The 71,752-nt window shown below is 36.6% G+C and overlaps 1 protein-coding gene across 1 annotated transcript; it reads left to right on the top strand.

Annotated features, from left to right (window-relative positions):
* The first annotated feature begins 15,288 nt into the window (after positions 1–15,288).
* Positions 15,289–40,986, top strand: LOC143391923 (steroid transmembrane transporter SLC22A24-like). Its single transcript, XM_076844715.2, has 10 exons — positions 15,289–15,690; positions 16,566–16,669; positions 20,997–21,151; positions 21,253–21,421; positions 23,876–23,999; positions 34,968–35,083; positions 37,489–37,703; positions 39,268–39,376; positions 39,828–40,031; positions 40,926–40,986. The coding sequence occupies exons 1-10, from the start codon at positions 15,289–15,291 to the stop codon at positions 40,984–40,986; spliced, it is 1,659 nt and encodes a 552-aa protein (XP_076700830.2).
* Positions 40,987–71,752: the final 30,766 nt, after the last annotated feature.

Below are 71,752 nucleotides of genomic sequence, written 5' to 3'. Positions count from 1 at the left end.
TGACTATATCTATGTGGATTTGTCACTGTGTCTTCTATTTTGCCTAATTTGTTTTCATGTCTATTTCTTTGCCAGTTCCATGCTGGTATTGTTACTATACCTCTGTAATATAATTTGAAGGGCATTGTGATGCTTCCAGCATTGCTCTTATTGTTCAAAATTGCTTTGACCATTCTTGGTCTTTTATTTCCATATGAATTTTAGGACTGTTTTCTCTAGTTCAGTGAAGAATGTCATTGGCATTTTGATTGAGATTGCATTGAATCTGTACATCCTTTAAGCTGTATGAAATAAAATTCTCTGTCTCTTCTGATTAATTTTGGCTTGAAGTTCATTTTATCTGCTATGAGATACATCAAGGATGTAGGTCTACAGTTTTGGTTCTTTGATTTATTCTTATCTGATTCTGGTATTAGGGTGATACTGGCTTCATGGAATAAATTTGTAGATGTTACCCACTTTTCTACTTCATGAGACAATTTGGAGAGAATTGAGAATATGTCTTCAATCCAACATGGCGGCGGGCGCGGAGAGATCAAGTCTCTGACTTCTTCAGCTGCATGGGCATAGGGAATCTTAGACTGTCAAAATGCTGTTTGCTCAGGAGCACTAGGCAATGCTGAACTGACATGGATCTGGGGCGAACAATCTGCGCCTCTCAGAACAAACGCCGAGCCTGGAGTGGCTGAATTCAGGCTCCCGTTTGCCTGCGTCTTGCAGACAAACCGCTGTGACTCAGCACTAAATGATCCCGATCCCGCTGAAACAATTTGTTGGGTTTTCCTGATCCTGCGGAGGTTAATACCAACTGAGCCTACATAGGCAGTAGCCACAGGATTGAGACGGGGCTTGGGAGAGCCGGTCAGGACCCATCCGTTGCATCCGTCACCCGGCAAAGGGAGCGGAACTGTCGCCATTCGCATGGGACATCACCATGGCAGAGAATTGAGTGTCACCAGAATGCGGTGGAGGAGATAACTTCATTGAAACCAGCAGCGGCAGGTGTGTAACCCCCTAGCCCCCTCCACACAGCGGGGAAACCTCAAGGGCCCCTCCCAGCTCTCCCGTGAGTGCGATAGTCAGACCAAGGGAACAGGGGCGCAGGACCCGCAGCGCGGGACCCCGGCTACCGCTCCCATCAGCGTTGACAACTGAGGTCTCTTGCACCAGCTACCGGGGGTGGGGTTACCGGAGGGCAAGCAAAATAAGCTGAGGGTTCTCAGCCCCAAGCTCCACAACCTTGGGGTCTGAGGGACTGACAAACAGGGAGAGTGTGCCCAGTTGTTCAAGAAAATAGGGCTCCCGGGAGCAGCAGACCTGAGCCAGTATTGTGGTGAGCGAAACCCATGAGCGGGCCTGGCTGGAGGAAAAGTGGGGAAGTGTCTAGACACAAGAAAGGGCCCTAGGAACTCAGGATTGTAGACCCGCCCAGTTGGGGAGGAGGAGCTGCTACACAGTGATTGGTTCCTGCACAGTGATTGGTATTGAGAGGAGAAGCTTGGCCCAGTGGGCAGAGCTCCACCTACTGGAAGAGAAGTTAATTGAACTCTAAGACTGCACTTTAAAATTTTTTTTTAATTATTTGTTTTTTTAATTGTTTTTTTATTTTTATTTTCATTTTTTATTTTTTTGATTATTTTTTAAAATTTTTTCTTTTTTTCTTTTCTATTTTTTTCTTTTGCCTTTTCATTTCTTTTCAATTTCTTTATTCCCCTTTCCTTGAATTCTGCCTGTTTACTCTCATTCTCTTTAGTGACTTCTTCCCTTCCCTTTTAATACCTTTCCTCCCAAGCATCGGGACGCTGTTTATGTGTAATTTACTAAATATGTATAGGTAAATGTTCTGAGGTGTTATATAGTGCTACCAAGTCCCTAGCTACACCCAAATACTCCAGACCATTCTCCTGTTAATATCGCTTGTCAGTAGAGCAACCTTCCAAGGTTGCCAAGAGATACCAACCTCAATACCATTACATCATTTGACCTAAATATAAGTCCAAAGACCAATGCCATCAGAATCTGTACACAGTTTAGAAAAACGAATGAATCTGCATTAAAGTGCAACAAAACTCATCATCTCTAGTCATAGTCTCCCATCACAAAAGAGAGACTCCACAGACACACAAAACCAAATAAATTTATAAGAGTAAACAGTAACTCAGCAGTCAAACACAACAAGAAGCAACATGAGCAGCATGAAAAGCAAGGAAGAAAAGGAGTACAGACAATGCAGGACAGCCTAAATATACAGGAGGACCTAGAGGCATCAGAAAAATGGTCAAATAAAGAACTCAAGGAATACCTTAGACAGATGGAATGAAATCTTAAAGAGGACATGAGACAGCAAATTCAAACAATGAAAGAACTCATTGAAAATGAAATACACAAGCAAATAAAAGAAGCAAATAAGCATCTTTATCAGGAGATAGAGATTATTTAAAAAATCAATAATTCTAGAAATGAAGGAAACTATAAACCAAATTAAAAACTCAAATGAGAGTATCACTTACAGAGTGGAGCAAGTAGAAGCCAGAACGTCAGATAATGAAGACAAAATATATCATCTTGAAAAGAGACTAGCCAACTCAGAAAGGCTGGTAAAAAATCATGAGAAAAACATCCAAGAGATATGGGATAACATAAAAAAACCAAATTTAAGAGTCATTGGGATAGAGGAAGGAATAGAGGTTCAAACCAAGGGAATGAGCAACCTGTTGAATGAAATAATTATAGAAAACTTTCCAGATATAAAAAGGAAATGGATATACAAATTGTAGATGCATACAGGTAACCGAGCATACAAAATCATAGTAGACCAACACCAAGACACATTGTTATGAAGATATCCAATATACAGAACAAAGTGAAAATATTAAAAGCTACAAGAGAAAGGAGGCAATGGGTTACAGAAGACATAAAGGAGGAAATCAAAAAATTCTTAGAGATAAATGAAAATACAGACACAACATATCAGAATCTATGGGACACAATGAAAGCAGTTTTAAGAGGGAAATTCATTGCCTGGAGGTCATTCCTCAAAAAAAGAAAAAAAAACAACAAATAAATGAGCTCACACTTCATCTCAAAGCCCTAGAAAAGGAAGAGAAAAACAACAGCAAATGTAGCAGAAGGCAAGAAATAATTAAAATCATAGCAGAAATCAATGAAATTGAAACAAAAGAAACTATTGAAAAAATTGACAAAACTAAAAGTTGGTTCTTCAAAAAAACAAATAAGATCGACAGACCCTTAGCCATGCTAACAAAGAGAAGAGAGAGAACTCAAATTACTAACATACGGGATGAAAAAGGCAATATCACAACAGATACTACAGAAATACAGAAGACAATTAGAAATTATTTTGAAAACCTATATTCCAATAAAATATAAGATAGTGAAGACATCGATAAATTTCTTAAGTCATATGATTTGCCCAGACTGAGTCAGGAGGATACACACAATTTGAACAGACCAATATCAATAGATGAAATAGAAGAAGCAACCAAAGGACTACCAACCAAGAAAAGCCCAGGACCGGATGGGTATACAGTGGAGTTTTACAAAACCTTTAAAGAAGAATTAATACCAATACTTTTCAAGTTATTTCAGGAAATAGAAAAAGAGGGAGCTCTTCCAAATTCATTCTATGAGGCCAACATCACCCTGATTCCGAAACCAGACAAAGACACTTCAAAGAAAGAAAACTACAGATCAATATCTCTAATGAACCTAGAAGCAAAAATCCTTAATTAAATTCTGGCGAATCGGATACAAAAACACATAAAAAAAATGTGCATCATGATTAAGTAGGATTCATTCCTGGGATGCAAGGATGGTTCAACATACGGAAATCAATAAATGTTACTCACTACATCAATAGACTTAAAGATAAGAACCATATGATCATCTCAAGAGATGCAGAAAAAGGATTCTACAAAGTACAGCATCCTTTTATGTTCAAAGCACTAGAAAAACTAGGGATAACAGGAACTTACCTTAACATTGTAAAAGCTATCTATGCTAAGCCTCAGGCTAGCATCATTCTGAATGGAGAAAAATTGAAGGCATTCTCTCTAAAATCTGGAACAAGACAGGGATGCCCTCTATCACCACTTCTATTCAATATAGTTCTCGAAATACTGGCCAGAGCAATTAGACAGATGAAAGAAATTAAAGGCATAAAAATAGGAAAAGAAGAACTTAAATTATCACTATTTGCGGATGATATGATTCTATACCTAGAAGACCCAAAAGGGTCTACAAAGAAACTACTAGAACTAATAAATGAATTCAGCAAAGTGGCAGGATATAAAATCAACATGATAAATTAAAGGCATTCCTGTATATCAGCGACAAAACTTCTGAAATGGAAATGAGGAAAAACACTCCATTCACAATATCCTCAAAAAGAATAAAATAAAATAAAATAAAACTTGGGAATCAACCTAACAAAACAGGTGAAAGAGTTATACAATGAAAACTACAGAATCCTAAAGAGAGAAATAGAAGAAGATCTTAGAAGATGGAAAAATATACCCTGTTCATGGATAGGCAGAACGAACATCATCAAAATGGCGATATTATCCAAAGTTCTCTATAGGTTTAATGCAATGCCAAACAAAATCCCAATGGCATTTCTTGTAGAAATATATAAAGCAATATGAAATTCATATGGAAAAATAAAAGACCCAGAATAGCAAAAGCAACTCTAAGCAGGAAGTGTGAATCAGGCGGTATAGCGATACCAGATTTCAAACTATACTACAGAGCAATAGTAACAAAAACAGCATGGTACTGGTACCAAAATAGGTGGGTGGACCAATGGTACAGAATAGAGGACACAGAGACTAATTCACAAAGTTACAACTATCTTATATTTGATAAAGGGGCTAAAAGCATGTAATGGTGGAAGGATAGCATCTTCAACAAATAGTGCTGGGAAAACTTGAAATCCATATGCAACAAAATGAAACTGAATCCCCTTCTCTCGCCCTGCACAAAAGTTAACTCAAAATGGATCAAGGAGCTTGATATCAAATCAGAGACTCTGTGTCTGATAGAAGAAAAAGTTGGCTCCGATCTACATATTGTGGGGTCAGGCTCCAAATTCCTTAATAGGACACCCATAGCACAAGAGTTAACAACAAGAATCAACAAATGGGACTAAAAAGTATTTTCTTAGCAAGAGAAACAATAAGAGAGGTAAATAGGGAGCCTACATCCTGGGAACAAATTTTTACTCCTCACACTTCAGATAGAGCCCTAATATCCAGAGTATACAAAGAACTAAAAAATTAAACAATAAGATAACAAATAACCCAATCAACAAATGGGCCAAGGACCTGAACAGACACTTCTCAGAGGAGGACATACAATCAATCAACAAGTACATGAAAAAATGCTCACCATCTCTAGCAGTCAGAGAAATGCAAATCAAAACCACCCTAAGATACCATCTCACTCCAGTAAGATTGGCAGCCATTATGAAGTCAAACAACAAGTGCTGGTGAGAATGTGGAGAAAAGGGTACACTTGTACATTTCTGGTGGGGCTGCAAATTGGTGCAGCCAATTTGGAAAGCAGTATGGAGATTCCTGGGAAAGCTGGGAATGGAACCACCATTTGACCCAGCTATTCCCCTTCTTGGACTATTCTCTAAAGACCTTAAAATAGTGTATTATAGGGATACTGCTACAACGATGTTCATAGCAGCACAATTCACAATAGCTAGACTGTGGAACCAACCTAGATGCCCTTCAATAGATGAATGGATAAAAAAAAATGTGGCTTTTATACACAATGGAGTATTACTCTGCACTAAAAAATGACAGAATCATGGAATTTGCAGGGAAATGAATGGCACTAGAGCAGATTATGCTAAGTGAAGCTAGCCAATCCATAAAAAACAAATGCCAAATGTCATCTTTGATATAAGAATAGGGAGGAAAAGCATGAGAAGAAGATCACCATTAAACAGGGATGAGCGGGGGAGGGAAAGAGAGAGAGAAGGGAAATTGCATGGTAAAGTAAGGAGACCCTGATTGTTATACAAAAATTACATATAAGAGAAAGTGAGGGGAAAGGGGAAAAAACGAGAGAGAGAAATGAATTACAGTAGATGGGGTAGAGAGAGAAGATGGGAGTGGAGGGGAAGGGGGGATAGTAGAGGATAGGAAAGGCAGCAGAATACGACAGACACTAGTATGGCAGTATGTAAAAAAGTGGATGTGTAACCGATGTGAATCTGCAATATGTATACGGGGTAAAAATGTGAGTTCATAATCCGTTTGAATCAAATGTGTGAAATATGATATGTCAAGAGCTTTGTAATGTTTTGAACAACTAATAAAAAATAAATAAATAAAAAATTTTTAGCTAAAAAAAAAGAATATTTCTTCTTTAAAGATCTCATAGATTTCAGCCCCAAGTCCAACTGGTCTAAAAATTTTGTCACAAAGGTTTTTCATGTTGCTTCAATCTCCTTGTGTTTTTTTTCATTAGCTTTTCTATACAGTCTTGGCTTGATTTGGGTAAGTCACATATTTCTAGAAATTGGTCAAAACCTTTTAGGTTTTTGAATAGAAAAATATGTTTTCAAAATAGTCCCTAATAGTCCTCTGTATTTCAGAAATGTCTGTATTTACATCTCTGCATTCTGCTCTAGCTTTGTTGATATGGCTCTTTTCTCTTTTTCTTATACTTAAATTGGCTAAGATTTTATCAGTCTTGTTTATTTTTTCAAAGAACCAACTATATGTTACATTGATCTGTTGAATTACTTTTTTTCCCATTTTTGACTTCATTGATTTATATTTTAATTATTTCCTATCATCTAGTGGATATATAATTGGTTTAATCCTCATTGTCTATGGCCTTCAGATATAACATTAGATTTTTCTTATTGGGATATTTCTGTATTTTAAATGTAGGCACTTAATTTTATATATATATATAAAACTGCATTATAATTTTATATATATATATATATATATATATATATATATATATATATATATATATATATATATATAACTGCATTCTAATTGTCCCAGATAGTTGATATGTTGTATCATTATTCTTGTTTGGTTCTAGGAGTTTTTAATATTTCCTCTCATTTTTTCTAATTTCTATTTCTTGTTCAAAAGTGTAGTTTCAAACTGTAACAAGATGTCCTCTTTCACCACTTCTCTTCAATATCATCCTTGAAAATCTAGCCAGATCAATTACACAAAAGAAAGAAATTAAAGGAATACAAATAGATAAAGAAGAACCCAAACAATCACTATTTGCTGATGACATGATTCTATATATAGAAAATCTAAAAATTTCTACCAGAAAACTTCTAGAACTAATACATAAACTCAACAAAGTAGCAGTATATAAAATCAATACCCATGAATGAAACACATTTATATACAACAGCTGATTAGGGCTTTGCTAATTTGCTGAGGCTGGCTTTGAATTGTGACCCTCCTGACTCAGCCTCTCAAGTTGCTGGTAATAAACCAGTTTTGTAAATGACAGGAGATACACACAGAATACATACATACATATATATATATATATATATATATATATATATATATATATATATATATATATAGTGTGTGTGTGTGTGTGTGTGTGTGTGTGTGTGTGTGTGGTGTGGAGCAGTGACAGAGAACAGGAGGACAATGAATCCACTGGAAAAAAAATTAGGAAAACTGCTCCATTCATAGTAGCCTAAAACAAACAAACACAAAACCTGGGAATCAATCTAACAAAAGAGGTGAAAGACCTCTCCCATGAAAACTACAGAACATTAAAGAAAAAAATTGAAGAAAACTTCAGGAGATGGAAAGATCTCCCACAATCCTTGATAGATAAAATTAATATTGCCAAAATGGCCATACTACCAAAAGTGTTAAACAGACTCAATGCAATTCCTATTAAAATCCCAGTGTCATTCCTCATAGAAATAGAAAAATCAATCATGAAATTCATTTAGAAAAATAGGAGACCCAGAAGAGTAAAGCAATCCTGAGCAAGAAAAGTGAGGCAGGAGGCATCACAATACCAGAACTTAAACTATACTACAGAGCTACAGTAACAAAAATGGCATGGCATTGGCACCAAAATAGAGTTGTAGGCCAATGGAACAGAATAGAGAACACAGAGAAAAACCCACATAAATATGGTTATGTCATACTAGACAAAGGTGACAAAACCATTTACTGGAGAAAAGAGAGCCTATTCAACAAATGGTGCAGGGAAAACTGGAAATCCATACTTAGGAAAATGAAATTAAACCTCTAACCCTAACCCTGCACAAAAGCGAACTCAAAGTGGATCAAAGACTTAAGCACTAGAACAGAGTTCCTGCACCTAATAGAAGGAAAAATAGGCCCAAACCTTCACCATGTAGGCCTACAATCTGACTTCCTTAACAAGACTCCTAAAGCACAAGAAGTAAAATGAAGGATCAATAAGTGGGATGGATTAAAATCAAAAAGCTTCCTCAGCAAAGGAAACAATCAATAATGAGAGCGCCTACAGATTGGGAGAAAATCTTTACCACATGCACCTCCAATAAAGAACTAATCTCTATGATATATAAAGAACTCAAAAAACTTAACACCAAAAAACAAAACAAACAAACAAACAACAACAACAACAACAAACCCAAAACAACATAATACACAGAATTGGTTTATCAGTTCTAAGACCCTTTTTTTGGGGGGTGGGGTGTAGACTCTTGGTTCTGCTGTATATTTGTTTATGAGGACATAGGCACATTTTGAGTATTACTTCCCAATTTATATCCTCATAATTTCTATGACTATGAATTTGAATACCAGTTAAATAAAAGTATGGGAATTGGACATTGAACATTTTTTTTTACTTCAGGTCTTACAGGAAAAGCTTTCAACATTTCCTGATTCAGTCTTATCTGAGTAGTTGGCTTGTACACCTGGACCTTATGGTATTGGGGTAAGTTCAATCTATATTCAATCTATATGAGTTTTTATCATGAAGGAATATTGCCATCAAAAAACAGACATGATGACCAATTATTATGGTCTAGATATTATGTGTGACCCACTGTAAGAACGTTTAGAGGAGAAATGATAGAGTTAAGATTTATGAGAGTCTTAACCCAATAGGTGAATTAATCCCCTGATGGGATTAACTAAATGTAAACTGAAGGTGAGTATTTTGTGGCTGGAGGAGGTGAAACATTGGGGTCCTGCCTTTGGGATATATATTTTGTGTATGGCAAGTGGAGTCTCTCTCTGCTTCTTGATTATCATGTGTGCTGATTCTTTCCACAATATCCTTCTGCCATGATATTGTGCCCACCTTGAGCCCTGATGAATGGAGCTTGCTATCTTTGGATTGAGACCTCTGAAACTGTGAGCCCCAGAAAATCTTTTTCTCTTCTAAATTTTTTCTTGTCAGGTCTTTCAGCCACAGTAGAAAAAAAAGTTGGCTAAAACAAAAATTGGTACTGAGAAGGGGGGGCGGTTTCTGTGACCATGTGATTTGGAAGTTTTGGGGACTTTCTGAAAATTGGAGTAGGAATTTGATGTTTAACAGTGCAAGCTGGAAATGTTTTAGATTGTTGCAAGCAGAGCTTAATGGCTAATTCTGATGGGAGCTCAGAACACCAGAATGCCAATAGAACCATGGATTGTAAAGACAGGGCTCAAGAGGATTCAGAGAAAGAGAGCTGTATTGGAATTTGCAGTCGAGGCCATATGTGTTATGTTCTGTCTGAGAAGTTGTCTGCATTTTGCCCATGTCTATGAGGCTGATTTAAAAGGAATGGACTTCCTAATATGGTGAGAGTAATATCCAGGCAGCATAGAATTTGGGTGGTGGCATTCATGTTGCTGGCTTTTAAATAAATTTATTGTGATAATAAGGAGCATAAAGCAGAGCAGAAAGATTTGAAAAACTTTTGTCTTGAAAGGTGGGAAAAACTGGGTCTATAGAAGTTACAGCTGTGAAAGATATTACCTCCACTAAAGAAATGCTAAAACCTTTTCCCATAGACAATAAGAAAGATGGCTTCAGGGAATTTCAGGTATTGGCAAGGTCATATCCATCTCAGACTCAAGAAAGTCTCAAAATTCTCTTGAGAAGAGACCAGTGGGGTTCCCTTAGTTTTTTCAACAGACTAATCTATCCAGGCACTCAGAGGCTGCTGCAGCCAGCATCCCTGGAGGCTCGGCTACTGCTCAAGATGGTGGAAGACCTTGGTGTCAACCACCTGATTCTGCAGGAATGTAACATGCTGGAGGTCATGAAAGCCTCCATCAAGATTTCAAATGAAGGCCTGGGAGTCCAGAATCAGTGCAGCAGGGTCATAGTCTCTGCAGGACCCCTTGAGAGAGCAATGCATAAAGATGTGAGGAAGAGGCAAAAGCTGCAGTGGAGACCATCAAGAATAAGAAATTCCAGCACTATGGAACATCCACTGAGAAAGGCTGCAGCAATCGAGGTGAGTCAAACCAACCAGAAAGGCCACGTGGGCTACAATCAACAAGGCCACAGATGGAGTTAAACAAGCCCTTTGGACAGAACAGCATGCCATGTGCTCCAGATGCCAGATGTGGAAATACAGGACTTGTTTGCCTAGCTGGATTCCAGACTTCCTGAACTCCCTGTACATTTATATTTCGGATACTTGTACATTGCTTTTAATTTTTTATTGGAGCTCATGATATGAGCTTACCCTGAGTCTCAGAGGAGATTTTTGACTTGCAATTTTGGGTAGCTTCAATTGTTCAGACTCTGGGAACTCTTGGAAATGGATTAAATGTATTTTTCATGATGAGATGAACATGAGCTTTTGGGGGTCAGGTGTAGAATGTTATGGTTTAGAAATTAGTTGTCCCCCAAAAGCTCATGTGTAAGACAATGCAAGAATGTTTAGAGGAGAAATTATTAAGGTATGAGAGCCTCAACCCAGTTAGTGGATTAATCCTCTGATGGGACTATCTGAGTGAAAATGGAAACAGGTAGGGTGTGGCTTGAGGAGGTGGGTCATTGGGGACACCATGTCTTTGGGGTGTATATTTTGTATCTGGCAAATAGAGTCTCTCTCTGCTTACTGATTATCATGTGAACTGCTTTCCTCCATCACACTCTTCCACCATGATGTTCTGCCTCTCATGGAGCCCTGAGGACTGGACCTTGCTGTATAAGGTCCAGCCAGAGACCTCTGAAACTATGAACCCTAAACAAACTTTCCCTCTTCTACAATTGTTCTGGTCGGGTGTTTAGTCACAGTAGTAAAAAAAAGCTAACTAAAACACCAATGGAACAGAATAGAAGATATAAAGACAAAACCCCACAGATGTAGAGTCATCTGATACTCAAAAAGGTGCTGAAAACATAGGTTGGAGAAATGATGATCTTTTCAACAAATGCTGCTGATGAAAACTGAATATTCATATGTACAAGAATGAAAGTAGATGCTTACTTTTCACCCTGATAAATGTCAACTCAAAGTGGATCTGATGCCTAGGAATTAGACCAGAAACTCAACTATTGGAGGAAAACATAAAGTCACCACTCCAATATATTGGAGCAGGCAGCAACTTCCTTAGCAAAACCCTCAAAAAAACAAATCCAACAATCAATAAGTGGAATGGAATCAAATTAAAAAGGTTATTCACAAAAAAGGAAAATTAAAAGCATAAAAAGAGAGCCTACAGAAAGGGAGAGAATCTTTGCCAGCTACTCCTCCTAGAGGGATTAATGTCCAGAATATATAAAGAACTCAAAATACTTAACACAAAGAAAAAAAATCCAATCAAGAAATGGGCAGAAGAACTAAACAGATATTTCTCAAAATAAGAAATATAAAAAGCTAACAAACATATGAAAAACATATTCAACATCTCCAGCAATTAAGGAAATAAACATTAAATAACAATGCTGAGATTTTTATCTCACTCAATTTAGGATGTCAATCATCAACAATGCAAAGAATTCTGGCAAGGATGGTATACTTAAACATTTTTCTTGGGACTGAAAATTAGTACAACCACTGTGGAAAGTAGTATGTAGATTCCTCAAAAGCCCAGGAATGGAACCATCCTATGACCCTTGTTCCTTGGTGGATATGAAAAAAAAGAAAGAAAAAAGAAAATTAGCCCATCACAGTGATACAGGTACATCAATATCTATAGCAGTGTCATTCATGAGTAACCGAGTTATGGGCCTAGCCCAGGTACCCAAGAATAAATGAATGGAAAAATAGAATATGGCATATATACACAATGGTGTTTTACTCAGCCATGAAGAAGACTGAGATTATGACATCTGCTTGGAAATGAATTGAACTGGAGAACATCACACTAAGTGAAATAAGCCAGACTCATAAGGTCAAAGGTTGGACATTTTCCCTCATATGCAGAAGCTACAGCAAAATAAGGGGAAAAGATAGGTGGAGGGCAGTTACATGACAACAGAAGGCAAGATAGTGGAGTAGTAGAAAGGGATAGAAGGGGAAGGAAAAGAGACAGAAAAAGTAAGAGACTATGGAATAAAATGGACCACATTATTCTATGTATCTATTTGAATACAACACAATGGCTGAGCATGGTGGCACACCCCTATAATCCCAGCAACTCAGGAAACTGAAGCAAGAGGATTGAGAGTCCAAAGCCAACTCATCCCTAAGCAACTCAGTGAGACCCTGTCTCTAAATAAAATATTTTTTAAAAGGGTTGGAAATGTGGCTCCGTGTTCAAACACCTCTGGGGTCAATCCTCAGTATTCCAAAAAAATTTTGTTTCATAAACACAACACATTGGATTTTCCCTTTATGTATATCTATAAAACATCCATTAAAAATCAATAAAAAGAGGCACTAGGGACTGATTTGGAGCAAATCATTTTTCATGCATGTATGATTATGTGAAAATCAATTCTACTATTATATGTAACTATAATGCACTAATAAAAACATTAAAAAAATAAAAAAGAGAAACCATATGATCCAGCACTCCTACTACTGGAAATATACCCAAAGAATATGAAATCAGTGTGTCAAAAAGATACCTGCATGTTTATATTTATTGCAGTCCTATTCACAATAGCTAAGAAGTAGAAACAAGCTAAGTATTCATAGATGAATAAATGGATAATGAATATACATATTCATGTATATATTCATATATATATTTATAAAGAAGAATGAAAAGGAGGAGGGGTTGGGAGGTAGGGTGAGGGGAGGTGATGGAATGTGGGAGTACTTGGGATTGAAATGGAGCAAATCACATTTCTTGGACGTATGGATATGTCACAATAAACTCCACTACTATGTATAACTTTAAGGCACTGATAAAAACATTTGAATTTTTTCAATGCAAGTGCCTAGAAGCTTATGGAATGAAAAAACAAAAATGAAATCCTGTCGTTTGCAACAACATGGATGGAACTGGAGGTAATTAGATGAAGTGAAATAAAACAGGCTCATAAAGACAAGTACTGCACATCATTCATATATAGAATCTAAAAATTGAGTGTACACTGGTGTTGCCAAAAGGTAGGGAGAATATAGTGGAGAGATGGCAAAAGTTTGATCAATGTATACAAAATAACAGTTGGACAGGATTATGCATTTCTGGTGTGTTATTGTGCAGTGGGGAGACTATAGCTCACAATAGTGTACTGTGCATTTTTAAAAGTTAGAAGAAATAATTTTGAGAGTTTTTACCATGAAAGAAATGATAAGGGCTGGGGCTCTGGCTCAGTGGGAGAACATATGCCTACATGTGTGAGGCACTGAGGTTGATCTCCAGCACCACATTAAAAAACAAACAAACAAAACCCTAAATATCCAAACTACAGGTATTGTGTCCATCTATAACTAAAAATATTTTTAATAAAAGAATTGGTAAATGCTTAAGAAAACAGGTGTTTGGCCTGATTTAAATACCACACAGTGTATACATGTATCAAAACACAAAATGGTACCCAAAATGTGGACATTTTTAATGCATTTTATGTATCACTTAAAATATTTCACTTAAATTCTCAAAAAGTCATTTCCTGAAAGAATCTGTGCAACCTGTACAGAAGTCTTCATTTTAAGATGTTGCACAGGTGATGGATTTAAAGCTCAAGAATAAAAATCTCTAGTCTGCAGAATTAATTCCAGATATTTTGTTTGGTTGCTTTTTTTCTCAACCAGCCCAACTCCTCCCATTATTACCCTGCATGTTCTTCACCTTTGGAATATCTTGCAGGTACAGAGTTATGTCAATTTTTTAGTATAATTATGTACTTATAATCATGTACTTTCTTGTTTTGAAACGGTTCTTTTAATCATTCATTGTCTCAGGAATTCTCCTTCACAAGTTCAAAGTTCTACTTCTAGAGGGATGACTCTCCTGTCCCGTTCTACCAAGGAATCATTAAACATTTTCTGTGAAATTGTTTATGTGTCTATCTCTCACTAACTGGAACATAAGACCTTGTAATAGCAAACTCATATTCTGTTTCCAAATTTGTAATTAAGCACACAAATATACTGAAATAAAAGGCCAAAATGCTATTTGAATAAATTAATACATCTGATAAAATAAACTATTGCATAAAAGTTCTGTTTCCTTTCTCCCTGTTCCTAATACTTGTTTCCATATTTCAAAAACTTCAAAATCACTGTTACTATTTAAACCGAAGCAGAATTCTAGATACCAACAGTCAGTAGTTATTTTCAATATTCCACTTTCCTTTATTTTAACCAAGAATATTTTTCAGTAACTTCTAGTGAAAATTCAGTCCTAGGTCAAGATCATTGTAATGTTTTGAGCAACCAATAAAAAAAGACAATTCAGTCCTAAGAAAAGCCATGCTCTGTTCTTTACACAGTAATATCAGAAAGTTTTTTACTTTTGAGATTCCAACATTCCTTTTCTGAAAAGGTCAGATCATGGAAAGCTATATTTAGGGTCATATGGAGATTACATCCACTGAAAGTTAATGGTTGACTTCTCAGAAAGCTCAAAGATCAGAATCATTCACAGAGTAATCTTTTAAGCAGGTTCAGTTTTCAGAAAGTAGAAGTCTCTTTGCCAAATATTTCTGTAACTTGATTGAAACTATCTGCCTGCCTAAACCCAAGGACTCTGAGGAAATCCTTCCATTATTCTGCAGCAGTGAGTCACAGCCCATCAGGAGAAAGTTGAATGAGGATCAACACATTACAGGTCTTGGTGAAAGGAAGCATTTTCTCCTTCTGAACTTACCTCCATAAAGTGATTCCTTTAGGTGATCCCCTGTTCAGCCTCAATGTCCTTTGATGAGCTCCTGGATCAAGCCGGAGGCCTGGGGAGATTCCAAATCTTTCAGCTAGTTCTCTTTTGCATCACCAACTTCCTAACATCCTCTCATATTGTACTGGAGAACTTCACTGCAGCAACTCCTGATCATCGCTGCTGGGTCCAGATTCTGGACAATGACACTGTCTCTGGTAATGACACTGGGACCCTCAGCCAAGATGCCCTCCTGAGGATCTCCGTTCCACTGGACTCAAACCTGAAACCAGAGAAATGCCGTCGCTTCATCCGTCCCCAGTGGCAGCTCCTTCACCTGAATGAAACTGTCACCAACACAGCTGAGCCAGACACGGAGCCCTGTGTGGATGGCTGGGTGTATGACAGAAGCTACTTCCCCTCCACTATCATAACTGAGGTAAGAAGCCTCATCCCAATATACTGTTTGTATGATCAAAGAGTTGGGAGGTAATGCCAAGAAGGGACTTGCTTTATACATTTAGTCCCCAGATGTGTGCTGTAATTAAAACTTTCTTCCTTCCTTCTGCAGGTAGCAGTTGCTTATCCACACCACAATGCTGTTGAGAATGTACAGTACTGGAGTTAATGAACTGAATAGACAAAACATATACCTGTAATTATCCTTTAATCTAGTGAGAAAGATCTATAATTTTAAAATTGATCAAATGTTACACTTAGTCAGTGATTCTCAATATTTATTGAAAAACTGGTACTGAGAGCAAGCAAATCAGAATCTCTGGTCATAGGATCCAAGCATTAGTGGGTTTTTTTTGTTGTTCTTTAAATGATTCAATGTGTGGCCAAGGATGAGAGATATTGTAGTAGTTGAAGTATGGACTGCTAAGAAAAGTCAAAGGCAAGGTCCTTAGACCACTTATGTGATGAGAAAAATAAATTAAGGCTTTAAAATTTTTGGTAACTGAAATTTCTTAAAAATGTGTTTTTATATGTTTTAAATTGTAGTAGCCAGAAAATGTGTATAAGTTAGTGGAATAAAGGGAGTTGGTGGCCTGAAGGTAAAAATGAATAAAGACATGTAGAAAAAAGGTACAGAATATTGGAAGGTTATGAGGCAAGAGAGAGGCAAGTGCACTTGAAGGGCTGAAATAAGTGGAGGAAGGGCAACCAGGGGAGAGTGACTGTAGGTGAAGCTGGAGATCGGGCAGGATCCACACAGCAGAGGATCACATACATCATATCTGGGAATTTGTGCTCCTTTTAAAGGCTTAAAACCTTCTCAAACTCCACTGTGCTTTTTTGATTCTCTTCCAGTGGGACCTGGTTTGTGAATTCCAGTCATTAAAACCAATGGTTCAAACTCTGTTTATGACTGGGTCACTGTTGGGAAGTCTGATATATAGCCTTCTTTCAGACAGGTGAGTGTCACCCACTTTCTTTTAGACTGTTGGTCAGATTAAGTTTTCAGTAAGTATTTATTCCTTTATTTAAGAAATCTTGCTGAACTCTGTGTGTTTTGCACTGAAGTGTATACTGGTATCACTTTCTGACTCTAGGAAACTACAATAAAATATTAACACTTAATACATAAACTGGAATTTACAATTTTTTTGTGAAAAACTCATTGTGCTGCATTAAAGAGGACAGAAGAGGGTATATCCATCATATCAGTTTCAGGAAGTAATTTGCAGAGCAAATCGAGGATGTGTGTGTAAGAGTTCAACAAAGGGAGAGGAAGGAGTCTTGAGGGAGAAGGCATTTGCATGTTTAAAAATTAGTTCCTGGCCTTGGTGATATTCTGAACCACCTGGACCCTGTAAGATAAATGAGCATAGATACTTTTAAACTGGTCATAAGTTCACACATGCAGTGTAGGCATACGTACAGAGGGTAATCGTCACTATAAAATCTGAGGATTGAGTAGCACTGTGGGCCTGATGGGATGGTAAGTCACTGGACCTGTAACCTGGATACTGATCCTTGTGAAATGACTTTAATAGGTAACATTTGTAACCAGAAAAAGTAATTATTAAGAAGTTAGGAGGATGAAACTTGGAGGTGAGAAACTTGTGGCTTCTAGCACCCTGGCAGAGCTAGAAAAGGCAGTCGGCTGTGACCCTCATCCAAGCATGTCTCCCACAAGAACACTGGTGGGGGTGAAGATGCTCAAAGCCACCTAGTAATCTCAGTTTAAAATTGTGACTTTGAGCATACCACATTTAATTGTTACCTGTATGAATTTCTGTGTCAGAGAGTTCATTTCCCCCTGGTTTTCAGGCCTCTGTACTACCAATTTGTACTAGAGAATGAATTAAAAAACAGTTAAGTGAAAAATATGAATAAGTAAGTTTTCTTTGAGCATACATTCAGATTATTATCCCTAAACAGTAGAATAAAAAATGTGGTATACTCATATAAATTCTACTGACGAGGAAGAACAAACTTCTACCACATGCAATAACATAGGGGAAACATTACATGGCACAGAACTACATAACACATGATTCCAAGTTTTATAAAGATCAATGCAGATAGAATAATATATAGTGGTAAAGTTTATGATATTAGTTATTTTTGGTCGGAATAGTGTCCAGGAGAGAATCTGAGAGAGCTTCTTCATGAGAGTGATGTTTTATTGATTTAGGACTGGTTAAATGGGTACATTGGTTCTGTGAAAATAATTAAACTTGTAAACGTTTGATAGCTACACTTTTGTGTGTTATGTAAATCTCAAAAAATGCTTAATAAGAGATCTAACACCGGTGGCATGGGACTATTGGACTAGGAGTATAATTTGATAGAAGGCAACAGTAGCAAACAAGAGACCAGTTGTAAGAGGATTGTTCCATACTCATGAAGAGATTTGTAAGATGGCCCTAACAGATCTAATGTAGGAAATAATGGAAGACAATAAAGAAACTTGCTATATTAATTAGTTTAGTTCACAAATTTAAAAAGTGCATAAATTTGATATTTTTGTATACATATAGTGTATGTATTCAAGACACGTTTACAAACCTTAAACATTTTAAAAATGTTATAAACACATCATAATTGTACTATGAAGTACTATGTGATATTTCATTTTATGTATACCTTATATACTGATAAAATCCAGGTAATGAACATTTTCGTCTCCTTATGATTATTTTGGTTTGCAGTGTTCAAACTCCTCTCTTCTAGTAATTCATAAAATATACTATAGGTTATTGTGAACTATAGTCACCTGCTTTGCTGTAGAACATTGGAATTTATTACTGCCATCCATTTGTGCTTTGGTGCCATTATCCAACTTCCTTCTCCTCCCCCTCACCTCCCCCTGCTTCTAGTAGTCAGATGTTATGAAGTTCAACCCCCCTATCAAATGAAGGGACCTCTGCATTTTTGACAAATAACCACCCAGTTTCTTAGAACCCTTTAGAGAATTTGTAGCTCACATTTGCAGCTAGCATTTGACTGTTGTTGATAACACATTCTATCCATACACTATGTTGACCTGTGTCTTCTCAGGCTTAAAATTGTTCTTCCCCAGGTAAAACCCAGTGGTATTCTATCACACATAGAACAAAACCCTGAGTTTCCTCTCAAGTCTTGCCAGTCTGAGATCTGGCCTCTGCCTCCCTTCCTCATCTTGCCTACCCCCTTCTCCATTCTCTGACAGTCTTCAGAACATCTAGCTGGATTCTGCCACATGGCATTTATATTTGCTGTTCTTTCTGCCTAGAATGCTTTTCCTGTACACTGTTCAGCCCAACTTCTGGGTACTCAGATTCAAATGTTACTTCCTGAAAACTCATTTTCCTGACTCCCTATTTAGTGATGCCTCCACCCAAGTTACTCTCATTGCACTTCCCAGCCTTTGAATTTAATGGGAATTTTATAACTTTGCCTTTTAAATGCCTTATTTCTCCACTGAGTGGTAACAAGGACCATCTGTCAGTCTATTGAAGTAGCCCAGAGGAAAGATGATAGGGGTGTAAGTTAAGGGGACAGTATGGAGGAAGAGTGTGGCAGAGGGAAGCAGCTCACATGGTGACCAGGAAGCAGAGAGAGACTGCTGTCACAAGATGCAAATATATACATCATAGCTGCATCCCCAATGAACCACTTCCTTCAGCCACACCCCACCTGCCTCCATTTACCACTCAGTTAATCCCACCACTGTGGGGAGCCACTCTAAATGACCCATGCCTTCCAGTCCTCAGGCAAGAGGCTCTGACTGATCACTACATTTCGTGGTGACTTGGGTGTTGTCCCAGCTCAGGAAGTCAAAAGCATGTCTCCAGATGTAGGTGTCACCCCTGGGGTTGAATTACACTCACCTGTCCCTTGTAACCCTGCTCCTTCTGGCCCTTTTTGGATAGAACTTTCTAAGAACTTTCTAAGTGTCCCCCCAATAAAAGCCCACTTCCGAATGTGCTTGCTCTCTCTGTCAATCTAGAAATTCACCCTGAGCGGCCCTACATTGGGCGCCACTTGCTGCCCCCGACCTGTGTGGGTAGCTGAACTTATGGTCATTTGTGTGAATTTCCAGGACAACAAATAAAACACACACACACACACTTTACCTTTAAACAATCTTTAGGACAGCTTCTCTGTTCTTACTTCAGGCTCCCCAAATGGGAGAGCAAGAGAAAGTCACAAGAGGCTGGAGAGAGGGAGCGAGCACGTTTGGAAGTAGGCTTTTATTGGAGGGGACCCTTGTTCTTAGAAAGTTCTATCCAAAAAAGGCCAGAAGGAGCAGGGTTACAAGGGACAGGTGAGTGTAATTCAACCCCAGGGGTGACACCTACATCTGAAGACAAGCCTTCAACTTCCTGAGCTGGGACAATGCCCAAGTCACAATGAAATGTAGTGATCAGTCAGAGCCTCCTGCTTCAGGACTCGAAGGCGTGAGTCCTTCAGAGTGGCTCCCCACACACCATGGATTAACTCACTGATTAGTTTAATTAGGTCATTTCTCCTCCAGACCTTCTTGCATTGTCTCCCATGTGAGCTTTTGGAAGACACCACATCTAAACCATAAAAATTAACATTTCTGAAAACTTTGTATCAGCTCATAGAACTTTGTCCAAGTTAACTCCAGAATGAGACCCTTCCCTGGAGCTCCATGACACAAATATTTCCCTGTTCTTTTTGTGTGATGTGTCCTTCTGTTTCTTATTCTCTGTCTCTCCTCTGTGGACCTCCTATCAGTTCCTGTGCTAAAGGGAACGGTTGTCAGGTCGTCTTCTGAAACACATTTCCCGAGGCCTTTGAACACTGACATGGCCCAGAGTAGTGGTTATGGCATCTATCTGCAACTTTGATGTATTGTCTTCCCACTCTTCCTTTCAAATCCTTCAGCATTTACCTAGGGATCACACAGACCCAAGTATGGATCTCTTGATTTCACTCCTCAGCACTCTGAACATGACACACACATCCACTTTTCCTAAATGAATGTTTTAAAACAAACATTTGTTATGACCTCCCCTTTTCCTCTTCTTGATATGGTTCCACATGGCATCAAGGTCCTCTTATGTCATGTGCTTTTCTGTGCATTCTGGCACCACTCTCAGATTAGCAGGGATGCTTACGTCTGTGATTTTCGTTATTGACTAGTATTATGATTCTGCTAGCCCACAAGTACAGTGTCCTACTTGTTAAACATTTTACCCTGAATCTCAAGTTATTTTATCTTCTCTTGTTTTCCACATATTATTTTTGCTCTGAAATAAGCTAACCTGTTCCGATCTTTCTTAGGTTTGGGCGGAAGGTGGTCTACCTGTGGTGCATACTCCAGCTGGGCATCGTTGACACAGCAGCAGCCTTCGCCCCCACCTTCCTCATTTACTGCATATTACGCTTCTGTGCTGGGTTGTGTGTTATGACTATTATGATAAATTCTTTTTGTCTCAGTAAGTCAAAAATTTTTGAGTCTTTCATTTTCTCCATGCCTGAATTGACTGTGAAATTACCCTTTGCCTGGAATGACAATTACGTACATATTTTCTTCCAGTGTCAGAATGGACAATGTCCCAAAGGAAGTCTGTGGGAATAGTCCTGATATTGTCTTCCTACAGTATTGGGCAGATGTTCCTTGGAGGACTGGCTTTTGCCATTCGAAAGTGGTACACACTTCAACTGGCTGTGTCTGTTCCCTTGCTTGTCCTCTTCTTCCCCTCCAGGTATGAACAATCTCCATATTCTTTACAAGACAGGCCAAGGTGATAACAGAAGAGCTATGTCACTGGGTATCTGTATGGTCCCAATACTGGTCCTAACTCATGTCCCCATTAACATTCTTTGTGCCATCCAAGGTGCGAGAGAGGAAATAGAATGGGAATTTGAGTGGAGTTGGCACTATGCAGTCACCATTTTTGTATAATAGGCAGAAAATTGTCATGAAATAATTGTAAGAGAAAAAAATAAAAAATTTTATTATACTTTTATGAGGGCGGTATAATAATACTTAATAGTGGATTTCATTGTGACATACTCATAAATGCACATAATATAATTTCCTATATCTCATTTTCCCTTACCTCCATTTTCCCTGCCCTCTCACTCCCTCTGAATGTCTTCCTCTACTCTTATGGTTTCTCTTCTACGTGTTTATTTTCTTAATTGGTGCACTATGATCATATATAAGTGTGGCGCTCATTGTGATTTGTTTATACATGCACGTAGCACAGTTTGGTTAATTTCAATGCCCAGCACCTTTCTTTTGCATCCTTTCCTCCCTCATCCTTGCCTGCCTTCCTCTGCTATATTGTTCTCCCTTCTATTTTCATGAGCTCCTTTTATTTTATTCTTTCTTATCTCTACCTTCCAAATATGAAAGAAAACTTTTAATCTTTGACTTTCTGAGTCTGGCTTATTTCACTTAGCATTATGCTTTTCAGTTCCATCCATTTTCCAGAAAATAACATAATTTTATTCTTCTTTATGGCTGAATAAAACTTTATGTGTGTATATACCATATTTTCTTTATGTGTTCATCTATTGATGGACACCTGGTTTTATAACTTGGCTATTGTGAATTTCACACTTATAAACATTGATATTAATGCATCAGTATAGTATGCTAATTTTTTTTGATAAATTCTGAAGACTGGAATTGTTGTGTTGGGACATTTAGGTCTTCCGTTTATATTGAGTTAATTTTTTGTGTATGACATTAGGCAAGAATCCATCTTCATTTTTCTTCATGTGGATATCAAGTTTTCCTAGCCTCATTTTTCAAAAAGACTGTCATTCCCTCTCCCCCCCATGGAATTGTCTTTGCATTCTTGTAAAAAATCATTTGACCATACACGTGAAGATTTATTTTGAGGATCTCTACCCTATTCTATCCTGTATGTATATATGCCTGCACCATATTGGTTTTTTTTTTGTTTATTTGTTTGTTTTGGTACCAGGGATTAAACTCAGGGGCACTTGACCACTGATCCATATTCCCAGCCCTATTTATTTTGATACAGGGTCTCACTGAGTTGCTTAGTGCCCTGCCCTTGCTGTGGCTGGCTTTAAATTCATGATCCTCTTGCCTTAGCCTTCTGAGCGGCTGGGATTACAGGCATGCAGCACCGCATCCAGCTTGTTGTAATTATTGTTGCTTTGTAGTAACAAATATGTTTGTTTTGTAGTACATTTTGAAATCAGAAAGTATGTGTTCTCCAATGCTGTTCTGTTTCAAGAATATTTTGTCTATTCAGAGTTCTTTGAGATTTCATATAAATTTTAGAGTGTATTTTCTATGAAAGTCTTCATTGGAGTTATGATAGGGATTGCATTGAATCTGTAGATAACTTTTAGTAGTATTGCTATCATTGATTTCAATCCATGAACATGGGATATATATTCCATTGGTTTAAAATTTTTTTTCTTTCAGCCATTTTTTTTGCAGTTTTTATTTTATAAGTTCTTGGTTAATTTTTAAGAATTCATTCTGATTGTTGATAATGTAAATGGAATTATTTTGTAATTTTCTCTTCAGGTTGTTTATTATTATTGCATATAAATATAATTGACCTTCTATGTTGATTTTGTATTGTGCTATTTTGCTGCATTTCCTATACATTAGCTAAAACATCTTTTTTTTTTCTGGAATCTTCAGGATTTTCATATAGAAAACCATATCATCTGCAAACAGATAATTTTACTTCCTTCTTTTTTTATAGATACCTTTTATTTATTTTCTTTGCCTCATTAATCTGTCTATAACTTTCAGTACTATGTTGAAAATAAGTGGTGAAAGTGGGCATGCTTGCCTTATTTCTCATCTCAGAGAAAAAGTTTTTAGTCTTTTACCATTGAGTATTATGTTCATTGAATTGTACCCTATGAAAATATTATGATATGTAAATTATATATCAAAACAAAAAAATTGGAAGGCAAATGGATGATTTATGCCATTTGATCCTTGTTTACTGATGCCTATAATTATTTTCACACATTAATGGCCAGATATGTCCCTCATCTTAGTGAAAGATCAGTCCAGTGGAAGAAGAAGATTTGGTTATAAATTACACTTCCATAATGAGAAAGTATGTATAAATGGAAAGGTAAAGGAATCTCAAGGTTGTGTGGAAATTAAGTAGTTGAATATTTACTGTACCTTTCTTATCTTCTTTAATCAGGAAGCTGGTGGAGTCCTTCCGGTGGCTGATTGTCACAAATCAGCTAGAAAAGGGTGTAAAGGAACTTAGAAGAGTTGCACACATAAATGGAAAAAAGAATATTGAAGAGATCCTGACCATAGAGGTGATCTGGAAGGGGAAACTGGTTGCTGGGATGAAATGACATGGCCTTATAATCATACTAGGCTGTGTCTCTCTGTCCTTGGGTGGGAGGGCTCTCTCTCACCCAGTGAGGAGGTCCATGGAACAGGGTAGAGGAGAGTGTGGCTGTGGAATTGCTAACCAAGACCTCTGGAGACCAAGCAGGAAGCAGGTCTGATTTTATTGTGTAGTTACCATGTATATATACTCAGGCAGTAGCTAAGCAGATTACAGGCAGCCCCCAACGCAATGTCTGCTAACTGCCCTTGCAGTGACCAATTGAGGAGTGGGCCATGGAGCAAGCACAGGGACTGCAACCCATGGCCTCAAGCTCAGGGCTGTGCCACGGGGTAAACGGGTTGCTGTTCACACTTAGCATGTGGGGAGTGGCCTGCCACTCAGATGTCCTTAATGTATGCCATGTATGCAGTATTCCATATACTTGTCCCCGCATCTGGGGCGACTAAAGGGCCGGAATGGGAATTCTGTGTGTGAGCTCTTACATCTCTGTCCTTTTTCTCCATGGATTCATTGTAGAGAAGAGGCACTGAAAAAATTGTATCTTTGTTTTTATTAAATATTTGGACTTAGATGTTGCAATTTACTGATGGAAGTACACTAATTGTATAGTAATTCATTTATCTCTATTTAAATAAATCACAGTCCCTTTTAAGGAAAATCAGAAAGCCAATAAGACAAAGAGTAATTGAGCATGCAAAAGATAGCACTAAAATTATCATTCTAATTCCATCCATTTATTTAACAATTCAACAAATATTTATTGTGCAACAAATGTCATATACTCTTCTACACAATATAGACATGTCAGTAAAATTCTGTTGACATTTAATATTGTTCTCATTAAAGAGTACTGAGGTTGCACCTCTGTGAAAAATCTTTGGAAAAAATCTTTTTCCCCCCCTGAAGTTTTCCTCCTGATGGGAGACAGATCCTGATGTGGCTCATTCAAGAATACTCTCATTAACACATTTTAAAATACTTATGCATCTACTGTGTGCCAGCATGTTGATATATAATAATAAACAAAGTCACATGAAAAGAATTTTTGAGAGAACACAGAGGAAGTGTTCACCTTAGCTTAAATGGGCCAAAAAGTATTCGGGGTTAACTGATAGAAAGGAAGCTAAAATGCATTTCAAGCATCACGCAAACTGCTTGGTGGAGGGAAAACTGATAGACTCCCCTACATTAAATCTGAAACAGAGCAAATGCCCTGCAGAAGAAAATTTTTATAAAGAAAAACAAAGGATAGATTCTCTGGCTACAAAATTATTCTATCCTTCTGACCCACTAAATAAATTGACACACGCTCAATTTCCCCCAAAGTCTTATTTCATTATAGCATGTGCTTGAAGTCCAGAATATATTTTTTTAATGGCTGGCAATTGAACCAAGGACTTCACACTTGATAGGAGAGCACTCTACCACTGAGATCCACCCTGGCCCCCAGAACCTGAACACTTAAATGAGGTCCACGTGTGGTTGAGACTACTTACCTATTGTGTTCTAATCATAGAACTTGTACTTGTAAATCTATGAAACCCAGGAGACCAAACGCTGTCCCAAACTTTTCCAACGTGTACTGATGATAAAAGCATAGAGTAACTTCTGTAGACATCCCTGTTCCAAAAGGGGATTTGAGACACAACAGAGTTTATAGCAATTATGAAATCAAGGTAGGCAAAGTTTAGAAATTCTGAAAGTACATCTCAAGGCTTGGAAAATTGAAGAAACATGGCTCTCACAACCTCTTGTCCCTTGGCTCCAACCTCTGAATTTCTTTCCTCTTATATTTTCATTTAAAGGGTGTTGCAAGCTAGCTTATCAGTGATAGCATTTTTGGGAGTCTTTCTAATTTGATACTATTTCTGTTCTATCAGTCAAGTTGTCAATGTTTTTTTCTGACAAATATTTCACAAAATCATTGTGGATCTCCTATAAATTTCATTGGAGTTTACAAAAAAATTGTAACACTTCAACAAACATCTTTGACATAAGCCTTTCTCTGCTTTGGGTTCCTGAAATGGCTGAGAGAAAATACATCTAAGTATCTCAGAAGTTCTATTGTTTGTTTAAGATCTGATCCCCCTGAGATCTTGAGAAACATTGTACAGGAGGTGATGTACATGCTAATTACCCAATTTGTCCATGTATACAAAACATACATTGTACTCCATAAATATGTACCATTAATATGCCAATTAAAGTTATAATTAATTATTAAGAAATATTGTTCTTTCACATGCTGGATCTTATCTGTAAATTAGGACTTATTTCTAGCTATGTTTTCCTGACAAGGTTCCAAATGGTAGTCTCATTTGCCAAATGGGAAGGCTGGAAAATCCTAGTACCTTTTATTTAGTTTTACTTCAACTTACCTTGCTCTTCTTGCTTTTATTATTAGTAAGAAATCAGAAGATTTCTACACACTGCCCAACCTCTATATCCATTCCAAAAATTCAAATCATTTTTTTTTACAGTGGCATTTCAATCCTAGTACCAACATGAAATGAGTTCTCTGTTGTTATGGAGTAAATTATCCCTAAAAATATAGTGTCTTAACAGCAACCTGGGCAGTGATTACCTAGGTCTTGTGGTTAACAGTCTCTCATAGATTGTGATCAGGACATTTATTGGGAGTATAATATCACCTAAAGTCTCCCTGGAGGAAAATTTCACTTTCAAGACCAGTAACATGATTTGGGGAAGGATTAAGTTGCTCTCAGACTCTTGGAATAAGGACTTCACTCCCTGTCATATTGGTCTCACCGAAATACTAGCATTTAATTTAAATGTAGAGCTGGATAGGGGATCTAGCAAGGTAGAAGTCACAATTTTTCATTATCTACCCTTGGAAGTAGTAATCCATTACTTTTGGTGTATTCTGTTTACTGGTAGCAAGTCATTATCTGCAATCCACAGTCAAGAAAAGGGGATTACAGAACCATGAAAACCAAGAGGTGGGGATCAGTGAGGGCTACCTTTCTTTTTTCCATGTTTTTATTGGTGAATTATAGTTGTACATAATGATGAGGCTCATATGGGCACAAAATATAACAATATAATTTAGTCCATATCATTCCCCAGTATTTCCTCTTTTCCTAGCCTCCTACTCTCTCCCTTCTAATCTACTGATCTCCCTTTGATTTTTAGGAGGTATGCCCCCACCTTTGTTTTCCTTCTTTCTCTTTAGCTTCCACATATAAGGGAAAACATACAACCCTTAACCTCTGAGTTTGACTTATTTTATCTTACATAATTGTCTCTAGTTCCATCCATTTTCCTGCAAATGACAAAATTTCATTCTTATTTATGATGAAATAATACTCCATTGTGCATATAGACCATATTTTCTTTATCCATTCATCTGTTGATAGACACCTAGGCTGGTCCTATTGTTTGGTTATTGTGAATTGTGCTGGCATAAATATGGCTAAGCATGTATCACTATAGTATGATGACTAATTCTTTAGGCTAAATTCTAAGGAATGGTATAGCCGGGGCATGTGATGATTCCATTCCTAGTCTTTTGACGAACCTCCATACTGATTTCCATAATGGTTGTACTAATTTTTAGTTCCACCAACCACACTCTCTCCACCATATGTTATTGTTTGTATTTTTGATGGCTGCCATTGTAACAAGGGTGAGATGACATCTCAGTGTACCTTTCATTTGCATTTCCCTAATTTTTAAAAATGTTGACTATTTTTCAGTTACTTGTTCATTTGAATATTTTGAGAAGTATCTCTCTTCAGTTCATTTGCCTACTTATCAATTAGCTTATTATTATTATTATTATTATTATTATTATTATTATTATGTGTATAGTTATTTATGTATTTTGGGAATTAACTCTGTGTCAGAAGAGTAGCTGACAAAGATTCTCTCCCATTCATTTCACATTTTAATTATTATTTTCTTTGCTGTGCAGAAGTGTTTTAAATTTTGGCCATCCCATTTATTAATTCTGGGCATTATCTCCTGACCTTTGGGTGTCCTATTGAGAGTCAGTGACAATGTTGAAGTGTTGACCCTGTTTTCTTCTAGGAGTTGCATAATTTATGGTATAATTCCAAAGGTTTTTGAACAATTTTTAGTTGACTTTTATGCAGAATTCTCATAAGGGTTTAGTTTCATGCTTCTACACTTGGATAACCAGTTTTCCCAGCACCATTGGTTAAAAAGGGTATCTTTTCTCCAATGCATGTTTTTGGTACTTTTGTAAAGGATTAGACGACTGTAGATGTTTTGATTTATCTTTGTGTCTTCTATTCTGTACCATTGGTTCATGTGTCTGTTTTTATGCCAGTACAAATTATTGTTACCATAGCTCTGTAGTATAATTTGAAGACAGGCTTTGTGATGCCCCAGCATTGCCTTTTTTGGCTTAGAATTACGTTGGCTATTCTGGATCTTTTGTTATTCCAAATGAATTTAGGGACTGTTTTTTTCCAGTTCTGTGAAGAGTGTCATTGGCATTTTGATAAAGATTGCATTGAATTTATATAGTGCTATTTTTAGTATGGGTATTTCAAGAATATTAATTCTGCCTATCCATCAACATGGAAGTCTTTCCATTTTCTTGTGTCTTTTTAAATTTCATTCTTCAATATCCTATAGTTTTCATTGTAAAGATCTTTCATATCTTTGGTGAGATTTATTCCTAAGTTGGATTTATTTTGGTTTTGATTTTGTTTTATGTATGTGGGGTTTGTTTGTTTGTTGTTTGCTTTTTGAAGCTATGGTGAATTGAATTGTTTTCCTCATTTTGTTCTCAGAAGGTTTATTATTGGTGTAAAACTATTTATTTTGTATGTTGACTTCATAACCTACTACTGTGCTGAATTTGTTTATTAGTTATCAAAGTCTTCTGATGAAAGTTTTGGCTCTTCTAAATTTAGGATTGTATCGCCTCTAAACAGTGATAATTTTACTTCTTTTTCTTATTTTTATTTTTTCTCTCATGTAATTTCTCTGATTAGAATTTCTAATATATATTGTGTAGAAGTTGTGGGAGTATAAATCCTTGTCTTGTTTCAGATTTTAAAGAAAAGCTTTCAATTTTCCCTCATTCTTCATGATATGGCATAGGGTTTGTGATGTATAGTATTTACAATATTGAGGTAAGTTCCATCTATCCTCATTTTCTTCCTTTTTTTGTCAAAAATAGATGCTGAATTCTGCTGAATTATTTCTCTGCATCTATTGAGGTGACTATGTGATTTTTGTCCTTAATTTTATTTATGTGGGAAATAACATGTGTTGATTTGTATATGTTAAGGTATCCTTGCAAGATTGGCATAAAAATCAACTTGGTCATGATTTACAATCTTCTTAATATATCATTGAATATGCTTTGCCAATATTTTATTAAGAATTTTTGCATCTTAGTTCATCGGGGGAGTTGGTCTGTAGTTTTTTTTTTCCTTGATGTGTCCTTATCTGGTTGTAGTATGAGAATGATAGTGGCTTTATAGGATAAATTTGGAAGTGTTCCATCCCTTTCTATTTCATGGAACAATTTGAGGAGATTAACATTAGTTATTCTTTAAAATCCTGGTAGAATTCAGATGAGAGTCCATCTGGTCCTAGGTTTTTCTTTGCTTGAAAACGTTTTATTACTGCTTCTGTGTCATTGATAGTTATCATTCTGTTTAGGTTCTTGTTCAAAGCTGTGAACAATTATTTACCTATGAAAAACAAACTTCCCCTTTATTCAAGTTTATACTCTGACCATCTTGATCTTTTTTCTTTTTCTTTTATTGGTTCTGTTTTAGTTATGCATGACAGTAGAATTACTTTGGTATATTTATACAAGCATGGTTTATATCTTATTCTAATTAGGATCTCAGTCTTGTGGATGTACACAATTATGAGATTCACTGTGTTGTATTCATATATGTACACAGAAAAGTAATGTCAGATTTATTCCACTGTCTTTCCTATTCCTATTCCCCTCCCATCCCTTCATTCCCCTCCCATCCCTTCATTCCCCTTTGTCTAACCTACTGAACTTCTATTCTTCCCCTCTTCCTATTTTATTTTGTGTTAACATCCATGTAACAGAGAAAATATATGACCTTTTGTTTTTTTGGGATTGGCTTATTTTACTTAACATGATAATCTCCACATCCATCAATTTTCTGGCAATATCATAAAGTCATTCTTTTTATGGCAGATTTATATTCCACTGGGTATAGTATATATGCCACAATTTCTTTATCCATTCATCTGTTGATAGGCATCTAGTTTCATTCCATAGTTCTGCTATTGTAAATTGTGCTGCTATAAAATTTGATGTGGCTGCATCACTATAGTATGCTGATTTTAAATCCGTTGGATATATACTGAGGAGTGGAATAACTGGTGTTTCCATTCCAATTTTTTTGAGGAGTCTCCATAATGCTTTCCAGAGTGGTTGTACAAATTTGCAGTCCCACCAGCAATGTATGAATGTTTCCCTTTCCCTCCATCCTCACTAACATTTATTCTTACTTGTATTCTTAATAATTGCCATTCTGAATGAAATGAGATAAAATCCCAGTGTAGCTTTAATGTGCATTTATTTGATTGCTAGAGATTTTGAATATTTTTTAAAAATAAATTTGTTGACCATTTGGGTTAGTTTTATATCCTGGAAATTAATGTCCTATCTGAAGCACGGGTGGCAAAAATTTACTCCCATTCTCGAGGTTCTCTCTTCACACGCTTGATTGTTTCCTTTGCTATAAATAAGCTTTTTAGTTTGGTACCATCCCATTTGTTGATTTTTAAATTTTACTTCTTGTGCTTTAGGAATTTTGATAAGGAAGTCTGTTCCTAAGCCAGCAAGGAGTGTTGTGCCTACATTTTTTTTGAGGGGGGAGGGTCAGGTGCAGTGTTTCTGGTCTGATACCTAGCTGATCACCCTTGATCTTAGAATCTTTCTTTTCCATAGGCAGAGTTAATATTGATAAAAGTCACCCCATGACCCAACATGATCTACACATTCAATACGATACCCATCAACACATCAATAACACTCTTTACAGATCTAGAAAAGAATAAGGAGTCCTAGAATTCATATGGAAAGACAGAAGACCCATAATAGCCAAAACAATTTTGAACAAAGAAAATAGCACCGGAGGTATCACAATATCTGATTTATACTACAGAATTGTAGTAAGAAAAATGGCATGGTACTGGAAAAAAACCAGATGTATATAACAATGGAATAGTACAGAAGACCCAGCAAGAAACCCATCCATTAATTCATTTTATCCTTGACAAAGACACCAAAACATGTTGGAGAAAAGACAGCTTCTTTAGTAAGTGGTGTTGGGAAAACTGGATGTTCATATATAAAAGACTGAAACTAGATATATCTCATCCTTCACAAAAATCAATTCAAAAATGGACAAAAGACCTAAGAATAAGGTAAAAAAATTGCAAACTGGTAGAAGAAAATATAGGGGCAACACTCCAAAATATACGTGCAGCCAATGACTTCATTAATAAGACTTCTATAGCTCAGAAAATAATATCAGAAATCATTGAATGGAATAGCATCAAATTAAAAAGTTCCTGCACAGCAAAGAAATAATAGTGTGAAAAGAGAGCCTATGGAATAGGAGAAAATCTTTTCCAGCTACTTTTCTGATAGATAATTAATATCAAGAACTCAACACCAAAAAGCAAATTGCCTATCAATAAATAAACTGAAGCAAATAAACTGAAGGAATTTCTTAGAAAAAGTACAAATGGTCAACAAACATGAAAAAATGTTCAATATCTTTAGCCACTAAGAAAATGCATATTGAAACTATATTGAGATTTTATCTCTCTACAGTTAGAACAGCAGTCATTAAGAATACAAATCCCAATAAATTCTGGTGCGGATGCTGTGGCATTGAAACTCTGATACACTGTAGGAATGTAAATTAGCACAGAAACTATGGAAATCAGAATAGAAATTCATCAAAACTAGAAATAGAACCATCATATGACCAGCTATAAGAATGAGTAGCTCAGTATTTATTCAAAATAAATAATATCAGCATTCTCTAGTGATACATTCACACAAATGTCTATGGAAACACAAGTCATGAGTCAAGTTATGGAGCATGTATTCATCAACAGATAAATGGTTAAAGACACTGCTATATTTATACACAACAAGGTTGTATTCAGCCATAAAGAAGAATGAAATTTTGTCATTTGTCAAAAAATAGTTGGAATGTGAGATCATTTTGTTAAGAAAAATAATTCAGACTCATAAATTCAAGGTATATGTCTCCTCTCATATGTGGCAGCTGGAGAGAAAAAGGGGAAAAAGGAGAATCTCATGAAAATTGAATGGAGACTGTTAGAGTAAAGAAGAGGATCACAGGGAGGAAAAAGAGGTGTGACTTGGAAATAAAAATAATTAAGCTATAAAGTTATATGCATGTAGGAATATGCCACAGTGAAACCTACTATTCTGTATGATTGCTATTAGCACCAAAAAAATTTTAAATTAAAAAATTATTCCCCATGTGTGCTCTCAAGCTGATGGTTTTAGCTTGCTACTTGAGCACTTTGAGGGTCTCCTTATACACTGCTCTTTATATACATCTTCTGGTTTTCACATTCCACTTTATATTGGTAGTCAATCACCACCAGTCTTCCATTGTCTTTCTTAAATGCATTCATAGCACTTTACAAGAGCTATTGAATTCTCAAGTGTGAACAATTATTCCTTTTCTTGAAACTTTTGAAATCTTGGGGTCATATGCATACTGGTGCACTCTGTTCCACCACCAACCATCCCAGTTTACCACCATTGAAAATTTTAATACCTAAATTACAACTGTATGAACCAGCTAACACCATTATGTTGTATTTATTGGATGATCTAGCTCTAGATTCTCATTATAGCATCAATTTATTGGACTACTACCAGACAATTACAAGTATTGTAAATCTGGTTTCCTAGGAACTGGGAAATCTGAGATTTGTGTGCAGGAAGTTTATTGAGGTGTTCTTTCAGGACATTATCTGTGAAGAGAAGAAATGGAATTAGGCAGAAATAAAAGTCAGAGTATAATGCAGTTGTAATAGAGGACCCAGGAGATCTTGTAATAAACACTGGAACTAGGATCGCCTACGAAAATTTCTCTGCCTTGAAGCAAGGAGCATAATATTGATATGCTTGAATTTTTCAGTTATTGGATAAGGACAAAGATATGGCATTGGGTGAGGAGGTTTTGTTTATCCAAGGGCAATTCTCAGTGGGGGCCACAACAACCAGCATCAACACTCCCAGAAGCTGGAGAAGTGAATGAGAAATGTGAGTAAAAAAGATACAACAGCATCCACTAACCAGAGATTAGCAAACTATGTCCAGGCTAACACCTGTTTTTGTAAATGAAATAGTATTGGAATGTAGCCAAACCCACTTGATCGTGTATTATTAATGACTGTTTTTTGCTACAGCATCATAATTAAGCAGTTGCAATAAGAACCAGTGCTTATATGGCCTAGAGCTCAGGGGTAAAAATTGTCTGTGGTATCCTGTGCTAAGTCACTATAGTTTTTTTTGTTGTTGTTGTTGTTGTTGTTGTGATTGTGGGGGGTTGGTGTTTTGTTTGTTTGCTTGTTTTTTTTTGTTTGTTTGCTTTGGGGCATTTGGGGGAGTTGATTTGTTTGGTCCTATGGATCAAATTTAGGGCACTTAACAACTGAGCCACATCCCAGGCCCTTTTTATATTTTATTTTAAGACAGGATCTAGTTAAGTTACCAGGGCCTCACTAAATTGCTCAGGCTGGCATTGAACTTGCGATTCTCTTGCCTCAGCCTCTTGAGCTTCTGGGATTACAGGCATGTGCCACTGTGCACAGCTCACTGTAGTTTTATTATCAGAAATAAATTATTACTATTTGAAAATTATTAAGTGCCTTCTTTTGTGCTGAATACATTTGATATTTACATGTGTGACATTGAGTGATGTTTAGATAACCCCTGTAAGAGAACAAGAGGCTACTGTCACCTTTAATTGATGCATAATAAATCTACACATTTGGGGATATTTTGTGATATTCTGATACATGGATATATTATGTAATGTTCACCTTGGAGTAAGCATATCTATCATCTCAAACATTTATTGTTTGTAGTGAGAACATTTGAAATTCTTTATTCTAGCTTTTATTGAAATACAGAATATGTTATCATTATCAATAGACACTCTGTTGTACAACAGAAGACCAGAAGTTATTTCTCCTATGTAATTGTACCTAGATACCTGTTGACCAAACTTCCCCAAAATATTAAGTAACATAGAAGTGTCAAGCCTAAAAGTTCTAACCCTGACACCAAATGTTTTTGCAACTATTATATTTCACTTGGAATTTCACCAAATTTCATCTGCTGTAACATCTGGCCTGGGTGCAAATCATACTCCATCGACAGATTCCCTACTTTTTACACTATTGTAACTCTGTACACTCCAATCATGAGTGCAGTCAGCATGACTATAATACTTAGAAAAAGTTTACTTGGAACCAAATCATAAAGTGGACCTAGCTTTTATAAAATTCATTGATTTACAGAGGTAAACTCTAATTCTAACAATGAGGGAACAAATCTCATTTCCAGTGGACAGGAAAGAAATTTCAAACCCTTACACAAGTACCTTTTCATTGTTTTTGATGTACAGTGCAAATCTTTTGTTAATGCTTTTTACCTCTCATAAGCTCAGTTTTTAAACTGGCTTTATTCCTAGATAGTTTTCATTTCTCCCCACATTTCTTGTAACTCTCCCTACAAGAGAGATCACTTAACATCCATATTCCCCATGAGGCAGAGGTTTCAAAGATAGTAAACTTACTTATCTCATCCTCTAGTACTTACCACTATACCTGCCCATTACTGACATATTATAAATGCCTGTTGTTTTTGTTGTTTCAGTATGTGAAATCCACCATACAGAAGGAGTTAGATGCAGTCCAGACCAAACCATCAATTTTTCAATTGTTCCATGCACCCAAAGTGATTATGAGAACCTGCTGCTTGAGCTTTTCCAGGTAAGTACCATCTGGTGTTTAGTAACTTCAAAATGTTTAAGATGCAACCACATTCCTCCTTTCAAAACTTATTAGCCATGAGGAACAAATATAGTAGAGTAGAGAAAGGTTTCACTTTCTAGTTTCTCTGCGGCTTTGAATTGAATCAATGGGAATACTGTGTCTCAGTGAGGTAGATGTTTAAGGGAACTCACTATAATTCAATACTAGACAGTCAGAGACTCAGAGAGGCCCAGAAATACTATTATTTCAAATGAAGGACATGAAAGTGTACTTCAGTGCCAAGCCAGTGGTGGCTACTGCTCTGGATCACCACAGAGGGGTGATAAAGAAAGAAAAAGCAGAAAAAAGTGGCATGGAGACACCAATAGAATAGAAAGGAAGCCTGAACTTAACTTACTCTGGATCTACAGTTGGAGTTGGTTATTGAAAGTGCTCCATGTTTCTCAAGTTGGGAGAAGAGAGCCAAAGTGGGATGCCAACTCGTGGAAGTCACACTAGATGTGGGGAACCACTTTGCTACAGGAACCAATAGAAAACCAAAAGATTGGCACAGCATCCTGGCTGGCATCTACCATATGGCTAGGATGCATACCATTGAAACAGGCATACAGAAGATTTCAACCAGGAGAATTCAGTTCAGATAAAGAGGGGAGTGCAAGTTACTTTCCCATAGAGTCTGGTGACTCATTTAATCAGCCAAAGATATTTAGGAAGCCAAACAGGCAGGCATGATTACATTCAAGGATTGAGTCTTGGAAGGCCATAGTCTTGGGTGGTGGAGTGTTCTGCGACCTGCTGTGCCACTTCCACCCAGGGAACTTGGTTACCCTATGAGTGAAATTATCAAGAAGTGTCTGGGATTGGTACAACCAGAATAGATTACCATCTACTTCACCCTATGGGTTTCTTTTACTAATATCTCCAGAATATGACAAAGTTCCAATTATGGATAGATCCCAACTGTGGGAACTTTCCATTTAGATCTTTGAATCATCCCTGCCCTAAGCGTGCATTGACCTAGTCTTTCTAGACAATATTCCAACAGATGGTATTTCTCTTTCCATATTACCTTGTACTAATGAACAGAAAACCTAAGTCATTTCAATAAGCTTTGATTCAGGCTACTCCATATTTGGTTCTAGGTCTAGCAATTGAGACAAAAGGAGGAAGACTTAATAATCCCCAATCTTTGCTATAAGATATACATACCCTGGGAAGAAATGAAAGGAAGGGAAGTCTAACATATGTAGTAAATACCCATCCTTGTTCAGTTTCAACCACTGCAATGAAGACAATTCTTTCATTCATTGTTAACAATTTTTTTGTTCTTCCAATTGTATTTGCAGTTTTGTTTATATGTATGCATATGTGTATATGAATGGATGTATGTATATAAATCTTACTTTTTTATATTTTATCAGATTTTTATTTTATGATTTTGTTTTTTAGGGTTAGTGATTTTTTTTTGCTATTGCTACTCTCTCTCTTATATTCTCCCTCTAATACTAAAATTCTTCTGGGCTCTCCATCCCCTGTGCTGTGTCTTCCTCTCTGTCCCTAACTCTTTCCACTTTATTTTATTTAAAAAATTTTTTCTCCTTCTTTTTGGGATTCAATTTATACATTTCTTCTGCTTTATTTCTCTCCTTTAAAATATTTTATCTTTCTTTTCCTTTTTTTCCCATTTTTTCTCTTAATGGACTGATTTTTTTCTACTCTTTTAAAACCATCTTATATAATTTATGCCCCAACTATTCATATTGTTACAGTTATTAGTATTGTGGAAATCATAGTTGACACCTATTGCTTACTTTAGCGCTTATCTTATCAGATATAAAAATGAATAGATATGTTATGGCACAACTTCATCTGACTAGGTCATTACACTCTTAAAACCAGGAAACACATATCAAACTCTTCTCCCTAGTTCTCTGCACTCTTACTTACCAGTATTAAGATGAAAAAGAACTCCACACCAAGGATCAAAGAAGAGAGACTCACTGTTGCAAAGAATAAACTTCCCTAATTTCCAGTGTCTAACTCTATCTGTGTTCATTCCTTTATGCCTTCCAATTGAACAATGTGCTCAGATTTCAAATTACCTTTTTATGCATAGGGTTATGCAGTTAAAGCTTTAAATTTTACTGGAAAATGTATGTATCTGCTATATATTCTTTTGTGGCTTAGTAAAAATTATAGCAATAAAGAGCCCATGGTAATTTTATGGTAATTTAAGATCACTGCCTTAAAAACATTTTTTATATTATTCCATTCCATAATTATCATTGACCACATGCCATCTTGGGCCAATATAATCACCATGTAGGAGTCTCCTTCAAAATCTTAGGGAATGTTCCTTAGGCTCTAAATGTTATTAGATGTCTCTTCTCCTTTCACTTCAGATTTTCAAGTGCTGTATCCTTTTATGGCCTCGTACTCAACCTGCAGCACCTGGGGAGCAATATCTTCCTGTTCCAGGTTCTCTTTGGAGCCATCATGTTCACAGCCAGATTTGTTTCCCTTTGGACTCTGAATTACATAGGTCGTCGGACAAACCAGACACTGTTCTCTTTCCTGGCAGGAGTCTCCATTCTGGTCAACACATTTTTGCCCCAAGGTGAGAGAGACCAAGGTTTGGGGAAAGAAAGTGTTTTCCTCATTCCTTAGGAATTACATCATCTTAACCTGCCTGATGCCAGAAGAATGTCATTAAAAGCCAAGGATTCTTTGCAGTTAATATGAAAATTTGAAATGGATTATGGCAAGCTCTTGGCAGGACTTAGGCTCCAACTGTGCCTATGTTCTTAAGGTATGGTTCAAACACAAAGCTGCCCTGACCACATCCAAGATGAACCTGAACAGCAGTTCCAATGGTACAAACAGGGTCTTTAGAAGAGGAGCTAATCATGTGCCTCTGGCCTTGCAATTGCATCTCCAAGTGGGGCATGTGATACTCTCCCTGGGACTCTTCCTGATTTTTAAGGCCTCCCTAACTCAATACATTTTTAGGGAAGGATTCTTGAATTCAGTGACAGGCAGAAAGCAAGAGCACAGCAGGAGTAAGGGGATAATTTAATCTTAATATGTCTTCTAATCTGTTTCATAATTTGTACTTAGAGAAGAAATGAATGATAATTTCTACTTTTATGTTATGATTATAATGTACCAACTAAAAACAATATACAAATAAAAGGAAGACCAGTAGAATAGAGGAAGGGGATCAGGGAGATGGAAGAGGAGAGTGAAAGGGGAAGTACTAGGGGTTGAAATGGAACAAATTATGTCATATGCACTTATGAATGTATCAAAATGAACGCCACTATTATGTATAGCAATAATGCACTAGGAAAAACACTAGAAATAGATTAAGAATTTAACCCAACCTATTTTACTAACTTACCCAAATGATCTCATTAATGATTGTGGGAATTTCAGGGGTCACCATGCTCCACCATGTTCCCAGAGCAGGAACATATTTTGTAGGATTTCAGACTGGAAGTCTCCATTCTTCTCCCCAACAGAAGTTTCCTGACTTAAAGGAGAACAATCTATATTCTTTTAAAGTCCTATTTTGATTACGAATTTAAAATAATCTGTTTAACCTTTCTGAATTCAGTAATTCAAAATATGTGATTAATTCCCAGTATGACATTATTCATGTCTGAATAGGATTCCTAATGCTAGGCTTTAAATTCTGAATTATTACCTAGAACTTGCCTCTCTACACATTGTCCAATCCCTTTGTCACTATGTGGAGGAGGACCTGTCCCACATCACACATTGTTCCCATACTCTTAGTTCTAAGCTGTTCAAGACACGGGTCATAAACTCCTCATATTTTTTTTTTGTTCACATATAGTTCTAGGCCCTCCAGAAAATGCCATGAAAAAATTGATAGAGTTAATAAAACAATATTTCCTGATTTCTCTATTTCCACCATTATGAGCAATACTCAAATGTGCAGAGAAAATTGAAGCAAGAGATTTAGATCCTTTGGTTCAGTGTTTCAGCCCAGCATTCAGCAGCTCATCAACCTCTCCATCATCTCTGAGGGGTTGCATTTTGTCTGTCATTTGTTTCTCACCTGCAAACCCTACAACAGAATCTCTGCACAATTAGTTAGGGATAGACAGATTTCTTCAGCCAAGATTTTTTTATTCTCCCTGATCTCTTCTCTCCAGAAATGCAGACTCTGCGTGTGGTTTTAGCAACTTTGGGAATTGGATCTGTTTCTGCTGCCAGCACTGGTTCTGCTCTCCACCAAATTGAGCTCCTCCCCACTGTATTCAGGTACAAGAGCTAAACGACCTTCTGTCTGCTTTCCAAACAGACTTTCTGAACTGATTGACACTTACTGCAGGGAGAAAACTGAGACTGTTTAGGTGTTCATTCCTTTATGCCTTCCAACTTGTAAAACAAATTTTAAAAGCAAACTAATAATCCACAATTATTTAAAACAGACTTTATGCCTGGCAATGTGCCAAGTCCTTTACTGCAGATTTTCACTTAATCTTAAGAGCCACCCTAGGATTGGTGCTGTGGATATTCTAATTTTAATAATGATGAAACTGATTAATTAGAAATCAATAGAGGCCAATGTCACAATTAAAAGCTGATTCAAAGTCCATGTGTTTAATAACTCTGCTGTATTGTCTCCCAAAATGAAATGGAGTTGACAAATGTAAACATATATATACAGATTTGTATAAGATTTTCTTTGTGTTGTTATTTTCATCCTAAGGTCAACACTGGGAGGCATCACTACAGTATTCCACAGAACAGGGGCAATACTGGCTCCTCTCCTGATGACCTTACTGGGGTATTCTCTCCGTCTGCCCTGGATCATCTATGGAGTCATCACCCTCCTTGCTGTCCTTGTTATCTTGCCCCTTCCAGAAACCAGGAATCAGCCTCTTGTTAACACCCTCCAGGATGTGGAAAATAAGTAAGCAGCTGCCCTGGTCGTCACCTGAGTAGGAAGTGGCTATGTTCTATAGCTCTGTGATGAGGAAGCTAATGACCATTTGCAGCCATCTGTCCTTCACATAGGCTCAGATCTTAACTACTTCTGTTTGACCCATGTCTTTTATTCAGGAGCAGCTCTCCTCTACCCACAAAGCTGTATCACTCCTCTTGAGACTAGATTACACAGACCATCTTGCACCAGTCCTTTAGCAGCAAAAAGGTCAAATTAGTCCTACTGTGAATGGCACACACTCTCCACTCTTATGGGAAGCATACTCCCGACTTTTTCTCATAAATATGTTAACACTCAAATACTTAATTCTTATACTTGTGGTATTATCAGGCATCAGTCCCATGAGTGCTTGTTATATTATTGGGAGGAAATAAACTTGCGTCAAAGATACAAACTTGATTACTGCTTCAGTCCGGAAGGATTGTGGGACTAAAACAGAAAAATCTTACTTACAATGATGGCTATATATCTAAAGGACGTGGATCCTATAAGATCTAATCCAATTTAATGCCATGTATAGTGGAAATTTTGAGAGAGAGAAATTTAAGAAATGGGATGTTAGAATTTGAAATGAAGAAAAATGAGAAAATGCGGTTAGAATTTTTTAATTTTCGTTTGATTTTTCCCCCAGAAAATGTCATTGACCAAATGTCTAAAAGCAACAAGGGTAAGAATAGCAATACTCAACACTGTCTTCCCAAGCATTCTCAGATATCAAGACCTTTCCCAGCACAATGGTGTCTAGGGAGTGTTGGATTAGAATGATATCAAGTAGAACTTGTTACAATGTTTATCATCTAGCATGCAGAGTATGTGCACTTATTCTACATCTTTGCTTCTTTTTTTATTTCTTCTTCCCAGCACAAAATATTCAAGAAAAGCAAAGCAGGAAGATACTTCCACAAAAGTAACACAGTTTTAATGACTTCCCAAGAGTTGATCCAAAGAAGAACAAAATAAGGGAGAAAAAGTCAAGATTGTTCCATATGCCTATAAAACTAGTCATAAATATAGTGGACAAATGGATGCCACATAAAATCACTAAATATACAATTTTTTCAAAATAAATAATGAGTTTATGTAATTTCACCAAAAAATTGTTGGTTTGAAGGAAGACATTGCAAAACAAGTTTGAAGTTTATCTTGAAATTAATAATAGAAAAAGAAGCCTTGTTTCTATGACCCAGCAATCCCATTACTTGATATATTTCCAAAAGAGAGTTTTTATGCCAAAGATATACCTGCACTTCCATGTTTATTGTAGCACACCTCAGAGTCCTTCAAAGGATGAATAGTTAAAAAAAAGTGTTTTATATTACATGAAATGGAACACTACTCAACCACATAAATGAAGAACATTCTGACATTTGCAATAACAAAATGGATGGGAAGGAAATTATATTAAGGGAGGTACACACATAGAATGACAAATAATATATAAGTCACTCATATGTGAAACCTGAAAATGTTGATCTCAAAATACAGTAGGATAGTGATCTCTAAAGACTAGGGCACTAGGGTAGGGGAAGTGAATGGAGGATAATCAAAGGATACAAAGTTACAATTAGGTAAGATAAGCAAGTAAAAGAGGCCTATTAAGCAACATAGTGACTATAGTTAATGACAACAGATTGTATTCTTGAAAAATGCTGAAAAGAATGGTTGAGTGCTAACACCACAAAGAAATGATAACTGTGTGAGGTATAATGCATGGGTTAATAAGCTAAATTTAACCATTACACAATATACATGAACTGCAAAACATCATGATGCACAAAATAAATACATATAATTTTGTATGTCACTTTGAATAGATAAAATTTGAAAGCAAGAAAAGGAAAAGGAGTAACAAAGGGGTTGGCTCATATATCATGAAACATGTGCTAAAATTATAAATTATAAATTATAATTTATAAAATTACAGGGATCCAGACAGTAGTAGTATATGCCACCACAAATCATAATCATTCCAAAAAACATACTCTTGTATGAATAGACACTTAATATATGAAATTTTTGGCACCAAAATCACTTATCAATTTAAATATTCTGTAATAATTAATATTAATTAGTTATCTGCGAATAAATTCACAAAAATATTTTCAATGACTCCATTTGTAGTAATATTTTATTGTGTTTCCTCTAGACTCTTCTGGTTTCACACTTTAAACAACTAATATGAGTCACTTTAAAATATTATAAATATCATCATGTATTAAATAACAATTGATATGATTGATGACTTTAACATATACATGTATATATGTGTTTAATATATAATTAGGAATAAAATTATACTTCAATACATAGATGGGAAAAAAGCAAGAGTAAATAATTCTCAGAAGGAAAAAGCAACATAAAAATAAAAAAAGGTGTCTAAAATTGTGATCAAATAAATATATACTAAAATTAAATATTAACATTCATTTGCAAAAGTAACAAAAATTTTTAAACCTATTATTTATTTTCCATGTAGTTGTGGTACAGTAAAATGGTAATGCATACAACACATGACCTCAATACAAATTGCAAAGCCACAGTGATCAAATCAGCATGGTACTGGAATAAAATCAGAAACACACAGCATTGAAACAGAACAGAAAATCCAGAAATTAATTCTCATATTTAGAGACATCTGATGTTTTACAAAGGAATCAAGAACATACCTTGAAGAAAAGACCATTGCTTCAACAAATCATGCTGGAGAAACTGGATATACACATATAGAAGAATGAAACTACACCTCTACCACTCACTGTACACAAAAACCAACTCAAAGTGGATCAAGGACCTAAATGTAAGTGCTGAAACTATGAAACCACTAAAAAAAGTCATAAGGAAAACACTTCAAGACATTGAAATTGGAAAAGCATTTTTTTTGGATAGAACCCTGATGCATAGACAGTGAAAGCAAAAACTAGACAAGATAATATCAAACCAAGAAGTTTCTGCACAGCAAAGGAATCAATAAAAAAGTTAAGACAACCTACAGAATGGGAGAAGATATTTATAAACTACTCATCAGAAAAGGGGTGATGATTTGATGATAACCACTCAATAACAAAGAAAAACTGATTTTTAATAGGCAAATGATCTGAATAGATTTTTTTCTCAAATGGCCAACAAATAGATGATAAAAAATTCAACATTACTAGTCATCAAGAAAATTCAAATCAAAACTACAATGAGATATTATCCCATGCCAGTTAAAATGGATATTATAAAAAAGACAAAAATTACAAATGCTAGCCAAGATGCATAGAAAGGTTAAGTTTCATACACTGTTGGTACGAATATTAACTGGTATAGCCATTGTGGAAAATGGCATGGTGAGTCCTCAAAAAACTAAAAATAGAATTATCCCATGATCCAGTAATCCCACCTCTAGGTATATATATTCAAAGGAAATGAAATCATTCTATCAATGAGATATCTGCATGCTCATGTTTACTGCAACACTATTCACAAGAGACAAGCTATGGACTTGACAAGATGTCAAAGGGGATCATTTGAATGGAATTTTAAAAGGGGGGATCTGGGGGAGCGTGGTGGTCTATGAGGCTCACTGCAAACAATGTAGCAGTGATGTCCCTGAGGCAGGTGAGTGCCACAGATGGGGCCTGGCCAGCAGCAAGGTGGCCTAGGCTTTTGCCTTTCTCCAGTTCCCTAGAAGCGGGAGGCACCCAGCACTGAAGCAGAAAACCAGAGGTGTCTCTTCCTGAACCTCAGCCTGAGCCAGAGGAAGATGGGCAACTTGGGTGGCTGGAGGGGGGTCCAGTGCCCAAGAATAGGAATTCTATTCACTCAGACATGGAGATAATTTAATCGGCAAGAGCACAGTTATCATTGTTGAGTTGGCTAGTGCAGGGAAAAACTAACATCCTTTACAAATTTTCTGTGAATTAAGTTGTAAATAGTACCATAAAAGGTAATGTACAAGAGAGGATGGTGATACGCACTACCAGCGTTGGATATTGATGGCCAGATGATCAATTCATTTTCCCTGGAACACTTATTATTCTAACATAGAGTTTGTAATAGCTGTTGTGGAGATAAAGAGGGCTTCTATAACTAGAGAAGAACTCCATAAAAATGTTCAGTGTTTGGGCTGGGGATGTGACTCAAGTGGTAGCGCACTCGCCTGGCATGCGTGTGGCCCGGGTTTGATCCTCAGCACCACATACAAACAAAGATGTTGTGCCGCCGAAAACTAAAAAATAAATATTAAAATTCTCTCTTTCTCTCTCTCTCTCTCTCTCTCTCTCTCTCTCTCTCTCTCTCTCTCTCAAAAAATGTTCAGTGCATCAGAACCTAAAAATAACTAGGATTATTAATTTTTATTAATATTCAAGATTTTAAAGAATTCATGGCTGTAGCAGAAATCTCTCACTTTTTGAAATAAGTGGTGTTAACTTTTCTTCCTATTGAAAGGTTTAGATCAGTTTATGATAAATATATCTAAACCATTAACTTTTGCAGCCCTTTGGTAAAGCCCAGCCTTTCATTGATTAAACAGCCTATGGAAAGGGCTGGGTATATAACTTAGCTGGTAGAGTGCTTGCCTTGCATGCACAAGCCCTGGGTTCTATCCCCAGCAACACACACACACACACACACACACACACACACACAGAAAAAAGTTTGATCTAAAAGTTTTTGATATATATATTTATTATAAATAGACCTAATTTTTTTTGATAGGAAGAAAAATCAACATCATTTATTTGAAAACAAAGATGTATTCTTAACTTCCAAGTTGTTTTCTCATTATTTCCTTCCAAAGTAAGATAATAAAGCTGTGATTGACATTTTTCCCATAATGAATCTACTCAGGACATGGTTTAGTCTGTGGCAAATAAAAATGGAGAGGAATATATTTTTGGCTTTAAGAGATTTACTATTAGTACAACCCTCTGTAGTTGAAGGTTGAACCCTTTTTGTTCCATTCAGTCAAAATAAATCTTAGCATAGATATTGTTTCCAGTACTTGGAAATGTAATAACTATTTATTATATAAAGTATTTCACACACTATTGTGTTTACACCTCAAATTCAAGTTAATGGCTTTTATTTATGTTCTAAATAAAAGCAGATAATAAGAAAATTAATAACTTCCTTAGTTATAACCCTAAAAAGATAGGTACTGGCATTGGTGTGAAGTTCCATTTTGTTCTTTTCCTCAGGCTTTCTATAATATACCAATCAAAACCCCAAATCACTTAGTGACTCTTCAAAAAGAAGGAAATAAAAAGGAAAAACTTGAGAAAAAGATGCACATATACACAATAGAATACTATTTAGCCATAAAATGGATGAACTCTGGTCATTTGCAGGAACTAGAGAAAATGATGTTATGTGAAATAAGGCAATTACTGGAATAAGAAAGACTGTTAATGAAAGTTTTCATTCATTTGTGGCAGCCAAAAATAGTTAATTATATAGCAGTAGAGAATATAGAAGTCACTAAAAGTTAAGAAGGGGGAAGTCGGTCATCTTTCTGTCACTGTGAAAAAATATCTAAGAAAATAGTTGCTTGTTCCTGTTGCTTTGTCAGCAAGGCAGTTCACCATGGCAGGGAATGCTTTGTAGAGCAAAGCTGCTCATCTCTTGGTGACTGGGAGCAGAAAGTGATAGAAATGAGTTGGGATCCCAATATCTCCCTTAGGAGCACAGTCCCAGTGACCTAATAGCTTTCAACTAGGTTCCACATCCTAAAGCCACGATCCCAATAGCCACCTCTTCACACCTGCATCTACTAGACTGCAAGCCTTCAACACATGAGCTGTGGGGGAACACCTAAGTTATGAACTATACTGGGGGAGTAGCTCTAATGTCCTGCAGTGTGATAGGACAGCTACAGTCTATGCAGTCTATGGCAATTAAGTATATATTCCAATATAACTAGAGGACAAGGATTTGAATGTCCCAACACATAAATCTGACAATATTCAAAGGGATGGAAATGCTAACTGCCATGATTTGATTGTTACATGTTGAATATATGTATGGAGTTACAGCACTGTACCCCAAAAATGTTCACAAATATATACTAATTAGAAAAAATAAAATTAATTTTTAAAAAACAGTTGCTATAATTTTCCAGATCTAATTTAAAATGATCTGTTTTCTTTCTTTTTATTCTCCAAGTATGGAAAAGTTCAGTGATGACTTTTCAAATGTTAAAAAACCCTTGTAATTCTACAATAACACAAACTTGGTCTTGATGTTTTTGTTTTTTTTCCTTTTTGGTAGAATTCACCATTTACCTATCTGCCACTGTAGTTTTATTTTATTTTATGTTCATTTGTCTTTTTTTTTAAGGTGGGGTTAGGAGTGTTTTACCTACAAACTTCATTTCTTTAGTAGATATGTCAGGCTATTCAGATTGTATACTTTTTCATAGTGTTTTTTGTCTTCACTAAGAATTTTAAAAATGCAAATATTAACCATGGTAAATTATTACTGGAATTATTTTGAAGTCAGAGACAGGATTAAAGTTTTTCTGAATGCAAAGAACCATCCTCTGTTATCATACACAGAATGGCTTGGCAATTAGATTGTGCTTTTAACTCAAAAATATTTCTTTATGAATTCAACCTAAAATTATAATTTAAAACATCACTGAAGCGTGAATTTATAATACACAAAAGTCCCTCAGATGACAAAGAATGTTGAATCACAAGTGATGACAGCTGCTTTATATAATTTCTGTGCCGTCCAATGTTTATACAAAAGGCAAGAACCATAGTACCACACAAAATTTCAACGAATTGCATTTTTTACTCTTGTGAGAATTCACTCAAGGAGACCAACATTCCCTTCCAGGGGGTAGGGCCCCAGTGGGCTAAGGACCTCCCACTAGGCCTCACACCTTAAAGCGTCTACCACCTCCCAGTACTACAGCCAAGTTCCTAACAGATGGGGAGACAGACAACACCCAAACCATAATAAAATCTATTGCCAGGTTTTAATTAAGTTTCTGCTATTTGTTTGTTTGTTTTGTTCTTGAGTTGTTTGAGTTCCTAATGTGGTATAGACATCAACCCCTTGTACAATGTATATCTGGAAAAGACTTTCTTCCATTCTGTAAGTTGTCTTCAGGCTGTTGATTGTTCCATTTTCTGTGCTGAAACTTTACAGTTTGATTCAATGCCATTTGTCTAGTTTTGCTTTTGTTGCTTGTGCTTTGTGGATCACATCCAAAAAAACCCCTCTTGCTCAGTCCAATATATTTAAGTATTTCATGTATGTTTTTCTCTAGAAACCTCCTAGTCTTAGATATTACATTTATTTCTTTAATTTATTTTAAGTTGATTATTTGTGTGTGTGACAGGAGATACAGATCTGGTTTCATTCTTCTGCATGTGAATATCTAATTTTCTCAGCATCATTTATTGAAGAAATTTTTTCTTTTCTTTTTTCTTTCCTCCTCCTCCTCCTCCTCCTCCTCCTCCTCCTCCTCCTCCTCCTCCTCCTCCTCCTTCTTCCTAATGTGTGTTCTTGGCATTTTTGTCAAAGATCAGTTGACTGTTGATGCATTGGTTTATTTCTGAGCTCTTTTTTTGTTCCATTGATCAATGTGTCTGTTCTTATGCCAGTAATAGGCTGCTTGGCAATTCAGGAGCTTCTGTGTAACCTAATATCTAGAGAACAGTCTAATAGAATTCTTTAAGTGACTTCCATGCAATAGATATGCTCATGGATTAATATCAGTTTTTAGTAGTGCCTACATGTGTGAAAAGACAATTGCAAAGATTAAATATGCAGAAGTTCATTATGGATCATCATTAACACATGAATATATACAATTGGCTTTGAGAAGTAGCATTAACTTTGTACTCAAATAAATAAAATGTCTCAAAAGAAAAATAATTTAATTCTCATAGGCAGGTTTGTATTACAAGAACTCACATGCAATTGTTTTTATATGTTAGTCTTGTCAAAAATCTAATTTGGAAGAAATCATTGTTGCCATGCTGCTTAGATCTCCAGGCCTCAGTGTCAATGTAGGACTCCCGGCCACTTGTCTACATAGGACCTCTGGGTGCCCAAGTAGGACCACCTGCATTAGCACCCATGCAGAACATCTGACCGCAGCCCACAGGGATGAACTCTGGCCACCACTTCCGTGTTGACCTCCATCTACCAATGTGAGGTTCCTCCAGTTGCCTCCATCTAGGAACACTGCAACCATAGTTGTTGTCTAGAGACAGCTGTGAGCCACAATACTGATTACCACAGAGCTGCATCTCTGAACACACTGATCAGTGCTGTTGGCCAGCCTCACCTGACCTGACACTCCATTGCTGAAAGCAGCCGCCTCCATCTTGGGACACCTTGTCACAATCTTTAGTTGGGGCAATTCCCAGTTTGGAACACTGGTCAGGGCTTAGAAGCAATATCAAGGTACAAAAGTTCCCAACTCCTCTCTCCTTGGCAGCTGCTAATCTGGCACAGGGCTTGCAGCTATGAGGCTGATCTGTAGCTCCTAAAACTGGGTCCTGAATTGCCCAGTATAAAACAGCTCTCCTTGATATGTGTGTAACCACAGAATGGAGCCCAATAGACCTCTGGAGAGAAAGGTGCCTGATGAGGAAGTAGAAAAGAAGGGGGTCAGTGAGATACAGTTTAGAGATAAAATTAAAGATCAGGAATTGTGAGGTCCACAGGTCATATAAGGAGATAAGTCCAGGTGCCCACATCACAAGAGCAGGCCCCAAGGGAGATCCTTGGGGTGCAGTCTCCCATCGGGGATGGGCAAGTGCCATACCCCACCTCCAGGAGCCACACCCCAAAGAACAATCCTCCTACCCTAATAAACTTCATCATCCTGAGGGCGGAGAAACCTGCAAACAACAGACAACCTCACCTATTGGGTGACAAGGGAAGCTGGAAAGATACTAATCCCCAAGAAAAACAATCCTTGTATCTTCCTTCATGATTTTTCCCCTCTCTCTTCTCCTGTTCTCACATCCCCAACATATGTTAAACCAAGTACTTTTCATGAATTAGTCTACTGAGGACTGGGATGTCAGAATAGTACATTACAATGGTGTTGTATATTCTTTTATCTCCTGTTTTTACATTTTTAAATTTTCTTGATATTTATGTTTGTTTCTGTTTTTGTACTGTTTTCCCACTTACTTGTCTCCCCCAAATCATTTTATCTATCTTGTCCTGCTACTAACTGACTTCTTTAGATTTCTCTTTCATGTTTTCTAAGACCTCCTACCCCCTCAACATCTCATCCTACACCTCACCCATGATTATCTGTTCACCACCAGAATCTGTAGGCCCATTTGCAAACCTACTGTTTATATTGCAGATAATAATTTTACTTACCATTTCTGTTTATTGTGACAAAACCATATATGTCTCAATACCAGCTATTTGGTTTAAGGTTGTAGATTGTTTGTATTTGGATCCATTCACATTGTTCTCCTACATGAAGGAGAGGTTTTGGAAACCTGTAGGAACACTATAAGCCTATAGGGTAAAAACTGCAACACCTTGGATCCACAGTGCTCGAAGGGAAAACACAAGAACAATATAAAAAATAAGGGAAGAAGGTGCCACCAACAAGCCAAGATATTACATCATTAGAATCCATGGCCAGCAAAATAGAAGAAATTATAGAGAAGGAGTTCAGGAGTACATAATTAGAATGTTCTGTGAATTTAAGGGTGATATAAGAGAGAAAATACAGGCAGCAAAAGATTATTTTAATAAAGAGCTACATAAGCAAATACAGGAAGCACAAGATTACTTCAGTAAGCAGATAGACATTCTGAAAAAAAAAGCCAAACAGAAATTCTTTAAATGAAAGAAAAAAATAAGGCAAATTAAAAGTTCAATAGAAAGCATCACCAACAGATTGGACCACTTGGAAGAAAGAACCTCAGAAAATGAAGATAAAATATATAATCTTGAAAAGAATGTTGACTACACAATGAAGATGGTAAAAAACCATAAGCAGAACATTTAAGAATTATGGGATGACATAAAAAGACCAAATTTAAAATTTATTGGGCTAGAGGAAGGCATAGAGTCCCAAACACAAGGAATGAACAATCTATTCAATGAAATAATACCAGAAATTTTTCCAAACATGGAGAATAAATTGAAAAATCAAATAGAAGTGGCATACAGGACACCAAATATACAAAATCACAACCGATTCACACCAAGTCATATTATAATGAAAATGCCTAACATATAGATTAAGGAGAGAATTTTAAAAGCCACAAGAAAAAGGAATCAGATTACACATAGGGGAAAACCAATGAGGATATCAGCAGATTCTTCAGCCCAGACCCCAAAAGCCAGAAGAACAACACATACCGAGTTCTGAAAGAAAATGGATGCCAACCAATAATCTCATATCCAGAAAAAAGAAGATTTAGATTTGATGATGCAATTAAAAACCTTTCATGATAAATAAAAGTTAAAAAAAATCTACAACTGGAAAGCATGCACTATAGTTCATCCTCAGCAAAATATTCCATGAGGAAGAAATGAAAAACAACAATGAAAACCAGCAAAAGGTTGTATTACACTAAAGGAAATACTAATTAAAGGAGAAACAAATCATGGTAAATACCAAAAATAAATATGGCCAGGAATACAAATCATGTCTCATAATAACCCTGAATGTTAATGGCTTAAATTCACCAATCAAAGATATAGACTGGCTGGATTAAAAAAAAAAGACCCAACAATATGCTGCCTTCAAGAGACTCATCTCATAGAAAAATATATCCACAAACTGAAGGTGGAAAGTTTGGAAAAAATATACCACTCACATGGACTGTGAAAACAAGCATGTGTTTCCATCCTTCTATCAAATAAAGTAGACTTCAAGCCAAAGTTAATCAAAAGGGATAAAGAAGGGCATTTCATACTGTTTAAGGGAATCATACATCAAAACAACATAATAATTATAAATATATATGTCCCAAACAATGGAGCATCTACATTTATCAAAGAAACTCTTCTCAAGATCAAGAGTCAAACAGACCACAACACAATCATTTTTGGTGACTATTTATTTATTTATTTTAAAAATACACTACAATAATTTTTGGTGACTTTAACACACTTCTTTTACTGCTGGATAGATCTTTAAAACAAAAGCTAAACAAAGAAACTATAGAACTCAATAATACAATCAATGATTTAGACCTAACAAACATATATAGAATATTTCATTCATTAACGAGTGAATACACTTTTTTCTCAGCAGCCCATGAATTCTTCTATAAATAGATCAGATATTATGCCACAAAGCAACTCTTAGCAAATACAAAAAACAGAGATACTACCCTTAATATTATCAGATCATAATGGAATTAAATTAGAAATTAATGATAAAATAAAAAGCAGAAGCTACTACAATACCTAGATACTAAATAACATGCTATTGAATAAACAATGAGTTGCAAAAGACATCAAAGAGGAGATTTAAAAATTCCTGTAGGTAAATGAGAACACTGATAAATAAAACATATCAAAATCTCTGGGATACTATGAAGGCAATACTAAGAAGAAATTTCATTGTATGGAGTTCATTTCTTGAAAGAAGAAAAAGTCAACAAACAAATGATTTAACTTTGCATCTCAAGGCCCTAGAAAAAGAACAAATCAACTCCAAAAGGAGTAGAAGACAAGAAATAATTAAAATCAGAACTCAAGTCAATTAAATTGAAAAAAAAAAGAAACCATGGAAAATTGACAATACAAAAGTTGGTTCCTTGAAAAAATAGATAAAATTGATAAATCTTTAGCCATACTAAGAAACAGAAGGAGAGAGAAAACTGAAATTACTAACATCCAGGATGAAAAAGGAAATATCACAACAGACATTACAGAAATACAGAAGATAATTAGAAATTATTTTGAAAATTTGTACTCCTATAAAATAGAAAATATTGAAGGCATTGGCAAATTTCTAGAGTCATATGATTTGGCCAAACTGAATCAGGATGATATAAGCAAGTTAAACAGATCAACTTCAAGCAATGAAATAGAAGATGCATCAGAAGCCTACCAACCAAGAAAAGCCCAGGACTAGAAGGATACACAGCTGAGTTCTACAAGACCTTCAAAGAAGAACTAATACCAATACTTCTCAAATTATTTCATAAAATAGAAAAAGAGGAAACATTTTCAAACTCATATGAGGCCAATATCATACTAATTCCAAAACCAATGCAAAAAATTCTCAATAAAATACTGGCAAATTGAATACAAAAACATATCAAAAAGATAGTGCATGACAATCAGGTGGGTTCATCTCATGGATATAAGGTTAGTTCAACATACAGAAATCAATAAATGTAGTTCATCACATCAATAGACTTGAAGATAAGAACCATGTGATCATCACAATAGACACAGAAAAAGCATTTAACAAAATACAGCACACCTTCATGTTCAAAACACTAGAAAAACTAGGGATAACAGGAACATATTTCAACGTTGTAAAAGCTATTTTACAAGCCCAAGGCCAACATCATTCTAATTGGAGAAAAATTGAAAGCATCCCCTCTAAAAACTGGAACAAGACAGGGATGTTCTCTTTCACCACTTCTTAAAACAGACCAATGTTTTGCAAAAGACATCAAAGAGGAGATTAAAAATTCCTAGAGGTAAATGAGGACATTGATACTCTAGCCAGAACAATTAGAAGAAAGAAATTAAAGGCACACAAAAAGGAAAGGTGGAAATAAAATTATCAGTATTTGCTGACAATGTGAGTTTATACCTAGAAGATCCAAAAAGTTCCATCAGAAAACTTCTAGAACTAATAAAAAAATTCATCAAAGTAGCAGTATATAAAATCAACAGGAGATCCAACATGGCGGCAGGCAGAGAGGCAGCGCTTTCAATACACCCCCAGTGATGGGGTCATAAAGTCGCATGGATAACGCTTGGATTCTACCAACGGAGAATCTCCTAGCAAAATTCCACTGAAGAGAAACCGGCCGGGAGCTATTAGGATTTTTTTGAAGTGTCTGTGTGACCCGGACGAGCAAAACCCTGCCACCAGACGCGGAGACCCAGATCCACCAGCCACAGTCCGCTCCGCGGGCGCAGTGGTGGATCCATCCACCCGCCCATAGCCAAAGTGACTGGGACCTGCTAACCTCTGAGACGCAGCTTGGCAGGAAGAAGTCTTTAGCCAAGCCTTCACGAGCCAGAAGCTGAGGCCAACCAGGACGGACCAGTCCCACCCCTCCCTTCGGACACCCGGGACACTCCGGCAAGGAGCCTGGGGCCTGCCATAGCAGAGAGGTGACGTCATCGGAGTTCGGCTGGCGGAATTCCTTCCCAGCAGAATCCACTTTAGCAGGTGCGTGACTCCCCATTCTGATACAAGCAGCCAGGAAACTTCATTGACCTCTCAGGGGTCGTGTCCGTAGGGAAGCAGAGGGGATCCCCGACCCCCAGCCCCCCATATCACCAGCGGTGACTCCCAAGGTCTTAGCCGCCAGTTTACCACAGCACTGGGGCTTAAAAGGGACACGCGGTGGGGCTGCAAGTGTAACTAGATCTCTGGGGAATCACTTCTGGGGAACAGGACCTGGCTGGCTGCCTGACAGGAAGAAGGGGGTTAAGGGCTGGAGAAGTGAAACAGCTATGGACTGACAAGTCTGAGAGACCCCCAGGAGACGCCTTACACAGATAGCTATCGGCAGGTAGAGAGCAGAAGCTCCGCTCAGAGGGCACAGCTCCGCCTACTGGAAGAGAAGAAGGTGGATCTCTAAGACTTTAATTTTTTTGTTGTTGTTGTTGTTGTTGCTGTTGTCGTTATTTTTTCTCTCCTTCTTCTCTCTCTGTTCCTTTCTCCCCTTTTCCTTCTCTCTTTCTATCCCATTTCAAGTTTTATTGTTCTTTTCATTCCCCTCTAATCTATCTCTCTCTCTATCCTTTTTTTTTTAAGAGCACCTTCATTCCCCTACCCCCCAACTTTCATCCCAAGTGTTACATCTTCCATTTCTTGTAATTGTCTAAATGCAAATAGGTGAATGTATCGAGGCTGTCTATAAGACTCCTAAATACCTAGCTACTACCAACACCCCGATCCAATTGCCGGGTAGTATCTAACTTCAGTGAAGCAATCTTCTAAAGTAGCCAAGACATACTAATCATCGTACCACCATAGCACCTAACCTAAACATATAGTCCTAAGAACAAACAACAAATCACTATATGCATACAGAACCTAGAAGCCTTATATGAATTGAATGAATCAGCTGTAAAGTACAACAAAGCCCAACATTTCTAGGCATAATCTCCCACCACAAAAGAGAGACAACAGAGATATACAAAGCCAAAACAAATGTATAGGAGAAAGCAGTTACAAAGCAGTCAAACAGAGCTGGAAAGCAACGTGAACAACATGAAAAAACAAGGGAAAAAAGGATTACAAACAATGCAGGACAACCTAAATATACAGGAGGACCTAGAAGAATCAGAAACATGGACAGGGAAAGAAATCAAGGCATACCTAACTCATATGGAACGGAATATTAGAGAAGACATTAGACAGCAAGTCCAAGCATTGAAAGTATATTTTGAAAAGGAACTAATCACACAAATTCAATCCGCAAAGAACGAGCTTTACCAGGAGATAGAGGTTTTTTAAAAAAATCAAACTATAATCCTAGAAATGCAAGAAACCTTAAATCAGATTAAAAGCGCTAATGAGAATATTACAGACTAGATCAAGTAGAAGTCAGAATATCAGATAATGAAGACAAAGTTTATCAACTTGAAAAGAATATAGTCAACACAGAAAAGAAGCTTAAATCTCACGAGCAATCTATCCAAGAGATATGGGATCTCATCAAAAAACCAAACTTGAGAGTCATTGGGATAGAATAAGGCACAGAGGTTCAGTCCAAAGGAATGGATAACTTATTAAAGGAAATAATACTAGAAAACTTCCCAGAGATGAAAGATGGAATGTATTGCCAAATCCTGGAAGCCTCCAGGACCCCAAACATCCAAAACCATAATAGACCAACTCCAAGACACATAATTATGAAGATAGCTAACATACAGGACACGGAGAGAATACTAAAATCTACGAGAGATTGGCTAGCTTCACTTAGCATAATATGCTCTAATGCCATCCATTTTCCTGCAAATTCAATGATTTTGTCATTTTTTAGTGCTGCATAATACTCCATTGTGTATAGATGCCACATTTTTTTATCCATTCATCTATTGAAGGGCATCTAGGTTGATTCCACAGTCTAGCTATTGTGAATTGTGCTGCTATGATCATTGATGTGGCAGTATCGCTATAGTATGCTCTTTTAAGGTCCTCAGGGAATAGTTCAAGGAGGGCAATAGCTGGGTCAAATGGTGGTTCCATTCCCAGCTTTCCCAGGAATCTCCATACTGCTTTCCATATTGGCCGCACCAATTTGCAGTCCCACCAGCAATGTACAAGTGTATCCTTTTCCCCACATCCTCGCCAGCACTTATTCTTCTTTGACTTCCTAATGGCTGCCAATCATACTGGAGTGAGATGGTATCTTAGGGTGGTTTCGATTTGCATTTCTCTGACTACTAGAGATGGTGAGCATTTTTTCATGTACTTATTGATTTATTGTATGTCCTCTTCTGAGAAGTGTCTGTTCAGGTCCTTGACCCATTTGTTGATTGGGTTACTTTTTATCTTATTGTTTAATTTTTTGAGTTCTTTGCATATTCTGGAAATTAGGGCTCTATCTGAAGTGTGAGGAGTAAAGATTTGTTCCCAGGGTGTAGGCTCCCTATTTACTTCTCTTATTGTTTCTCTTGCTGAGAAAAAACTTTTTAGTTTAAGTAAGTCCCATTTGTTTATTCTTGTTATTAACTCTTGGGCTATGGGCGTCCTATTAAGGAATTTGGAGCCCGACCCCACAATATGTAGATCGGAGCCAACTTTTTCTTCTATCAGGTGCAGGGTCTCTGATTTGATATCAAGCTCTTTGATCCATTTTGAGTTAACTTTTGTGCATGGCGAGAGAAAGGGATTCAGTTTCATTTTGTTGCATATGGATTTCCAATTTTCCCAGCACCATTTGTTGAAGATGCTATCCTTCCTCCATTGCATGTTTTTAGCCCCTTTATCAAATATAAGAAAGTTGTAATTTTGTGGATTGGTTTCTGTGTCCTCTATACTGTACCATTGATCCACCTGCCTGTTTTGGTACCAGTACCACGCTGTTTTTGTTACTATTGCTTTGTAGTACAGTTTGAACTCTGGTATCGATATACCTCCAGATTCACACTTCCTGCTTAGAATTACTTTTGCTATTCTGGGTCTTTTGTTATTCCATATGAATTTCATGATTGCTTTATCTATTTCTACAAGAAATGCCATTGGGATTTTGATTGGCATCTCATTAAACCTGTAGAGAACTTTGGGTAATTTCGCCATTTTGATGATGTTAGTTCTGCCTATCCATGAACAGGGTACATTTTTCCATCTTCTAAGATCTTCTTCTATCTCTCTCTTTAGGATTCTGTAGTTTTCATTGTATAAATCTTTCACCTCTTTTGTTAGGTTGATTCCCAAGTATTTTATTTTTTTTGAGGATATTGTGAATGGAGTGGTTTTCCTCATTTCCATTTCAGAAGTTTTGTTGCTGACATACAGGAATGCCTCTGATTTATGCATGTTGATTTTATATCCTGCCACTTTGCTGAATTCATTTATTAACTCTAGCAGTTTCTTTGTAGACCCTTTTGGGTCTGTTAAGTATATTATCATGTCATCCCCAAATAGCGATAATTTAAGTTCTTCTTTTCCTATTTTTATGCCTTTAATTTCTTTTGTCTGTCTAATTGCTCTGGCTAGTATTTCAAGAACTAAATTGAATAGAAGTGGTGAGAGAGGGCATCCCTGTCTAGTTCCAGATTTTAGAGGGAATGCCTTCAGTTTTTCTCCATTTAGAATGATGTTAGCCTGAGGCTTAGCATATATAGCTTTTACAATGTTGAGGTAAGTTCCTGTTATCCCTAGTTTTTCTAGTGTTTTGAACATAAAGGGATGCTGTACTTTGTCAAATGCTTTTTCTGCATCTATCGAGATGATCATATGGTTCTTATCTTTAAGTCTATTGATGTGGTGAATAACATTTATTGATTTCCGTATATTGAGCCAGCCTTGCATCCCAGGGATGAATCCTACTTGATCATGGTGCACAATTTTTTTGATATGCTTTTGTATTCGATTCACCAGGATTTTATTGAGAATTTTTGCATCTAAGTTCATTAGAGATATTGGTCTGTAGTTTTCTTTTTTTGAAGTGTCTTTGTCTGGTTTTGGGATCAGGGTTATGTTGGCCTCATAGAATGAATTTGGAAGAGCTCCTTCTTTTTCTATTTCTTGAAATAGCTTGAAAAGTATTGGTATTAATTCTTCTTTGAAGGTTTTGTAAAACTCTGCTGTATACCCATCCGGTCCAGGGCTTTTCTTGGTTGGTAGTCTTTTGATGGCCTCTTCAATTTCTTCCTTTGTTATTGGTCTGTTTAAATTGTGTGTGTCTTCCTGACTCAATCTGGGCAGATCATATGACTTATGAAATTTATTGATATCTTCACTATCTTCTATTTTATTGGAATATAGGGTTTTGAAATACTTTTTAATTATCTTCTGTATTTCTGTAGTGTCTGTTGTGATATTGCCTTTTTCATCCCGTATGTTAGTAATTTGAGTTCTCTCTCTTCTTCTCTTCGTTAGCATGGCTAAGGGTTTGTGGATCTTATTTATTTTTTCAAGAAACCAACTTTTAGTTTTATCAATTTTTTCAATGGTTTTTTTTGTTTCAATTTCGTTGATTTCCGCTCTGATTTTAATTATTTCTTGTCTTCTGCTACATTTGCTGTTGTTTTGCTCTTCCTTTTCTAGGGTTTTAAAATGTAGTGTGAGTTCATTTATTTGTTGGTTTTTTTCTTTTTTTTTTTGAGGAATGAACTCCAGGAAATGAATTTCCCTCTTAAAACTGCTTTCATTGTGTCCCATAGATTCCGGTATGTTGTGTCTGTATTGTTGTTTATCTCTTTGAATTTTTTGATTTCCTCCTTTATATCTTCTGTAACCCATTGATCATTCAGTAACATATTGTTCATTTTCCAGGTGATGCAGGATTTTTCCTTCCTTCTTTTATCATTGATTTCCAGTTTCATTCCATTATGGTCAGATATGGTGCATGGTATTATCTCCACACCTTTATATTTACTGAGTGTCGCCCTATGGCATAATATATGGTCTATCTTTGAGTAGGATCCATGTGCTGCTGAGAAGAATGTGTATCCACTTGATGATGGTTGATATATTCTATATATGTCGGTTAAGTCTAGGTTATTGATTGCGTTATTGAGTTTTATAGTTTCTTTGTTCAGCTGTTGTCTAGAGGATCTGTCCAATGGCGAGAGCGGTGTGTTGAAGTCCCCCATAATTATTGTGTTGTGGTCTATTTGACTCTTGAACTTGAGGAGAGTTTGTTTTATGAACGTTGCAGCACCATTGTTTGGTGCATACAAATTGATAATTGTTATGTCTTGATGGTGGATGGTTCCTTTTAACAGTATATAGTGTCCTTCTTTATCCCTTTTGATTACCTTAGGTTTGAAGTTGACTTTATTCGATATGAGTATGGCCACACCTGCTTGCTTCTGAGGGCCATGTGAGTGGTATGATTTTTCAGTCTGTGTATGTCTTTTCCTATCATATGAGTCTCCTGAAGGCAGCATATTGTTGGATTTGTTTTTTTAATCCAGGTTACTAGCCTATGTCTCTTGATTGGTGAATTTAAGCCATTAACATTTAAGGTTACAATTGAAATATGGTTTGTACTTCCAGACATGTTTATTTATTTATTTATTTTAGATTGGCTAGTTTTCCCTCTTTGGTTATTTTTCTCCCCCTTTACTGAGATACCTCCCACTGTTAGTTTTGGGCACTATTTTTCAATTCCTCTTCTTGTAGTATTTTGCTCAAAATGCTTTGCAGTGCTGGTTTTCTGGCAGTGAATTCTTTTAGCTTTTGTTTATCATGAAATATTTTAATTTCATTGTAAAATCTGAAGCTTAGTTTTGCTGGATACAGTATTCTTGGTTGGAATCCATTATTTTTCAGAGTTTGAAATGTTCCAGGATCTTCTCGCTTTCAAAGTCTGTGATGAAAAATCAGTCGTTAACCTAATTGATTTACCCCTGAATGTAATCTGCCTCCTTTCTCTCGTAGCTTTTAGTATTCTCTCCTTGTCCTGTATGTTAGCTATCTTCATAATTATGTGTCTTGGAGTTGGTCTATTATGGTTTTGGATGTTTGGGGTCCTGGAGGCTTCCAGGATTTGGCAATCCATTCCATCTTTCATCTCTGGGAAGTTTTCTAGTATTATTTCCTTTAATAAGTTATCCATTCCTTTGGACTAAACCTCTGTGCCTTCTTCTATCCAAATGACTCTCAAGTTTGGTTTTTTGATGAGATCCCATATCTCTTGTTTAGATTGCTCATGAGATTTAAGCATCTTTTCTGTGTTGACTATATTCTTTTCAAGTTGATAAACTTTGTCTTCATTATCTGATATTCTGACTTCTACTTGATCTAGTCTGTTTGTAATATTCTCATTAGCGCTTTTAATCTGATTTAAGGTTTCTTGCATTTCTTGGATTATAGTTTGATTTTTTTTTAAAACCTCTATCTCCTGGTAAAGCTCGTTCTTTGCGGATTGAATTTGTGTGATTAGTTCCTTTTCAAAATATACTTTCAATGCTTGGACTTGCTGTCTAATGTCTTCTCTAATATTCCGTTCCATATGAGTTAGGTATGCCTTGATTTCTTTCCCTGTCCATGTTTCTGATTCTTCTAGGTCCTCCTGTATATTTAGGTTGTCCTGCATTGTTTGTAATCCTTTTTTCCCTTGTTTTTTCATGTTGTTCACGTTGCTTTCCAGCTCTGTTTGACTGCTTTGTAACTGCTTTCTCCTATACATTTGTTTTGGCTTTGTATATCTCTGTTGTCTCTCTTTTGTGGTGGGAGATTATGCCTAGAAATGTTGGGCTTTGTTGTACTTTACAGCTGATTCATTCAATTCATATAAGGCTTCTAGGTTCTGTATGCATATAGTGATTTGTTGTTTGTTCTTAGGACTATATGTTTAGGTTAGGTGCTATGGTGGTACGATGATTAGTATGTCTTGGCTACTTTAGAAGATTGCTTCACTGAAGTTAGATACTACCCGGCAATTGGATCGGGGTATTGGTAGTAGCTAGGTATTTAGGAGTCTTATAGACAGCCTCGAGACATTCACCTATTTGCATTTAGACAATTACACGAAATGCAAGATGTAACACTTGGGATGAAAGTTGGGGGGTAGGGGAATGAAGATGCTCTGCTAAAGTGGATTCTGCTGGGAAGGAATTCCGCCAGCCGAACTCCGATGACATCACCTCTCTGCTATGGCGGGCCCCAGGCTCCTTGCCGGAGTGTCTGAAGGGAGGGGTGGGACTGGTCCATCCTGGTTGGCCTCAGCTCCTGGCTCGTGAAGGCTTGGCTAAAGACTTCTTCCTGCCAAGCTGCATCTCGGAGGTTAGCAGGACCCAGTCACTTTGGCTACAGGCGGGCGGATGGATCCGCCGCTGCGCCTGCGGCGCACGGACTATGGCTGGTGAATCTGGGTCTCCACGTCTCGTGGCAGGGTTTTCCTCGTCTGGGTCACACAGACACTTCAAAAAAATCCTAATAGCTCCGGCCGGTCTCTCTTCAGTGGAATTTTGCTAGGAGATTCTCCGTTGGTAGAATCCAAGTGTTATCCATGCGACTTTATGGCCCCATCACTGGGGGTGTATTGAAAGCGCTGCCTCTCTGCCTGCCGCCATGTTGGATCTACGGGACATTAATTTCTTGTGAAAAGTTTAACTGGAAAAGATCTCCCATTGTGTGGGTTCTCTCTTCATTCTTTTTTTCCCTTTGCTGTGAAGAAGCTTTTAAATTTCATGCTATCCCATTTATTATTCCTGGTGTTTATTTCCTGAGCTTTAAGAGTCTTTAGAGGAAGTTGATGCCTGCACCTGTATGTTGGACCTTTGAAACTTTTTTTTTTCTTTTATCAGTTGCAGAATTTCAGTCTGATTCTTAAGTCATTGATTCACTTGGTGTTGACTTTAGTGCAGACTAAGAGGCAGGAATCATGTTTCATTCTTCTATATATAGCTATCCAGTTTTTCTAGCATGATTTGTTTAAAATGCTGTCTTTTCTCCAAACTGTTCTTGTGGCCCTTTATCAAGAATCAAATAACTATCAGTGTATGTCTCTGTGTCATCTAGTCTATTCCATTATGCATGTCTGTTTTTGTGCTAGTACCATGCAAGTTTTGTTACTGTAGTTCTATAGTATAATATGAATTAGGAAGTTAGGATACATCTAGCATTGCTCCTGCTCACCTTAGAATTGCATTAGCTATTTTTAGTCTTTTATTCGTTCATATGAACATTAAAACTGTTTTATTTTCTAGTTCTGTGAAGAATGTCATTGGCATCTTGATGGGAATCACATTGAACACGTAGATCACTTTTTGTAATATGCCCATTTTAACAATATAAATTCTGAGTATCCAAAAATAAGGGAGGTCTTTCTAACTCTATTTTTTTTTCAATTTCTTCCCTCAGTTCTATAATTCTCATTGTAGAGTTCTTTTATATCTTTAGTTAGAATTGTTCCTAGAATTTGATTTATTTTATTTTACTTTATATTTTATTTTAGTTTTTTTTATTAGGCTGTTGTGAATGTTTTCCTTCCTTCTTGTTTAGTGAATTTCTAGTTGGCATGCAGAAATCTCTTGATTTTTTATATGTTGATTTTGTATCTGAGTTAGGAGTTTAGGGATGTCAAGGTGGCAGAGGTAGGATGTAAGAAAAATTAAAAATCAACGTGCTCCTGGAGAACCAATGAGTCAAAGAAGAAATTAAACCAGAATTTTTTAAAATATTGAGATAAATGGAAATTGATACACAAAATACCAAACTTATGGGATGCAGAAAAAGACATTATTTTTTAAAAAAGAATTTGTAGTTGTAAATGGACAGAAGGCCTTTATTTTATGTGTTTATTTTTTATGTGGTGCTGAGGATTGAACCCAGTGCCTTGCACATGCTAGGCAAGCACTCTGCACACTGAGATACACCGCCAGCCCAGAAAATGACATTTTTAAAGGGAAGATTTAGCAATAAATTCCTAATAAAGAGAAAGAAAAATTTTTGAACAAGCAGCATAGCTTTCTATCTAAAGGATTCAAAAAGGAGAATAACTTAAGCTAATGGTGATGGAAACATGTAATAACCAAGTTCAGAATACAAATACATAAAATTAAATCTAGAAATACAATAGAAAGGATTGATGGCTTTGAGTTGGTTTTTGAAAAGACAAACAAAATTGACAACTCTTAACTAGACAAAAACAAATAAAAAAGAGAAAAGATTCAAATAAAATCAGATATGAATGAGGAGATTTTACAACTGATAATACAGAAATAAAAAGAAGCATAAGAGACTACTACATTATTCCAACCAGTTGGATAACCTAAAAGAAATGAAATAAAATCCTAGACATGTGCAACCTACCAAGTCTGAATAGGCCAATGATGAGTTTGGAGATTGAAATAAAAATGTTTTTAGATATCTCATCAAAGAGAAGTCCAGGACCTGAAGTAATTATTGTTAAATTCAACAAACATTTAAAGAACTAATACCAAATCTTCTTAAACTTTTCAAAAACCTGATGAAAAGAGAATACCCCCAAACTCATTTTACAATGTCAGCGTTACTCTACACCAAAGAAAAACAAGAATACAAGAGAGAAGGTCAAGGTCAACATCCCTGATGAACATCAGTGCAATAATCCTCAACAAAATGATAGCAAACTAAATCCAATAGCACATCCAATGCAGGGAGTTTTACCATGATCAAGTGGGATTTATCCCAGGAAAGAAAAAAGTACCCATGGAAAGTGATGGATATGTTATTTTGCAATCATTTCACTATATGCATCAAACACATTGTGTAGTACACCTTAAACACAAGCAAAAAATAAAACTTAAAATTTAAGGCAAAAAAAAGAGAAATACAAGTGTGGAAGACATGAGATTTTTCCACTTGAGAGAATAACAAGCCCAAACCAGTTGTTGGTTACACTTTATTCTGTTTTTTAAAGTTAATGGAAACCATTGAGTTAAAATAAAGCAAAGTACAATGTTCAGTGTAAATTTTTGGTTTTTCATTAAGTTCCAATGATGGAGAGAAATTATTCCTGTCGGTTTTCCAGAAAAGAATCATGAAGAATTCTTAGGTTAAAGGTCATACATAATCAGAAAGTTAAAAAGAGAGAACAAGTTAGAGAAGATGCCACCACCCCAAGTGCTAAGAATTAAAATGGAAAGATCTGAAATTACCAAGTTGGGCCCTTGTACATAGTGCTTGTTTCTCTTAGCATGGAGGAAGCTCACCATGACCTGATCTATGAGGAAAAGCATTTCTAACACCGGGTACTAGCTTCTCTGAAGAAGAGAGGATAATGGGTGATGAGGCTGACTCTGTACTTTTTGGGAAAATATCCAAACAGGAGTTGGTTACTTCTAGAAGAAAGAACTACAGCCACTGTGTGAAGAGTCACCAAAGAGCCACAGACAGGAAGGAAGCCCACAGAAAGCAGTCAGGAAACCCTCTGAGCTCCTTTCTGGTGATGCCTAACAGGACCCAACCAGCAAAACAGAAAGTTGCTTTGCTTATTTCCAGCACCAGAATCACAAATCAAAACTAATGGGTGGATGTGGAGCAGAGACAGTAATGAAAAATCTGACTCAATTAGTAACAGAGGTTCTGCTTCAGTGCCAATATAACCACTGCTAACTCAGTGATTTTGAGTTCCAATAAATTGGAAAACAAGAATAGGAGTCATGCCAAGTAAGGTCATGGTAAGAGAATAACTCAACTGATATGAAAATTTAATTCTCCAGGTTTTTATTCAAAGAACATATTAAACTACTCAGAGAGTAACATGAAGAAGTTCATTGTCCTTACAATCGAATATCCATTGAAAGATAAATAAGAGTCATGAGGGTTAGATATGGAGAATTCACCAGATCCACTGGGCACTAGAAAAAAATATTTAATGGTTCCTATGTGGATGACAAAGGACACAAAACATTCTACTGTAAAAGTGAACTTTGAGTCAGGCATTGAAGGATAAAAGTGACTTCCTGAAACAAAGAAAAGTTGGGTGAAAGAGTGAGGAAAGACTATTTTAGGTAGAATAAAAAGTAAACAATGATGTTCTTGGAAAGAATACAAAGTAATTGTGAAACTTAATGTGTTTAACACCTAGAGATCAAAAATTTTTCTTAATCTGCTATCTTCATGATTTTGAATATTTCTCTACTGAGGGGCTTGAAATTTTACATGTACATCCTGAAATAATTCCCTAATCATCAGAAGTGTTCAGCCATGACGTTCATGGCTCATCACAGGCCCAGATAAAGACAGAGCCAGATGACCCTGGACTGAAACCTCTGAAACCATGAACCAAAACAAGCCGTTCCTACTTTAAGTTATCTCAGGTATTTTGTCACAGATGACTAATACGTCAGGTTAGTTGAAAAGTTAACTAATACATCAGTTTGTGAAAAAATTAATAAACATTCTTTTGGTTTTATGCTAAAACTGAAAGAATGTGTATCAATTAATGAAATCAAGGGAGTTGTGGGTATAATAAAAACCACAAGTGAAAGTCACATGGGAAGAAGAGACTGATGCAGGTTCTAGGATGAGGGTGAGCCAAGTACATGTGAAGAACTTAAAAAAGTATTACCAGTGTGTGGGTTGCTGAGAGACACGTGGCATGAGGCTATAAAGAGAGGCAGGGGCCAACACCACAGGAACTAGCCACCAAGGAAAGGAATAATTTGTATGAGGTTGCATATTAAAGTGCCCAATTCACTAAGACCTCAGATTTAGATACAGACCTGGGGAGAATGTCATATGATTGTGGAGGCAGAGATTGGAGAAATGAGTCTACAATAAGGGAGGAAGTAGGAAAAAAATAGAAGTTTCTTTGGATTAGAAAAAGGGGAATACATGGAAGAAAGAAGGAATGGAAATAGGAAAGATAGTAGAATGAATTGGACATTACTTTCCTGTGTTCCCATACGATAACATGACCAATGTAATTCTACATCATGTACAACCAAAATAATGAGAAGTTATACTCCATATATGTATAATATATCAACATATCCTACTCCCATGTGTAACTAATAAGAATAAATAAAAAATAAAGCCCCAAACAACAAAATATGGTGAGAGTGCTTGAAAAAGCAACATTTACACACTGTTGGTGGGAATATAAATTAGTGTAGCCACTATAGTGGTTCCTCCAAAAACTTAAAATAAAATGAACATATGATCCAGCCATACCACTCCTTTGTGTATCTGAAGGAAATGAAGCCAGCATACGAAAGAGACATGTGCATACCCATGTTGTGGCAGCATTACTCAAAATATTCAAGATATGGAACCAGCCTAGATGTCCATCATCAGATGAATGGTTAAAAATGTAAAATGTAAAAAATGTTTTGTAGCTACAAAATGGAGTATTACTCAACCATAAAGAAGAACAAAATCATGCCATTTGTAGGAAAATGAATGGTACTGAAAATCATCAGGTTAAAAAAATAAGTCAGACTCAGACTAACATCCCATGTTTTCTCTCATGTGGAATAAATAAAGAGTAGAAGGATTGCTAGGGAATGGGAAGGGAGTCTGGGAGAGGGGATTAAGGAAAGGTAATAGGGAGGATGGATATGATCAAGTATATCAGAGTCATGTATGAAAGTGTCACAATGAAACCCATTATTTTATATAATTAATACACATTAATAATTATAATAAAATGAAAATACATTGACTTTTAAAATCCCTTCACCATTTACCACTGAAAGTGAATTTCTCAGAGTGGTGAAGTGGAGAAGGTGATGGTGCACAGAGGAGTCAGTCAGTGGTAACCTCACAGTTTTACTGCCTTGCTGATTCAGTCAGGTAGCATTCATGAGCCTCTTTTCTGTTCTAATAGCAGAAACATGGTAAGTAGAAGAGAAATTTCAAGGAACTTATAGGTCAGTAAGATGAAGGTACATAAATATACGTTGATATTATTAACATGTGTACACATATTCTTGTTTTGAATGCATATATATGTGACAAAAATAGATATATAGAGCACTTCAAGAGAATCATCAATGATTTTAACCTCTTTTGATACTCTGTCCCTTTTTATTGCTTGATTTTATTGATATCATTATAAATTGAACTCCTATTTATCTAGTCACCCAAGAAATATACTTAGAATTGAGTTCTTAACTTTCTTTTATTCACTCAAAAATTTACGCCAGCAAAATCAGTTAATTCTGTCTACTAAATATATCTTCATTACCATGGTAAAATCAGAATAAAATTCGTAGCATTTTTTGACCTGATATGGTTTCAACACAAAGGGAAGAAATAATGTTCAGGTTCTAATTTTGTGCAGTGAAGTGTTAACTCAGTGGTTTGGGATCCTCAAACCCTCCCCATTCCAGGCAAAGGAGAGCCCTGTTACTGCTTTGTGGGAGATATACCTCTTCAGAGTATCTTACCTCTTAAAAGTGATGGTGCATAATTTGGGCTTTGGGCCATGAAAGTTTATTAGTTCTTTTCCATCATTATAACAAAATGCCCAAGGATGTATGATCCAGTCCATGGATTTGGAGAATGAGAATCCTAACGGAATGGCTCCAGCTCTAGTGAGTATCCCTCAGGTTGTGTCCCTTCATGCAGATGGCATCATACTGAAATCACATTCCAGAGAGAGAAGTCACATGGTGAGACAAGAAGGCAGAGAGCAGGGAGGGGCCAGTCCTTGGCTAGCAGTTAGGGGAAAGAAGGCTGTGCTTCATTGCTCCTCATGTGTTTTACCCCTTATGCTCCACACATGCATTTTCTTAGTATAGAATGTTCAATTCAGTAGGGGATGGCTCCTTGAATAAAACCTGATATAAAAAACTTTGAGGAGGAAAAATTTATTTTGGACCAAGATTTTTTTTTGTGGTCAGCTGGTTCCAAGGTAGAAACATCATGGAATAAGGGCAAGACAGAGAAAAGATGCATGACACATGGCAGCCAAGTGGGAGGAGAGGCCAGGGACAAGACAGTCCCCAAAGGCATGCGCCCAGTGATCTGCTTCCTCCATTCATGTTCCACATGTCTGCAGTTACCATCAATAGTCCATTCAAAATATTTCATGAAATATAGCCATCATGATCCGCACATTTCTGAAAAGCCCCACCTCTGATCCTTTCTACATTGTGGACCATACTTTGGACACATAGGCTTTAAGGGATACATTTCAGATCTGAACCATAATAATCCCCAAGAGTACACCTCCAGTGACCTGTTTCCTCTGACCATGCCACCTGCCTACAGGTAGCACTTGCTAGCAATTCATTAAGCAATCAGTGAAGATATCCAAGTTTTTGTGATTTATCATTTTCCTAAGGCCCCACTTGTGAACATTGCAACTCTTTACATATTTATGTCTTTAGATATTTATTTTGTCATGTTAATCTTATTATAGTAGTTAACCTCCATGGGTTTTTCTTGGGTACTATTGGGTAAAACTATGCACAGTAGGGACTTAAAAATCTAAGGCAAACCTCCTGTCCATCAAAAGTTGAGAGTTAGCACCTACCAAGACTCTCTAGAAACTTCCCCAAGATTCCAATACAAAACTAGGGAAAAGAGGTTTCATCACCCTTTTCTTTCTGCTGACCTACCAAATCCCATAACAACATCTTTTCTTTCCTTTCTAATAAATTTTTAAACTTTTACTATATTTTTTGTTTTGTCTGAAATTTTCTCCTGAGAGAATACAAACATCTAGAAATAAAACACAACCTCTCAGGTTCTCAGGACCCCTGCTAACACAACCCTGAAAAAGAGCATACCAGGAGGAATGGCCTAAGGAACACAGTGAGTCCCTGTTTCTAAGTAAAATGTAAAAAAATGTCTGGAGATGTGGTTCAGTGGTTGAGAGCCCCTTAGTTAGACATTTTTTCTGCATTATAGGTAATTGTTTTAGTCAGCATTTTCATTGGTGTGACTAAAGAACTGACCAGAACAATTGTATACCATGAAAAGTTTATTTGAGATCTTATGTTTTCAGAGGTGCCAGTTAAAAAATATCTGGCCCCTATCTCCTATCCACCATAAATAACCATGATGTTCTGCCTCACCTGAAGCCAGGAGGCTGGCTTTGTACATGTGATCCTCCAGCCTCAGCCTCCTGAGCCACTGGGATTACAGGCATACAACACTATGCCAGGCTCTAACATAATCAATTTGACATTAAAATACTTGGTGGTCTTCTTAAGGAATGATGTTATATTGAGAGGAAGCACTTTTGGAAACAAGCTTTTATTAGAGGGACTCTGTTCTTAGACGGTTCTAACCATAAAAAGGCAGATGGGTCAGGACTACAAGGGAACAGGTGAGTATAACTCAACCCTAGGGGCACACCCACAAAGAAGACCTCCTTACTATCCCAGAGGGTCTCTGCCCAAGCCACAGTGAATACAATGATTGGTCAGAGCCTGAGGCATCAGGACTGGAAGAGGTGGTCATTCAGTGTGGATTCCCACATCTTCCTCTTTCTTTCTTTGAAAAAGCAGGTGATGAGTCACAATCTTGAGTCTCTGAATTCTTGTTTTGAAGATATAACATTCTACAATTACAACACAAGAGAGAATTGGTAGCAAAGAGAAAAATTCAAGGATATACCATATAGAGTGTTTAAGAATGTTTCCAGGGTTAAAGTCATTTAACTCTCTAAGCATTTTATCAGTTAAAGAAGTAGGATCTGAAAAAAAAATCAATCTTTCTTTTTTTGTATATTGCAGGAACAACACATAGGTAATGTGATTAGCCCTATAGCCAGAATAATTAAATCCAGTCATATGGGTGTCTGTAAATCCTCCCGTAATGTATGAGTCATTATTAAACACTAGGATGAATTTTCCAGTCCACACCCTGAGTGTACTAAATGTGGATCTGGAAAATACGTCCAGTAGGTTTCTCCCTGATTTCCCTTTACCTTACAGCTCAATAGAGCTTGTACTGCCACAAACATCATCACTGGAGATTTAGCTTTTCCTTGATGTTGAATCATTTGTTCAGCCTCTAGTGTCAGATTCCTCAGCTCATTTCATGAGGGTAGCTTCACTTTTGGGTCTCTCTGGGCCATCTTCTTTCCCCTTTTCCTTTGAGAATTCTTCTTGACAGTAAGAGTCAGGTCTGGCATCTCTAGATTGATCCTCAGTTGTTTGAATCTTGGTTCTAGGTCCTCCATGTCTGATGGCACATTCAGATACCCAAGCACCTTCTGTGAAAATATAAGCACGGTCTGTACCCCATATAATCACTGGATCTGGTCCTCTCCACTGGCCAGTCTGCAAATTCTTCCACCAAACACAGCCTGAAGGGCCTGTTGCTGTGGAAGACATGTGTCACTCGGCTGCAGTGTGACCTTCTGAGTCACAGTTTTAAAAATTTAAAATGAACAGAGCATGATTGAGGTTATTTTGGGGGGTCCTAGTTCTATGTCCCCCTTTCTGTTTTTGTAATTGTTGCTTAATAGATAAATAAGCTCATTCAGCAATAGCTTTATCTTGAGGGTTGTAAGGAATACCTCTTTTATGGTCAATATGAAACTCTTGGCAAAATTTTTAAAAAGAAGAGTTAACATAAGCCAGTGAATTATCAGTTTTAATCTATAAAGGACATCTTAATACTGCAAGAGCCCCTAGGCAATGAGAAATAACATGTTGGGTATTTTCTTTTGCATGGGCTATGGCAAAGATAAATCTAGAATAAGTATCTACAACTACATGTCCATACATTGTTTACCAAATTGAGGAATGTGAGTTACATCCATTTGCCATAATTGATTTGGTTTTAGTCCATGGGAATTTACCTTAGATTGTAAAGATGGAATGTGTATAACACCTTGGGGGCAGTGACGTACAATTTGATAAACTTGTTTTCTGGTAATATGAAATTTTTAATGCAAGCTAGAAGCTTTTTGATGATGCAAAGAATGTAAAGCTTGTGCACAGTCATACAAAGACATTTGCCGACAAACAGCAACCAATTTATCCATCTTATCATTACATGATGTTAAAGGTCCTGGAAGATTAGTGTAGGCCCATCTGAGGTCTATAAAACATGGGTATTCTCATATTTTTTGTACCATCTTTTTCAGGGTATTAAATAAATTGAATAACTCTTATGATGGTGCATACCAATTAGTTGAAGTTTCGATATTCTTAGTGACTCCAACTGCATATAAGCTGTCAGAATAAATATTAATTGGATCATTTGCAAAATGATTTAAAGCATAAATGAGAGCTTGAACTTCTGCTCATTGGGCAGAAATATTTGAGGTCTGCATTATGTATGAGTGTGACTATAAAAACCTGCTTTACCTGAGCTTGAGCCATCAGTGAATACCGTTAGTGCTCTACCTATTGGTTGTGCATGAACAATCTTTGGAAAAATAAATGCAGCTACCAAGGCAAATTGAATAATTTTATCATGAGAATAATGTCTTTCTATATTACCAGGAAAATTAGCAAATGCTACTTGCCAAGTATTAGAAGTTTGGAAAAACCAATCATTTGTTGAGCAGAAAATGGGATGATTATAATATTAGGTTCTGATCCAACCAGCTGTAAAACTCTCATTCTTCCCCTAATAACTAATTGAGAAATAGAATCATGAAAAGGAGTTAATGACTTTTGAGGAGAGTGGACTAAATGAATCCATTAAATAACTTCCAATTATTGCCATATCTCTCCTGTAGGAGCATAATCAATTGGGAATATTAATAAATATATAGAATCTTGTGGGTTATTTCTAGTATGCTGAGCATTTTAAATAACAATTTCAACTTTTGTCAAAGCTGTTCTCACTTCTGTTGTGACCTGATGAGAAGAAGTTGGAGAATAATCTCCCTGTAATATTTGAAATAAGGGTCTTAAATCTTCAGTAGTTAGCTTCAAAGCTAGTCTTAGCCAATTAATATCAAATAATAGTTTTTTGAAAATCATTAAGAGTGTGTAGTTCCTTGACTCTTATTTGTAAATTTTGAGGATGGATTATGTGTCCTTCAATTAGAGGACTTGGATATTGGAAAGTAGATGTCCTCTGTACCTTTTTAGGTCCAATGCACAAGCCCATTGCTGTGAGTGAAGTTTCTAATTGGGAAAGGACTTTTAAAAGTACTTATGGTTAGCATGAGCTAAAAGTATATCATCCATAAAACGAATAATATATGCATCAGGGAATTTCTTCCTCACAGACATAATGGCCTGTGTCATAAAATTTTGACATAGAGTAGGGCTGTTACACATTCCCTGAGGCAACACTTTCCATCATTATCTTTGAAATGGTTCTTTAGAATTTATTGCTGGAACACAGAAGGCAAACATTTTACAGTTGTCTGAATGCAAAAGTATAGAAAATAAACAATCTTTAAATCTATTACTATTAAATGATAATTCAAAAGGGTAGCTGTAGGAGAAGAAAGCCCTTGTTGTAAGGC

This window comes from Callospermophilus lateralis, chromosome 2 (assembly GCF_048772815.1).
Source record: "Callospermophilus lateralis isolate mCalLat2 chromosome 2, mCalLat2.hap1, whole genome shotgun sequence".
NCBI classification, from domain to species: domain Eukaryota; kingdom Metazoa; phylum Chordata; class Mammalia; order Rodentia; family Sciuridae; genus Callospermophilus; species Callospermophilus lateralis.
This window is presented reverse-complemented; position numbering and strand designations above follow the sequence as displayed.

Coding starts and splice junctions, on each gene's coding strand:
- LOC143391923 (XM_076844715.2), top strand. CDS start 15,289: ATGTCCTTTGATGAGCTCCTGGATCAAGCCGGAGGCCTGGGGAGATTC. Junction 35,084..37,488: donor TGCTGCTTGAGCTTTTCCAG/GTAAGTACCATC, acceptor CTTTCACTTCAG/ATTTTCAAGTGCTGTATCCT. Junction 40,032..40,925: donor CTCCAGGATGTGGAAAATAA/GTAAGCAGCTGC, acceptor TCTTCTTCCCAG/CACAAAATATTCAAGAAAAG.